The sequence below is a fragment of the Erpetoichthys calabaricus genome, chromosome 3 (genome assembly GCF_900747795.2).
Source record: "Erpetoichthys calabaricus chromosome 3, fErpCal1.3, whole genome shotgun sequence".
Taxonomy (NCBI): domain Eukaryota; kingdom Metazoa; phylum Chordata; class Cladistia; order Polypteriformes; family Polypteridae; genus Erpetoichthys; species Erpetoichthys calabaricus.
This window is the reverse complement of record NC_041396.2, coordinates 39,667,754-39,739,842: the sequence shown is the minus strand read 5'-3', so window position 1 is coordinate 39,739,842 and position 72,089 is coordinate 39,667,754. Positions and strand designations below refer to the sequence as shown.

Genomic DNA, 72,089 nt, shown 5'->3' with positions numbered 1-72,089 from the left:
AATTGTTGGTGCAGTGTCACCATAAACTGATTTTAACATCTGATGGGTTTCCTGAGCACTTTTTTGCAATTGGAAACAAAATTTCATGTTAATGCGTTGCTCGATATCCATTATTAACAACAAACTTGAAAAATACACTTGAACTCACCTGAACAGTGGCTCATAAACGACTGACAGTATCACACAAGTTGAAACTTGTCACAAACTCGGCTCTAGGATGGACATGTCAGAACCTGCATTGAATTGCTTTGCGTTGCTCTTGGATGGTGCTCTGCATCAACATTCACCATACTTTTTGATCACACCTCGTATGCAATTGTAGAAACAAATAATAAATAAAAATGTGTTTGTGTGTTGAAAATTGAAGAGCCAATTCCATTGACATTTTTGAGAGGCCTTCCACTATATAAGGGTAGAAAAGCAAGTCAGCTACATGTTGCATAGACCATAGTCTACCTCTGGGAAAGAGTACTGTAAATGCTGGATAATGTTGAAAAGGTATTGCAAAAACAATGTAAGATCTGGCTTGAGCTAGAAGTCAAATTATTTGACTGAGCAACAAGAAAAATCATAGGTGATGTCCAAAGAAACCTTAGGATCACATCCACAGGCTGGATCAAACCTTAGACAGGGCAACAGTCCATTGCAGGATGAACATATACACACACCAAACACACACACTATGGCCAATTAGCATCATTAATTTATCCAACCTGCATGTCTTTGGACCGCGGGAGGAAGCCAACGTAGACATGGGGAGAACATGCAAACTCTATGCATGGAGGACATGAACCCTGCAAGGCAGCAGCACTACCACTATGTCAATAGGAGTCCTTGTTCAAATAATAATATTTTAATGCAAATCGGCCAAACGTTTCTGTTTTGTGTGCATGTCAGAGGGGGCCCTAAAGAAGGAAAGATCATCTTTCCTGTGTCTAACAGACACAATCATAAACGAGGAAGTTGTCCTGGTTCAGCTTACTGCAACCTTTCTTATGACAGAAGCCTGTCTGAATAACCTGCCATTAGAGCAAAACAGCTTTGTCAGATTTTAACCCTTAGTAGCTTGCTACTGCATGGTGAACCATGAAAAAGAATGATACAGTAATCCCTCCTCGATCGCAGGGGTTGCGTTCCAGAACCCACCGCGAAAGGTGAAAATCCACGAAGTAAAAACTATATGTTCATATGGATATTTTTATATTTTTTAAGCCCTTATAAACTCTCCCACACTATTATAAACATTTCCCGCACAATTATACAGCGTAAACCCTTTGTATTCTCTTAGATATTAGGTAAGATTCATTGAAATTATGTATGTAAACACACTGTTTATATACAGTAAAACCTAAATATTATTTTAAAGATATCGAGCGTCTCCGTTATCACATATGTTACAGCTGTTACGACAGACAGGCCACCAGCAATAAATACGTACAATGCAAGAAAAATTGTATACAGTAAAATGTGTGTACAGTGATACTAAACTATGTACATGTAATAAGTACTGTACGTAGAAAATTAATTATGTTACTCACCAACAATGACACGACGACTTGTCCGATAACGATGAGTTTAATTTTACTGCACAACAAAGGAGAGCGTTACTGCTCTTCTAAAGGAGCCTCTTCAGGCGACTGTGTAGCACCACCGTTGTTCTTCTTCTGGCAGTCTTCAATCCAAATCCCTAAAGCAGACTCCATCCAGACTACCACCTTATTACATCCACTTACAACTCGTTTTGCTCCCTGGTTAAAGGACACTGCGGCCATATATCTTTTATTCTTTTCCTCCTTTTTAAATAAAAAAGAATCGTGGACTCATTGATGCCGTAATGGCGTCCTGCAGTGGGGTAGCTGTTCCCTTCCTTCAACATATCCAAAACTTTTACCTTTTCGGAAATCGTTAGCATCTTCTGTTGGCGCTTGGGCACGGCCCCTGAAGCAGTAGCAGGAGCACGTTGATGCTGAATGAACGAGACGAGACTTCCTGGTTAACGCAGCAGAATCGAATCCTGTGTCTCCGTCGCTGAGCCAATCAGCACACAGCAACTTAACTGCATGCTCTGATTGGGTAGCTTCTCAGCCATCCGCTAATAGCGTCCCTTGTATGAAATCAACTGGGCAAACCAATTGAGGAAGCATGTATCAGAAGTAAAAAGACCCATTGTCTGCAGAATCCCGTGAAGCAGCGAAAAATCCACGTTATATATTTAGATATGCTTACATATAAAATCTGCGATAGAGTGAAGCCGCGAAAGTCGAAGTGCGATAAAGCGAGGGATTACTGTAATGTATTTGTGAATGAAAAAGACAAAGAAAATCAACATGCAGACTGTGAAGATTAAGTAAATATATGCATCAGCATCTGATTTGAAAGAATGTATAAATGATCTCCTAACAGTTAAAAGGTTTCATTTTTGTTGTTGTAAGGTTATAAAAGAAAATGAAGACAGGTTTTTTTTAACAAAGTGTTTGTAGGAGTACTAGAGAAAGAAACAAAGTAAAATAATAATGACAATAAAAAACAGGGCATCTCACCTTACAACAATAGACTGACCAATAGACTGACAAGCAATAACAGATTCTGTTTATCAGCATTTAAGAATATTAATAATAATACATTTTACTTATAAAGCTTCTTTCCCATGCTCAAGGCACTTGTTTTGATGAAAAAGCATAACTATGAATATAAAGCTATTATCAAAGGCAGCTACAGTATATGAGGGTTATTTACTGTATGTGTAGAGCACTGTCAACTATTTATCTGATGTTCATTTGACAAAGGACGATTTAACAGAAATGATATAAGAGGAAAAGTTACGAGGTACATTTATAAGGTTTAATCATAAAAAAGCACAATAATTCATTGGCATCATTTAAACCAGATGAATAAGTAGCATTAGGTTTCCTTATAGTTTTCCCATAGGTTTCCTTATGTTCCAAGAGGCTAAAACAATCCTCAACATGAGTATGGTTTTATATTTTCTAAAATTGTGTAGTTTAGATTAGACCACCATACCCAGCAAGAAAATTTCAACAGTTTTGTGTGAATAAGCGAAATCAAGTCTGATCTAGAGAAGCAGAATATACAGTATAAAATTACTGCACATAGAGAAAGAGGAGGAAGATGTAAGACAGGTTTGTTTTTTAATAGTCTCCTTAGTCTTGTTCTGTTCTTTACTTTTCATTTTGTAGCCATATCTTTATAAGTGTAGTATATTTTTAAGCACATTTGTGTGTAACAGACAGTGACTTGGTGTTTATTAACTTCAATGAATATATGAAGATGTAGCCAAAAAACAACACTGGTGCTCATAGTAGGTTTACAAATGACCATTGGGATTATCCTTTTTTTTCTGATTGTTACTAAACATGGACAACTGTAAAAATCATCCTTTTGACTACAAGAAGAATAAACACTGCCTAGCACCTATATAACATAATTTTTCACAGACAGATATTGTTTGAGGCTTTTCATCATAACAGTGAATTGAGAGTGCTAACTGAATAATCTGAAGGAGCAAATCAGATGTTTTACCTGACGAGTTACAAAAAGAGAATCTCCAGCCTGACAATGATCATAAACATTCAAGCAAATCTACCAAAGAAAGGATTAAAAGGAAACACTATCTGGTTTTGATGGCGAAGTAAAAGTTCGGTTCTCAGCCCAAAATTCATACAAGGTAGTCAATAAATCTGGAGCAAATAAAGCAGTATGTTAGGAAGAATGGAAAAATCTTCTGAATTTAGATGGGAACGGCTAATTAGTAATTAAACAATGCAAAATAGCAGTTCAAAATTGAATTTATTGAATTAAATGGTTCACACAGAGATCATTGAGTTTCTGTTGAATAAGCATAAATAATAAAATAATACATATTTTTGAATGTCAGTTTCGGTTTAAGGTCACATTAAATATTCAGCTAAAAAATATTTTTAGATTTGCAACATGGTTTCACATACTTTGAAGCAGCACTATCTATGCTAAATCAGCATGGCAAATCCAATTTCCCTTCCCTTACAGAACACAACGCTGACTTCCCACACTTCAGCAAACTCCTTCCTAAATGTGCTCTTTATTAAAATTATTTAAAAAAAATATTTGTAGATAATATATGTTCATTTATTTCTCCTCACAGTCTTACCTGCACCTGATACCAGTAACATAGTGAAATGTGTTGTAATGTGTATTCCCCCTAGAAGGTCCGAACAAGCAGAGAAGCAGCACAATTTTCAGCATGGTGGCACACCCAACTAATGCAGAAATTCTGTCGGAAGGCCTGGCAAGCCGCCACCTTACTCTTATGAAGAAACTCTGGGCACCCAGCAAATGGTCAGTGCTCCCAGTATGACAGTGTTGGGATGTCCGACCCTGGAGAAGCATAAGAAATCTGCACATTCCATACCTGCTCAAAAGGAAGAGCAATTCCATCTACTTATGGAACTACATAGGTTAATAAAAGACAATGTTATATTTCCCCCTGAGGCCTTAGATAGATAGATAGATAGATAGATAGATAGATAGATAGATAGATAGATAGATAGATAGATAGATAGATAGATAGATAGATAGATAGATAGATAGATAGACAGACAGATAGATAGATAGATAGATAGATAGATAGATAGATAGATAGATAGATAGATAGATAGATAGATAGATAGATAGATAGATAGATAGATAGATAGATAGATAGATAGATAGATAGATAGATAAACTATCCATCTTCCTATCTATCCATCTATCTATCTGTCTATTGTGAAAGAAGTCACCCTCGGACACACAAAAAGATTTGGGGCAGCCACCCATATATTGTACCTAGCTTCAAAGGTTAATTGAAATTGTACATATGTGCTCAAGACGAGCTCTCAACATGAACTGATGAGTAGTGGCAAAGATGGCGGCTTTAAAGGTCATCAAAGGAAGTGATGTCATCTTTGTCGGAAGCGGAAGTGACTTCACTCTTGGGCCTGTAACTGGAAGTGACATTTTTTATGAGAATTCAGGCAGGCTTTCCCGTGTTTGGTCTGCAGAGAAAATAGAGAAAGGTTTAGTACGCCCCGCCGCCCCCTGGCCTGGTGTGGAATTACCTTCTTTCGATCCACTCAGCTTCTTCCTACTTGCTCGTGTGTGACACTATCTATCTATCTATCTATCTATCTATCTATCTATCTATCTATCTATCTATCTATCTATCTATCTATCTATCTATCTATCTATCTATCTATCTATCTATCTATCTATCTATCTATCTATCTATTTCTGCAATTGACAGAATAAACCAAAGAAATGCAATTAAAGTTGAAGACTGGAAAGTACAGTATGTCATTCTAGGCAGCTAACAGACCAACAGAGCCATTAGTGGAGCTAGCTTTGCTCTTTCCCTGGCGATGCCATTTTGATTTATGTCAAGATCTACCCTCCTCAACTTGCATCAATTTCTGAAGAGCTCTTCATTGCCAATGTGTAACCCATGCTACACTGCCATTCTTCACCAACAATTTGGATGTCTTGAGTAAGCTGAAGCACAAGCAACTGCATGCAGACATCCACTTCAGTTATCCTCCTAGTCCTCTGCTATGCCAGTGAGACCAGGACTAGCACTAAGGCAAAGTCTGAGAGGATATACACCATTCACCTCACACTGGAATGAATTTATGAGTTTATGGGATGTAGCATCAGAAGGCAATGGGCAGAAGGACCATGCAGTGATGACTTTCATATAGGTCACTTATGCCAGAAGAGCCAAGTTCATATTATTAGGGTATTTCTTGTGCAGTACTAACAACCACTAAACCTATGGAGTTATTGAGAAGGTGCCTTTTGGTGGGAAAAGACTTTGTGGTCAACTTCAAAACTGATGGTTTGATGCTGTCAGAAAGGCTCCAAACTCTTCTGGGAACATACTGGCAACTCCCCAGCAACCATCCTCTCCCGTTGCAACACTTTTGGTTCCTCCACACCATCTTTAGCAACCAGCAGGTGTCGATAATTATATGCAGATATGTATTGTAAACAGAAAATTAAAATAAATCAAATCAGTATCAGTTTTTTAAGGTTGAAAAATGTGCCTGCTTATAAAACAATTCAGATAATTTTTTTCAAATTCTATGAGAAAACACTTAGGAATAAAACATCTATATGAAATAATTACATCTTGCCTGAAAAATGGGCCTGAGTTGCCTCGAAAGCTTGCATATTGTAATCTTTTTAGTTAGCCAATAAATGGTGTCATTTTGTTTGAATCCTCAATAAGAACATTTAGAAACTTCATTCAAACTTACTTTGTAATAAAATGAGAAAGAAAATAGTAAGAGAGTTTCATTTTACCCCTCTTACGATTGTGAGCGTAGCCTGTGTACCACAATGGTCCTTAGAGTTATGTCGTCTAGACGTCCACGTTCCAGGCAGGGACACCCACACCCGACGGTTTTAATGTGAGGACCAGGCAAAGAAAGAGGCCTAAATGACCTGCGTGCATGTTTTAATTAAGTCACAGAGAACCTTTCCTGGAACAAAGATACCAGTTGTGGACCGAACCCAGACCTGGAAGTAGTGTTTGCTGGCAAATGTCTGGGGGGTTATGTGACATGAAGAAACTCCATGGAGTTTTCCACTGAGGAAAAGATGTAATGAAGTAGAGCAACACACACAAGTAGTTTTTTTTTCTAATTTTTTCTAAATTAAATGGAAGTTTCCTCTATTCAACTGTTCCTGTTTAATTAGACAACTTTTTTATGCTCCCTGTCTGTCTAGTAAGAAATAAACAAAATGCATGTTAGATTGTTAACAAACACCCAAAGGATATGTACAGTATGCTTTATAAAAAAGGAGAAGTTCAGACTTCATTTCCTAATTCAGATTATAGTGAGCTAATCTACAATACCAACACAAGAAAAGAAATGTAAAATGTTAAAGGATAAGTTGTGTATTTTTCAAGTCAAAGTTATTTCTTCACAAACATGGTATAAATGCATTTGCCACACGAAATTGTGTTCTAAAATTAAGCACTTTCTATACATTAATAAAAAACGTGTTGCCTGCTCTAGCGCTTTACAATGGAGGATATGTGGCATGGAAGAAAAGTTTAAAAATTTACCAAATGTGTCCATTTTTCAAGCCAAGACAGTTTTTGAGTATTGATCCACACCTTCCCTCTTTTCTGACAGATTTTTGTGATAACAAAAGGGAACTGGAAATAGTCATTTTATCACACGTGGCACGGAAAGTTTACTGTAATTTAGTCTTTTTGGAGATATCGTGCACAGCTGGTCTTCTTTTAAAATGGTTGAATCACATAATATTGGTGTTTTATTTGTTCAGAAATTAAACGTATGAACTACTTTACATTGTGTGTCTAATCATAAGACATGGGTCAATACTCAAACTATCTTGGCTTGCAAAACTGAAGTATATGGTAACTTTTTAAGCTTTTCCTCCATGCCCCATAGACTACAATGTAAAGTAAAGTAAAAGTAAAGTTCCACTGTAGGCGAGAGATATGTTTTTTTAATTTATAGAAAAAGCTTAACTTTAGAATACAATTTCACATGTGTGATAAGCTGCCCGGACACAGACAGACGGACACCATGTTTAAGTCCACCACACGTTTATTAAACATAATAATTAGTCCAATATGTGCACAAACCCAGTGCCTCCAGCACCAATCTCCCCCAAAGTCCAGGCTCTCACTCAGTCTCTGCCTGCTCGTCAGGCCGCCTCCTCTCCTGCCTCCAAACCTTGTCCACTCCTCACCCGACTCCAGTCCTTCTTGGCAGGGAGGCGGCCCCTTTTATAATTACCCGGATGGGCTCCAGGTGACTCCCGACACTCCTAAGACACTCCCCTGTGTGGCGGAAGTGCCGGCTATACTCCCGGAAGCCCTCCGGGTGTTCCCTGTCTTCTTTCCCCCAGCACTTCCTGGTGTGGCGGAAGTGTTGGGGTTCCGGGTCCTTCAGGCATGGGGGCGCCCCCTGGCGGAGACCACAGGCCCCTACAGGGTTGGGCTTCCAAGCCCTGCACTCGTGGCCCTCAAAGGAACCAGGGCGGCCGCCCCCTCATGGTCCGAAGGAGGAATGAGCCCTCCTCCTGTCCTCCTGGGCGTCCCCGGCTGGGCACCACCCCCAGCCGCGCGTGCCACACATGATATATGGATATATAGCATGTTTGGGAAAGAAATGACTTAAAAAATGGCAAACTTATCCTTTAATCCGAAAAACAAACCACTCTTTCATCAAAGCACAAATCCTGACCACTGTGCTCATGTATTAGTGTCTTGTAAAAGCTCTTTGGTCAATAGTAAAAGGTAACATTGCTTATCATGGCTAACTTTCTTTCAAGGGGCTGTATATCCTTTTATTGTGGTGACTAGTGATGAGCAATCTCCACTGAATTCTTCACCTTGAAATGGTCGTGAATTTCAGCAAACTCCGCAAAATACATTGGAGTCAATGTGGAAGGAGAAACCGAACAAGTTATGAGTTTGTTATAATGCTGCAACAGTCCTTTAAGTGGCCCTAAAGGCTAGGGAAGTCCCTGCCAACTATGCAGGACTGATCATTGAGGCCAAAATGAGACATGAGCTGTGAGGCAGCAGTGCTAACCACTGCGTCACTGAGATAAAATTATGCTCCTACTCCACAATATCTTTTATCTTTCTTTGCATCTCCAGAGCTCTGATTACTACAACCAACTAGCACCCACAGAACCTGTGATGCAAGAAATCAGCGTTATATACTTGAAGGGAGCTGTCCATGTCTCTACCTAATCTGCACTACATAATAAGGAGCATAACATGCTTAATCCAGTAGTAAACACACAGCAAACAATGAATCTATGTAGAATAACAAAGTATTTTCATTATAATGTATACTCATTATGTTCTGCTAATGCACCCCTCAAATAAAAATATTTTATTTTTAAATATATTTTTTTATTTTATATTTTAAATTTTTATTTTTACATTTTTTTTAGATACATGCGGGGTGCAAATCTAACATGGGTACTAATCGGGTAGTCAAATCGCGTGTGTGTGTATGTGTCAGAAACTATTTACGTGTGTGCAAAGTAAATCAGGTAGAGCCGTAAAGTGTAAGGTGGAGTACACTTACAGTACACAAGCATGAGATTTCTGGATATCTGAGGTGTAAATTGGGCAGGTAGTGCAGATGGGTCAATGACATCCCCATCCAGCCTGGCTGCTACAGCTACAGTATGTGATGTCACACTGGCCTCACAAAGCATCACAGAGCCTGGGGAAAGAAGTTTGTCTAAGCCTGCCGCACAGTCACTTTTCAGGGTAGCGAACAAGGTCACAGGCAAAGCCAGCAAATTTACTGTGAAAAACACTTTGGGTGAATTTTGCTGATCAACTCTGATAAGAACGTCTCTCACACTTTACTCCCAGGCACCATTAACAGAATTATTTTGTTTCATTTAAGATATGTGCACATCCCATATCCGATATCCCCTGGGTGTTTCTGATATTGATATTGTTTTAGACCAATACTCATTTTGCCACAGCCACAATGATAAACTTATTATTACTTGAGTACAATTGAGTAATATGTTTGTAATCTGAAGCTTACATATGATGGTGGAGTGACCTTTTTTAACAACATTTAGTGAGTTAATGAGAGTTTAAAAGAAATGGAATCATTGGGAAAACTGTGTTAGCTTTTTTCAGGTAAAAAGACAAGACTGGAATAGTTTGCCTCAGGTTTTGAGAGAATATGTTTGGAAATAGGTTTTTTACAATATACCGTATTTGGGGAAATATTTGCTTAATTATAGTTCAGATATATTCTTAAAAATATATGTACTTGAAGTACATACTGTATGTGTTACATTACATTGAATGATATGTCCACATATTTTTTGGGTATATTGCAATATATTTCATCTTCCTAAGGGAAAACACAAGATAAGGAGCTGAGCAAATTGAACTTTAGACAGTCTGGCTTGAATCTCATGCCTAGTTGCTGTCTACGTGTTATATCTTTCCACATCTGTGGGGGGTTTCTCAGGGTGCCCTAGTCCTCCTTTAACATCCCCAGTGATGTGTGGGTTAAGTTAACACGAGATTCCAAATTGTCCTTGTATGAGAATGAGTGAGTGGGCTCTGTGATGGACTGCTGGTCTATTCAGGCTGTTGTTGGCCTTTCCCCGATGCTACCAGGAAAACGTTTGCCCCTCCACGACCCTGGACTGGTTTAAGCAGGTTTGAGAATGTTATATTTTATTTGATATACAAAATGAGTTACTTCACTTATTCACATGATGTTTTCTTCTCAGTTCTCTATGGCGAGCCAACACCTATAACCTTAGCCTAAGCTCCTCACTTGGCGTACTGTTGATGTAAATAGGAGCTTTTTTTGTGTGCACAGGGCAGCACAGGGCTATGTACACACACGTGATCTTTAGCTTGACCTTTGTGTGAGCTGTGGGAACAGAGCTGCGTTCACAGCAACAAACGTAAATCCAAAAAAAGAGAACAAGTCTAAAATGTAGGAGACTTCTTGCCAAATCCCTTAAGAATGATCAAGAGCTACATTGCCTCTACTAGCCTCTACAGCATTAATAAGAATGCTTTCATAGTGCAAATATAACTTACATTGGCAATAAAATAAATGAGTGGAAAGGTCCATTTGTTTTGATATTTTATAATGAATTGAAAAAAAAATAATATGTCTTTGATTTTATGAAAAAGTATATAAGTGAAGAGATCGAAATAGAATGTAGTGATTTTCTTTTCAGTATCTTGTTGTGGCACTTGGTGGCACTGCTCTTGGTGCCACTGCTCTACTTCCAACATGTTTTCCTTCTCATGGAGAAACATCTGAGGTACTAGGAGGCTTGGAAATAACAAATGTAAAGATTCTTTTATCAAATCAGACTTTATTTTCTCTAGAGCTGCTGCTTTATTGAGTTTCTATCTTCCTTTCCTCTGTTGTCAACTGGCCATGGTTCAACAAAGCTATTAAACAGATATCGTTAGGTTCCATTTATGTTAATCAGTTTGGAAGTTCTTTGGTTTACTGTCCATCTCAGCAAATCTGCATCTTTATATTTAGAGTAGTTGTTAATTTGTAAAGTTTTTAATTGCATTTTACTTCTTAACTAGCTACCATGTTCTGAGCCTGCAATCAATGAAGAGAGTTATACAAAGATAAACTGAATTGAAATGAGTGTAAATAGTAGTTTGCAGGGTTCTAATTTTGGTGATTGTAAACATTCTCCCAGGGTTACTTACTGCTAAAACTGCTTCTCTATCGACCCCTTCATATTCCAACACCCCAGAGCCCTATGAGGTCCCACAGAGCCAAGTATCTCAGGCAGCATGTGAGATGTGTGTCTTAAAACAGCAATGTGAATCCAACACTCCTGACTTGAGACCATGGTTTGCTCTCTATTGGTAAAATGGAATTTGAAAGCTTGTCTTCCTCTTTAAATCTTGAAGACATTTCTCCAAGTTCCTTCATAATTTCCCTCATATTCTATTAATACAAGTAAATTACGCTACAAGGTACAGCTTTCACTGTCCTCTGGAGGTGCCTTTCTTTCCATGCACGTAAAAGCTAGTATTTCTATTCTCTGTGCAGATTTTTCTCTCTCCTTTAGGGCCGAGTTTGATCCTGCTATGTGTCACAGTGGTACAATCTTTTCAATGGGAATGCATTTAGAGATGACTTGAACAAGTTTTAGTACACTGAAGTGACACAATGGCTCACCAAATCTGAAATCACCAGTAACGGCACACTGCACGATAACGTACATAAGTGAATACACTTGACTTGATCATTCCTAGTTTTCATCCTCTTTCTCTGTACGTTTAGCATTTGTTTGCTCAGAGGTTGACGCACTTGTTGCTTCCTGAGCAGCTCCTGCTTTTCTCCACCCTAGCGGCCCGCTTCTTCTCTTCTTTCGTCTGCATCTTTTTTGCATTAAAAACTGATTAAGTCAGTGTCTGTGTTGCAATTACTTAGTATGTTTTCACTTAAGATGGCACTTAAGTCTTCAATCTCCCTCAAGAATGATTTAAGATATGAAGAGGTAGGGGAAGTGATGGGGAAGGTGGTAAGGATGAGAACGGCGCCCGTACACATGCGCCGCACGGCCGCCCTGCTGCCAAGAGTTGATTCTACAATAAAGTAAATAAAAATAAAAAGAGGAATACCTTGGAGGTCAATCATCACCCGAAAGCGAGAGAGTAGACGTCACGTAGTATATGTGTACCAAATTTCCAGGTCAAGAGTTCATACGGTTTGCGAGCTACAGGTGATTTAAAATGCTGGACAGACAAAACGGACAGCCACAGTAGCGTATTATATAAGAAGATAACTTCAGAAGCAATACATTTTTGTTAGCCAAAGAGAACCACATGCTTAAACTGCCTTAAAGTAAAGTAGAGATGCTAACCTAGATTTCATTATAAATTTTCAGAAACATTTCACACTAGCAAACATAATGGCAATGTGTCCATCTGAGCCTGAGGTGTAAACTGAAATATTATAAGTGCACAATGTAATTGGCTTTCCTGACTAACAGCTCAAGCATCTCTGGTAATCTGTACCAGTCTGACCAGTTCCTTAGTTTTGCCAGTTGAAATGAATCCCATTGGCAAGTAGGTATTCTGTGAGAACCATGCAGTAGAGCCCCCAAGGAGCCCCTATAACCACATCGGCTGGTTAAAGGTCATTCCAGAGGTCAGATTTTCTGTAAATGTCCTGTTTTTGTAAGCAGCTTGGGAATGTTCAAACTAGGAGCTGTAGTTTATGTATTATCAGCTCACATTAAGCAGTCCATTTAATGACCCATAAATATTTTTTGTTACTATCCTCAAGCTGTAAATGATATTTTTTTTTCACCGTAATTCACTAACTGTTCTACAGATTTTGATGAGTTTTTTATTTTTTTTTTGTTTCTGGCTTGTCTTGATACTCACTTACAATTCCCTCAACACATATGAGTGTGAACCCAAATGTATGGTTTAAAAAAATATTATAAAACATACCACAACTCTCTTTTAACCACCTTCAAATACTCTCCCTGAGACGCAATACATTTGTCCCAGTACTTTTCCCATTTCAGGAAACATTTCCTGTTCCTCATCTTTTGTTACCATGTCTAGAGCCCCCTGCCTAGTTTCCTGGATTACATCCACTGTAGCAAATCTTCTTCGCTAAAAACTCATTGTCTGCCAGCGTGGTGTGTGTAGGTGTGCTGTCATGGAGCAAAACCCATTTTTGGGTGCGTCACTTCTCCAGACGTTTACCCTGATGCTTTCTCTTTTTTTTTTTTTTAATTTTTTGATTTTATTGAAATCACACAACATTCCATACAAATACATCAATTTTACAAGAACAGGATTGAATGCTGATGCTTTCTTATGGATGCTTCAGCAGTTCAATGTAATGTTGTTGATTAACGGTCTACTCACAGGGAACATACTATTTATGAAGTCCATCATTATTTCTTGAAATTAGCTTGAATTGTAAATTCAGAAAAATGTACAGGATAGTACAGAAATATGCACTTAATTTACTAAGCATAATGTTCATTGGCATGCTGATTAACAAAAGTGTAGAGTATAAGAAACCTAGCAGCTCTGGCCTGGTGCAGGAATGAGGTCACAAAAAAATCAATATTTAGGACGCCAACTTGTGATTCTGCTTCTTACCCTCAGGATCAATGCAAACAAATAGATTCATCTCTAGCTGCAGATTTAGGGTTTATCAGCCAGGAGCTCTGTCCAGCAGGTCACTCTGGTCATAAAAGATGCATCCTTCTGGGCAGTTGGGTTTCTTATAGCTGGTGAACAGGAAGGGGCAGGGCTAAGTGCCCTCACATGGCAGTTTCTAAGTGCTGCAGCAAGAGAAGGAGAAGAAAATGTTAGTAGCAACACCCCCTATTATCCCGTCTGGGTATTACATACCTCAATTGAGCCCATGAGGAGATCCTCTGACGTGCATGTGTGACACATCTTATTCAAGAACTATATTCTGTTCCTTCGCTATTAAGAAATTTCAGAATTTTTGGGTCCCCCCTCATACATGTTACACATAACAAGATCACAACCTCAAGGCAGGTACAGCAATTTAGGTTTAATACATCTACCATTCAGAGTCTAGAGGAAATACACCTACCAGTAAACACTAGTTGTTTCAGTCTAGATACTAGTTTCTTTGGCCTGAAGTTTTCTCCCCTGTTGTGTTATTCTCGTTAAGTATTATTGTCTATGCTGTTAAAGGTGGAAACCATTACCACAAGTTTGCCTGTTCAGATATAGTGAGGCTAATCCCAATCCCCCTATGGAAATTAAGTCCTGTGATCTTTCTGTCAATCTGGGATACTTAGTGTTGTTCTTTAACTTTTTAAATTATTCTCCGGCAAAATATATTTTTTGGAATGGAATATGTGTAATGAAATGCCAAACAAATACATGGTGGTAATGCTTACAAATGCAATATATCATCTATCATGCAATTTATTACCACTCTCACACATTCAGGAAAAGATGTCTCCAAAGGCTGTATTTAGATGTCAAATCCCAAAGCCAGTGAAATTGCAAGCAACTTTGACTGAATGCTTTACAGTTTGTGAACCCATGAATATTTAACTTCCATTAATATACAGTTAACTTAATTACAAAATCCACAATATAAAAGGCTGTGCAACTTTTAACTTTGCAAAGGGCCTCCATATGCCAAAATGTATTTTTTGTTATACTGCCTGCAAGAAAAAATTATTATGGAAGCACCATAAAATATGAAGTTCTTCAACAGTGAGTGAAGTTATTTAAGTATAAGCTTTCAATATCTTGTGAGAGGGAATCTAGCAGGCATGGGGTTCCAAGGTAACCATGCCAGAGAATAAACCCTGGCCGTAATGTAACAGGAGAGAGATATTTTGAAAATGAAAGCATCTGAAGTACAGCTGGTACAATTAAATACAATAAACTGATGAATTCAAAACCAATAATCTAGTCGCATTTCTTAATCAACTATTACACCATCCCATATTGTGTGTCATTAGGAGGATGCTAAGGCTACATTCACATTACCATGTGATACAAATCTGATGTTTTCAGGACAGTGTATACACAGAGGTCTCTTCAGATCAGATTAGAGACACTTTCATATGTGGTCCTAGATCAGATATGTATCTGAATTGCAGCCATGTGACATGAATGAGAATGTCCTTTTCTCATTTTCAGCCAGCAAAAATGGCAGTGAAATGGAGGTCCTGCTCAGTGAAGTGTAGGCATGAAAAAAAGTACTATTTGGTGGCTTAAGCAGTGGTATAGGCAACAAAATGAAACTGATGGAGTGGCACAGCATGGTGGAGGCTCTCAAAAGTTCAAGTTCAGAAAGTCACACACTGCCCGAAATAAAAGAGTAGTGGTCAGATATCAAAGTCGACATGGAAAGGTAAGTCACAGACCACTACTGGAAGAAGTAGAGGAATTCTGGGGCTCACACCATTTGAGCAATGAGCTGTTGCAATTATTGGCAGGTGAAGGTGAGGATTTTTTTTCACTTACAATTAACCACACTCATGTAAATAATTTGCATATGTAATAAGACAAACAAGCAGGCAGCAGATGTGGTGTTAATGTTTATTATATTTCAAACAATATTACAAAAGGTGACCACAGGTGGTGATGGTGCTGATGTGCCAAGTATATCTTCAGGTGCTGACTGTGCAAACACCCCTGCCTCAGAAACCACTGGGTGATCATCTGGCCGTGTGCTGATAGATAATGTTCTGCAGTCACAAAATGCAAAAAATGGATGCTGTAAGAGATGTGGCCAATGAACTAAGAAATATAAGAGCTGTACTATGTGAAGCTGACCACAAATTACATGAATTGGTTAAAAAATAAATGCTGCATCTAATTACCTGTTTTTACAGTCTGTTAATTACATTCAAACAAAGCTTTAATGCTGTCTGATTTGGCTGATCATTTGTTGGGTCAGGTTCATCGAACCGCTTCTCTTCAGGTACAGGCAAGCCGCAATTGTGTGCCACATTATGCAACACGCTACATGCTTGCACAATGTGACACACTTTCGGTGGGACTATAGAGCAGCACATTAATAGAGTGGAAATGCTTTCTATTTACATAAGCAAATTCATTCTTTGAAGGCACCTTTATATATATAGTATCTATCTATCTATAGCAATGTGCATGCAGTCAACCTCTCCGCTCATACAGGTGCAATGGCACAACTCAGTGATGACTGAGAAATACCCGATCTGTCAGCCAGTTCATACTGAAAAGCTCTTGTGGCTAAAATCCCAAATGTGAACAGAACTTGCAAAGGAACGGGTAGAGCACAAGTCCTTCATGTCTGCCTTTATAAAGCCGGCAGCAGTTCAGCATACAGCTCTGAGAGGATAGTTCTTGGAAATCTAAATTGACTTAGAAGCCAGTCATCATCATAGGACAAGAAATCAGTATGATCTCTAAATATGCGCTGTCTTCTAATTCTTCCATGTCCATTTTCTTCTAACAACGCTACAGCAGCCATAGTAGTTGGAATACTTTGGCCATTCTCTGCGCTATTATATTGTTACAGAATGATTACAATCAAGTGCCTTAAATTTGTACACAATATGCAGTTAATTCTGATGTATTTGATAATGCCCGCGTCATGGATGTAAATATGAAAAAGAAATGGAAAATGCACAGAAACAGTAGCACTGCTTTGACATTGATTGCCGTCTGTTTATAAAGAAACTTTATTTAGAAACTTGTGTATGCATAATATGAGGCTGCCATGAAAATGTGTGTAGTATTATGCCAAGTCTAGTTTTTATACATCTCGATGTGAGCGTGGAAACAGGCATACACAACAGATTTGTGCGTATGCACTGTTTATACATGAGGTCCCAGGAGAGGAAACCTTTTTCAAACTACTGCGCAGATCAAAACAACCCATTCACACTTTTTATTGGAGGGAGAACAAAGTATGTGGAGAAAACACTTAATGACACAATGTGAACGTCAAACCTCAGATCCTATCTCTCAGGCAGAAACACAAACTACTGTACCACTGTGCCATTCAGCAGAATTCTAGTTTAAAAAAAATTGAAAAAACAAAACATAAAGCATATGTCAAAGTCTTAGTGACGTAAGGAGAAGAATGACGCAAGACTTGAGTTTTAGGAGAAAAACAAATCTCTAAGAACCAAAATTCCAATGTAATAACAAATAATAATCATTAATATTAATGACCATCATGAAATATACAATCTGATACTTTACATGTTTCATGAGTCTTTCAGAAAGCCTATCTCCTCCCACTCTGCTGCCTGGCCTTCTACAACAGCCTTTAATGTCCTGGCTTTTTCAGACCTAGGGGTCAACTCACTCTTGGGTAGCATCCAGCAGAGACCATACCAAGAAGTGGGGGGTGAGAGGGTGGGAGATGTGGACTTGGGGCATTGCCTAGTTTGTCTGAAAGCTTTTACTGCCTACGTTGACAGTGCTATAAATGGCTTATAAAAAGAACCTAGAGAAGGTAACAAGGAATCAGAGAGAAATACACAGAAGAGGATCAGCAGTTCTAGCAAATCTCCCTGCAATCACCGCCTGACATGCACTTCTGGACAGCATTACTACTTGGCATGATAATCACAATGAGCCAGGCTTTGAACAAGTGAGTTTGTCTTTTTTTACACCTTTCTTCTTATTACCAATTTAAAATCACGCATTTGGTGTCCTTGTAAAGTGTGGGAATGTTAATACTTACCTGCGAATTTGGGTTTGTTGGAAAACTGACAAACCATTATATGAAAAGACAACTGACAGTTTGTGTAAATCCAAACAGACATGTCAGAATCCTGCTACGAAACTTTCCAGTAAGTGATCAGGCGTAACATCTAAAGTGGCAGACTGGACTGTCATCAAAGTTTGCATCTTCTGGAGACCATTCACACTTTATGTAAAATATTTCTCTATATAAGAAGTGTCCAACTTCAATCATGGAGGGCTGTGTTTTTATTTTAACTATTATCCTAATTAGTGACCAGTTTTTGTAGCTAATTAATTCCTTTTGCCTTCATTTTAATTGATTTGATATTTACGACTCAGCCTCCTTCAATGTTTCTTTTTTTCTGCATTAGCAACCAGACAATAATGAGAGCCAACAAACGAGTAGCTAAGGTATGTAGATCATGCAATGTCTTAAAATAAAGAAAGGTGAAGTCTCGGTAAAATTGATCTGCTCAGGTCAACAAAATGTTTTGACAGTACTTTTAGTAAAAAGAAAATCAACCATTTTAAAAATGTTTGATGTGGTGGAATGAGAGCAGGAACAAGCCACAGAATTAAATAACAGGTTTAATTAACAAAAGGAATTGGCTTCTGATTAAGAAACTGAATGGAATGAAGGCTCCGACTTAGCTGGTCATCTGTTGGCTTACTTCACATCTCATTTTTGTTTGGCAGCTATTTAAGGACAGAAAAATTAATTCAGAGGACTGAATGTTAAAAAATACAGCAATTAAAATGAAGGTCACTGATGAAGAACGTGGCAGTTAGGAAAAAGTGCAGCCACCATAGCTCTCCAAGACCAGTGTTGGACACATCATTCTGTACAAAAATCAGTTTCACAGGCATAATGCAGCTAAATCATTTCACTTATTGTACATGATGCTGGACTCCTTTATCTGTGTTTAATACCATGCTGTACAATACTTGCACCAAGTATACTGTCAGACGTGGCATGTTGGATAACACTAATGGCTGAAGAGATCCAGCAGCAAGCGTTTAGAGCCTAGTCTAGTTATGTCATATCTGGAGTTTATGTGTTCTCTGAATAATCACATGGCTTCCTCCCATATACCAAAGATGTTAATTTCAGGTTGAATGCTCAATCTAAACAGGCAACGTATGAGTCAGTGCTGGCATGTACAAAATTAGCTTCCTACTCAAGACTGGTTCTTGCATTCATCCAACGCTGTTGTGATACTCTCTATAGATCTATGATCCCATACATGAATAACTGGGATTAAACAATGGGAGAAAACCTCTTGTGAAATTAGGCTGTTAGTCTTTGTTATACTTGACAGCTATTGCAGCAATCCTCATCACAATGCAAAATGTGTCCATTTTTCTTCTTCCATCTTAGAGTCATTGGCAGCCAGAAATTTGGCAGCATCAGATAGCGATACACAAACCAACTCTAACTTATGGTAACATGGGATGTTGACAGGACCCGGGGTATTCATAGAAAAGCCACACAAATGCAGTAATAAGAGAGTCTGCACATAAAACACAGCCAGTGACCTGGCCATAATCCCAAACCTAAGCCTTTATAGTTCTGAGGCAGCAGTACTAACCACTAGGCCATTGTATTGGATTTATTACATTAAAATATGGGCAAGGATGAGCAATGCTACCAAAAAGATAAAAACAAAAAGTTCTCTTTATCTTCATAGATTATGACTAGCAAAAAAAGCTTTGCTATCAGCTGCTGGTAAAGGAGCATACCCACCTGTCAAAAAACAGCTCCCCCAAAGCAAAAACATCTCCAAAATTTTTATTTCTCACTAATAAGTCTTCGGTTGCACTTGTCGTTCTTGTTAACTTAGTCTTTGCCCCAACTCACCTCCTGATGCTAAACTCATTTTCTTCTGATTTTGGGGCCAGTCCTAGTTTCAATCTCATGACACTTTCAGGATCAGGGAATGGCTATCATGCCACCTTATTCTCTAATATTCCCAGAGATTACTGATGTGTGGGGTCCTTTCTGCTACTGAAAAATGGGGACTAATGGTTTCATCTGTCTGTGCCTTATTAAATAAACATCATGCCAACGTATGGTTTAGAGAAATATTGCTTGATTCTTGCCAGCTGCTTGTCTCTGTCTGAAAATTTGCCTATGAGGCACTAACTATTGTTTCATCATGCCTTTTGTGTACCGACAATAAGCCTGACATTTACAGGCACACAGTGCAGTTTAATCTGTCTTTATACTTAAATGTATGAGTTCACGTGTTTGTATATGTCAAGGTTTTAGCAAACAAATGAAGTGAAATTAGAACATTAGTTATCGTTGATGAGAATAGACCACTCAGTTCAGAAAAGCTCACCAATGCAATCCACTTAATTCCTCTAACACATCAAGTTGAGTTTTGAATGTCCCCAGAGTCCGAATGTGCACCACACTACCTGACAGCATATGCCATGTGTTGATATTTCTATGTGTAAAAATAAATAAGTAACAAAACACAGTGTATGGCCAACTTTCCCAGAGCTTTCACTTTGGGGCAATTCATTTGTCCACCAAAAGATTCCCTAAAATGCGCCTGTCTCGCTTTCAGTTCTTCCTCTCTGTGCTTTGTCTTCAAAGCCTTCTTTTCAGACTTTATATACACTGTCCCAATGGCATTGTTGGCGTGTGTTTTATTTGGAGGCCCCCGATTTCAGCCTTGTAGCCCCTGATCTTCGGGAGCCTCCCCTTCACTTGTTCAGTGCACGTATGCCTGTAGCCGCTAATCTGGTTACCTGACAATGGCGGCTGACAGAATGAAAACTCTAAGCCACCTATAAGTGTAGAAGATATTCGACTCACTTGCACTATTCACACACTTTAGCTCGTCTTGCTATCTGTGATGCCCTGTCTGTCACTTGTACTATATATTCATGGTACCATTTGGAGGCTTTGAGAAACTACTGGGTCACGTGTTTACGCCATCTTCAAATGATACTGCTAGAAAGGGTCCATCTGGAGAACATTCTACACATAGAGTGTTATATGGATATTCATAGATTTTATCCCTCACTTGTGTTTGGAAGTTCATTCATTTTAAATCCTTCCTCTTTCACAAACCCCTTTCATAACCCCTCCAATGCCAAATGTATACCCCTTCTGCCCTGCCATACTTTCCTGGCCATGTAATTTCTCACAATATTGTCTCTGTCTGTGGCTCTGTGTGTATCCTTTCAACTGAGTACTGTTATAAACTTTGTAAAAGAGCACTTTTCTCGATAAATAATAAGAACAGGGTGACATTCAAGGAACAAAATAAACAAATAACAACTGCAGTCTTATTTGCTGCATACATGAATGGCACAATGTGACAAATGGACAAATAATAACCCTCTATCCCCAAGTTTCTCAACTCCCAAATATATCCTCAAACCCCTCTTTTCATGTCCTTTTTCTAGCAAGGTATGTACTCTGCTTTGAGAAATTTAGTTCCTTAAAAATCTGGAGTCAGGAGCTGCACATAAACTCTTGGGCCAACTGGATACAGTGCGGGTACCTGGTGGCCTTTGTTTGTTTGCAATTAATCAATAAAGTAGACAGATGGTCAAAATTTGTACTTTTAGTACTTAAGAAAAACAGTCTGTGCTTTACATTTAAACTAAAGAATGTTTTAGATCAGCTGAATTTAGAGTAATTATTTGATGTCTGTTTTGCTGGGCCAGTTCCTCTCTTCCTGGTCTATTCCACTTGAAACTAGATAACATACTGGGATGCATTTAAAGAGCAACTTTATGATATACGTACATAACCCACAAGTGACATTTTCGTGCATTTCCCAAAACCCTTCTTAACTCTTTCAGGGCTGAATATTTTTTCCAAAAAACAGTTTCTGAAAAGCAATGGTTTCACACATAAATCAACATAAAACATCTGTTGCTGCATGCTGCGGCTGCCAGTTTCACAAGAATGGGTGGCAGGCTTGCTGCCAGGCTGTCTTCATGAGGCTGGGGCAGCAGCAGCAGCGGTCACGGTCGCAGTGTATTGTGATCTGGTTTCTACCTGTTACAATTGTTAAGTGGCAGTCCTCCTGGCGAACACTGCCATAGGCGTGTCAGCACCATGATTAGCTGGGGACCAGTCAGCTGAAGCTGGAACCTCGCATTCGTTTTCAATCACTTGTATCAAAATCGGTGTCCAGCACGTCATAGTCCAGTTCAGAGATAATAGGCAAAACTTCATCCACGGAGTATTTTGCTTTACGCATTCGCTTTGATATCTCGCCATTATGTCAGTGCCATTTTTGCTCTTGTTTGCACCTTACTACTCACACGAGTGCAGGAAATCTCGATCAAACCAATGAAGCTAACTTTCCTTCTAACAATGAGAGTCCAACTAAAACATAACGGTTGGTACTTGTCACACTTTACAGTTGATTACCATCATCAACTCCTCCTTTTGACAAAAGTCGACATCAGCCCTGAAAGAGTTAAGCAGTCACTTTACAAACAAGCGTAAGGTACTGTCTTCCTCTTCTTCCTCTTTCGGCTGCTCCCGTTAGGGGTTGCCACAGATGATCATCTTTTTCCATATCTTCCTGTTCTCTACATCTTGCTCTGTCACACCCATCACCCACATGTCCTCCCTCACCACATCCATACACCTCTTGCCTGGCAGCTCTATCTTTAACATCTTTCACCCAATATACCCAGCATCTCTCCTCAAGCATAAGGTACTGTACTACTTAATTAACAACACTCCTAAGGTCACCTACAAAAAAGCATAACAAGTCGACTGGCAGCACTTACAATATAAAGTAATAATTTAATCGTCCTGTAGAAAGAAAAAGAGGTCGTAAAAAGTAAACATAACACCATAATTTAATATAGTGTATAAATAAGCTGTGAAAAGGAGACAAAACAACATGAAAGGGTTGGGGTACCATCCTAGGGATCCCGGATAACTGAAAGAAGGTAACAGTGAAAAACACACAACAAGTTTTCAGAAAGAAGCTCAGAATTGAACTGCCTCAAAATGGCAAACTTCCTGTCATATGGGTTCTAGGCAGGAAGGGGCAGGTCCAGGAGTGCGGTTAACAAAAAGACATCAGTGGTGGAACGGCCATCAATCTTCCATTCTGCAGAGGAAGGAAGAGAGAAGGCTTCAGAACACAGCACCAACCCCTGGTTTGATGGGTAATTAATATCACCAGAGCCCTTAAGCTGTCTCCCATGCATACACACATGGCAAAGCACAAAATTAATCCTGCACACAAAAAAAGATGGACACATGGCATAAAAAAGTCACACTTTATTAATAAGGTGACAGCAGTGTCATTGTATACTAAGGTACAAAATGCCATTTTCAATAGTGAGACAAAAAAAATAAAACAATAAAATGATACAAAAACACAGTGGTATTCCCTGTGTCTCTGGAGGAAGTTTGCACATTCTCCCCACCTGAGTTTCCTCCAGGTGAACTGGTGTTGTAAAACTGTCCCTAATGTGTGGGTGTGTGTCTATGTGGGTAGTCGCCTTGCCACCCTGTCCAGGTGTTGTTCTTGCCTTGGACCAGATGTTTGCTGGGATAGGCTCCAGCTTCCCTTTGATGCTGCTCAGGATAAAATGGCTTAAGAAACTGGATGGATGGATGAAAAAGATACAATGAGGACAATGAGCCTGTGTGACAATGCGGGTTCTGCTCCATGCTCCCATCTGCTGTTAGGGAGCCATTGAACCCAACACCGTCGATAGTTATAACTGAGATGAGCTAGACAGTGAGGCAATAACAATGGAGCAAGGGGATGGTATGTAAAAGTGCAAAGTGCTTTTATTTAAATCAAAACAACAAAACAAAGTCCAAATAAATAAATGCAGTGCTTTTTCAAAGTTCCAATAAATAAATAATCCATTAAAAAAATGACGAGGTTAAAACGTTGCTGGAAACAGTCCTTTAAAACAAGTAAAAGCCCAGTTCTTCTTTTACATTAGCGTCTCACTTGCTTCTTCCATTAGGGCCCTGCAGCAGGCGAGATGCTCTCTCTCTCTCTGCAGCTGACCTTCTTTCTCATACGCGCGCTCTCATCCCAGGCCTGAGACTTGGAGTCCTTGCCAACCAGGACGCTCACGACAAGAACTTCTCCTCCAAGCCTCCCAAACTCCCACTGCCATCCCGGCCTTACGCGGACAGTCTCTTCTTCATTGGTCAGTCCCGCTACATGTTCACTCAGCGGGAGCGACCATTATTACAACTCCCGGGTGTCGGCCTAACACCCAGGCTTCCCTTCAGCTGCCTGCGAGCATTCACTCTCTCGCTCACCCACACTGGCTCTCTCTCTCTCTCTCTCTCTCTCTCTCCCCTCTCCTCTCCAGCAACCTCCATCTTTCGTTCTCTGTCGTTCTCTCCCTTTCCTAGCTGACTCACGCTTCTATAAATGCCGAGAGGACATAGCAGCTGCAGCCCATTAGCATCCCCAGGAACAATCACGGATGTGGGCAGTCTCTTACCTGTTCACTTAGGTGAGAAACGCCCATACCGCAGATTGCCCTGAGACGCTTACAGCCACAACCACCATGCCCCCTGGTTAAGCCGTGAGCGTGGTGATTATTTATTTAAAACGGGCCTTTTGAACGGGAGCTGTGGACACACAACACCACAGCCTGCACATCACAACTTCTCTTTCTGACAAATAGGCACCTCTTGGATAGACTGGCGTAAATGCCATTCTGTATTAAAATGTCCCACAATCCTTCTGATGGTACTTATTTCTCAAATATATATGGAATAACAAGTATAATACAATGCAAAAAAAAACAACCCACATGAACTATTACTTACAAAGGCAGCAGCAGTGCATTTTCCACACAGAGGCTATGCCCAGAGCCTGCGTTCCTCCACTTGTACTGTTTTGATTTTTGGCTGATGCCTGAAGATTATTTTCAAATGTCAAATATCATGAAGAAAGCATGAAGGAGATGGGCGCCTACACCCACTAGCCAACCAGTTTCTTCCTTTTGACACGCTGTCGAGTTGGTAGTGGGTATTTCCAGGACACTTTGACACAATATGCAGAAAACATCTTTAGAGATAGCAAAATCATATGTATGTTCAATGCAGAGACCCTTTACTGCAGGTGTAACAAGGCTCCAAGAAGCTGGGCGTATGAATGGGTATCAGCCTACTGGTTTAATGTTAATAAAGTGTAAGTGCTGGGCTCATGACGTGGTTGTCTGCTTCGCTTGATTTCAAGGACATATACAGTAAATTACAACATCAGAATTTTGGATTTTATTCTTAAAGGTGACATGTAATTAAACATTTTAACTTTATATTAAGCTTAACCCTAACTGTAACTTCCTTTGAAACTGTAGCATAATCAGGCAATGCATGTTTCTGGGAAAATGGAACACTTTTCACTTTGATTTTTCAAAAGCACTTTGAAAATAACATTCATTTATTCTTCTGAAATTAATGAGCAGAACTTCACAAGCGCATATCATGGCAAGTGAAGTTCTCAATTTTAAGCACATGAACATAGTTAATACTCATTAAAATCCAGATAACAAACTTGTAAACTGTTTTAGTAGCCGCAGCAGATATCTAGAGGTGCACTTCATTTGGAATGATGAACACAGATATGCCTTTCTGATTACAGTTTGGATGTGTAATCTGATTTGCCCTTAAGGTTTAGATGATACAAGGGAATTATTTATGTTTTAAATAATGTCATTGAGGAAGTTCTCAGCTTCAGAAATTGAGAAAATATGTTTGCCACATGTCTTCGGATTAGTGAACAAAAGGACAATTTGTCTATAGCAATTTGAAAAAGTACCATGCACTTAATTAATAACAGCCTCAGGTCTCAAAACATCTCTCAGCAGGAATTTTGCTGGTCTGTGTTTAATCAGCACACCATATTGATGTCAATCTGTGTAGAGAAGAAGTGCTGCTTAGATTAAATAGGCTGAAGTCAAACAAATCAGCAGGACCAGATAATATTTACCCTCAGGTTCTTAAGGAGGTTAAGCAAGTACATATATAAACCCTTGACACACTGGGGAAATTGCAAATATTATCCCGTTATATAAAAAAAGATGACCAGGCAGATCCAAGCAATTATAGGCCAGTAAGCTTAATGTGCATCACAGGAAAAATAATGGAAGGAATTATGAAAGGTAAGATTGAGCAACACCTGGCAAGAATATGAGCTTTACTGAACAGTTAGCATGAGTTCAAAAGAGGGTGGTCATGTTTTACCAACATGCTGGAATTCTAAGAGAAAGCGACAAAAGGATACAATCAGACTGCTGCATATGATATTATTTCTCTGGACTTTCAGAAAACATTTCATAAGGTGCCATATGAGAGGTTAAGCACTAAACTAAAAGAAATGGAAGTTCAGGGTGTTGTTTTTAGATGGGTGCAAATTTGGCTCAGATACAGGAAGTGGTGTGAGGAACCTTATGATGTTAAGAGTGATGTTCCATAGGGTCGTTTCTATTTCTAATATATTTCTAATATATAAATGATTTTATGAAGTAACATGTTGGTTAAGTCTACAAATAATACCAAGCTAGGTGGGTTGGTAGATATTCTGGAATCTGCCAAATCATTACAGAGGAACTTGGATAGTATACAGGCTTGGGTAGATTCATGTCAGATGAAATTAAATGTAATGTATTACACGTAGGAAGTAAAAATGTTAGGTTTGAATGAACAATGGGAGATCTGAAAATCAAAAGTACACCTCATGAGAAGGATTCAAGAGTATAAGTGGACTCAACACTATCAACTGCCAGATAGTGTTCAGAAGCCATTAAGAAGGCTAATAGAACGTTAAGTTATATTTCCCCCTTGTGCATACAGTTCAAGTCCAAGGAGGTTCTGCTCAAACTTTATGATGCACTGGTGAGGCCTAATCTGGAGTACTGTGTACTCCAGCACTGGGAAAAGTTCAGAGAAGAGCAACTAGGCTGATTCCAGGACTACAGGGGATGAATTATGAAGAAATATTAAAAGAACTTAGCTATTTCAAATTTATTTTTAAGCAAAGGAAGATTAAGAGGAGACATGATTGAAGTATCATAAAATTATGAAGGGAATTAGTCCAGTGGATTGAGAATGTTCCTTTAAAATGAGTTCATCAAGAATAAAGGGACACAGTTGGATACTTTTTAATGGTAAATTTCGCACAAACATTAGGACAGAACCATAGACATGTGGAATAAGCTATCAAGTAGCGCGATTGTCGGTAGGACCTTCAAAACTAGTCTTGATGTTATTTTAGAAGAATTACAGCAAGTGGTTAGGACTGATGAGTTTTGTTGGGCTGAATGGCATGTTCTTGTTTTCATTGTTCTAATGTTTTAATATTCTGATGTCTCATTCTTCATTTTAAATTCTGTTGTGTGCTTATAGGATCAAGTTGAAGAGGATGCCTTCTGTTCGTGAAACATTGCGAAGTTTGGGTGTGACCCCTTCACAAATCTTTGCAGAAATAATGAAGAAAGAAGGACGTCTAGAATTTGGGAATGGCACCGCTCCTACTCCTCTCACCAATTATCTGGATGTAAGAATCAATAAAATAAACTAAGAAATTTTGGAATATCAAATATTACCATTTATAATGCACACCCATGTATCTTTGGAACTCAGAATGCAGGTACCTGTGACAAAAAAAGACAACTTTGATATCAAGATGTCCAAATGATAACTTGGCTTCCAATATACAGTATTTTTAAAAGCAGATGACAAAGAAGAGAAATGTTTTAGATAATTAATTGTAATAAAAGCAAAACAGAACACTGTCGAGTATGCCAAGTGAGCTTGCTGGTGTGTATGTGTGTGTAAGTCAAAAATCTGACTTGTATGCTTACGTTTTTAAGCTCTAAATGTTTGGCACCGTAACCTCCATTGTCTGCATGGGTTTTCCTCCATTTTTCACAAACTTACCGCAGTGCAAGTGTGTTTGTGTGAGTTGTAACCTGTAGTGGGCGTAACAGAGCCTCAAACCCCAAACACAGCCTCATTCACACAAGTAGTCCCAGTTTCAAATAAATATTCTTTTTTGACAAAACACTTTCAACCAGGCTTCTTCTTTTTCTTCCATAATACACAGTACAATTCACTTCTTTTCTCCTCCTTCAATCTTCCCAGATTAGCATTGTCATCCTCTTCTACTCCCAACTCCAACTCACCTGGGAGAGGCAGAGCAGTTCATTTTCATTACTGGAGGTGGAAGTACTTCCTGTACAACCATCAGGAGGCACTTCTAAGTGGATTTTCCATTTGGAGAAGGAAGCCCAAGTAAAACCACCCATCGAGACTACAGACCCCATGCTGCCCTGTGGGTACACAAATGAGAGACCCACCTGAGGGATTCTGCCACCCAGCATACTGAAGGAACATATGGCCACTGGAAGAAGTCCCCCTTTGTCCTTCCAGTGTGACAGCCTCCTGACGGGCAAACAAAACACAGCCCATCCCATCCAGGATGCCCATCCATCCCTGCTTTTCATCATAGTTCATAACTGGGTCATTCAAAGACCTAGCACCCTGTCTGAGGCTGGGATACATTGTGGTTCTCATAACCCTGAATTACATTAAGAAGGTTTAAGAATGTATATATGTATGTATGTATGTATGTATGTATGTATGTATGACAGCTCACTTATGCTACATCTCAAGTCTGATTGACTGTACAAACACATAAAAAGTTCTATGTTAAAGAGTGTTATATTTTGCATTAGAAATAGAAAATTCAACCAACCTGTTTTTGGTGTCTCTATTTTGCATTTTAATTCCAGACTCAGTATTTTGGAGAGATCAGCATTGGCTCACCACCCCAGATGTTTAATGTGGTGTTCGACACCGGGTCAGCCAACCTCTGGATCCCATCCGCCAGCTGTTCACCTCTGTACACTGCCTGCTGTAAGTTCAATGACCAACAAAAGAATTGCTTTAGTTAAGTAAACTGAAAATATATGAGAAAATCAAACTGACATATAGCTTTTTTAAAGGTATATTGTACGAGGCAGTTTCTGTTCTACACCCAGTACATTCATTACATTTTCCCATGTATTCCTTGAAGCAACAGTAACATTTATAAGCTTCACTGGTTCTGACTTTGTTTGAAGCAACCCACGCTAGCCTGGTGATGTCACAGTCACCGATTGGTTTACCCTTGTATTGTCATCATGTCCATACGTGAAGCACTACTAGGCTGCATGATGTTTTTAAATAGTTTATTAGATTCACTGAATTTGTTTTTTGTATAATATTATTTTTAATTTGATATTTGGTAACTTGTTTATGAAGGATGCCTCCTATTAACCGTGATAAATGCGACTTGGAAATTTTGTGATAAGTGACACAGGAGTTGCTTTTCTGGGTTAGTCCAAAAACTTCCATCTGGTGTTTGTTTGTGATGCCATGATACAGCCAGCACCCCAGAGCTGTCTATTGTCTGCATCATGAGGGCACCTCCAAAACTGCTCTTATCTCTCGCACCTTACCTGCCACTGTCATTTCTTATTATAATCCTCTTTTCTTCTAGTCTCCTCATTTCTCTTTTCTTGGCACCAATGTTAATTTTTCACCCCATCATTCCATTCTTTTTAAAGGTTTCCCATGCCCTCACTAGTATGTTTTCCCATAATCTCCACCACACATGTCTGCTACCTAAGAATGCACGAGTTTGATATAGTCAATTTAGAAGCTAAAGCTTTTTTTCCATTATAGATTGATAGCTTATTCTCAGGTGTATCTCCATTGCAACCTCATTAAAGTTTCTGTTTTAAGTGGGAAAAATTGACACAAGAGTTCATGCATTCATGAGAAACAAAAGCCCTTGGCTAATTGCAGAACTTTTTGAATCATACTTCGCATATGCAGTACTGTAAATCAGGAACAATTCCTTTTTAAAAGAATGTATTGTTTTACTGTGTTAAATTACTGGGACATGTTCAGCCATTTGAAATCCGAATGAAAAGAATCACATGAAGATTTAAAGTTCCAACATACTTCAGTGAACATCAAATGCACACAATTACAAAGTTCTCGATTTACACCTAGCTATATGTAAAGACACATGTTTTTGCATGTATTAAACAGATGTGTTCCCATATTGACATACATTTTAATTGAGCACATACAAACATACATGTCTGTGTTTGTAGAACATGCGTTGTGAATGCAGACACAAATATTTGTAGGTGCACGGTCAGCATTTTGGATTGTGCACATGGCGTCCTTTTCTCTTCTTGTACAAGTGGACTGTGCACTGAAGTACCAAACTCTCTTATTCACCCACCCCAAATTGAAGCTGCAGTCACTAAGAGCATGAAATACAGAAATTGTGAAAATGCTAAATACTATGTTAGAAAGCTGCATTTATGTTTGCAAACTTTACCTGAATCTGTGTAAAATGAGCTAACTTCCAATTACACCAAAAAATAATAGAACTTTAGAAAATTCTTAATATTTTGACGCAAACTGGCCATTCGACCCAACAAAGTTTGTCAATCCTATCCAGCTAATTCCTTCAAAATAACATCAAGTCGAGTTTTGAATGTCACTGATGTCTGACTATCTACCGCACTATTTAACTTCACAGTTCACTGTGTGAAGAAAAACTTCCTAACGTTTGAGCGAAATTTACCCTTAACAAGCTTCTAACTGTACCCCCGTGTTCTTGATGAACTCATTTTAAAGTCATAGTCTCAATCCACTGGACTAATTCCTTTCATAATTGTAAGCTCTTCAATCAAGTCGCGTCTTAATAGTTTGAGTTTGTAGTAGAAATCAACATCTTAATTAAAGAAATAAGTGTATCCTCTACTTGGACAAGTTTGATAAAACCTTTTTGAATCAGTAATCAGGCAGGGGAAAAGCTTGTCCATTGCGTCTTTGATTATCTCCTCAGTAAACACTGAACAGGTAGCATCCTTTGCAGCCATTTGTTATGAAATGATCAAAAAGCAAAGGGTAGAAGTCCATTTTATAAACAATTGAATTTACATGCAGTATCAATCAATGCACACTTCTTATGAAATTAAAGTCTATTCCATTATATTCTTGTTCTTCTCATATCCTTTGGGTTTAGTGATCACCCTTGTGATTTCAGTGTATGTAAAAACTATCCAGTTTTGTTGTTTACAGGACATCTGCTGATCTGTGAATCATCCCTTGGTACGTTTTGTGTATTACATCAACCTTTCAACCCTATCAGTAATTCCATCCATCCATCCATCCATTTTCCAACCCGCTGAATCCAAACAGGGTCACGGGGGTCTGCTGGAGCCAATCCCAGCCAACACAGGGCACAAGGCAGGGAACCAATCCCGGGCAGGGTGCCAACCCACCGCAGGACACACACAAACACACCCACACACCAAGCACACACTAGGGCCAATTTAGAATCGCCAATCCACCTAACCTGCATGTTTTTGGATCGTGGGAGGAAACCGGAGCGCCCGGAGGAAACCCACGCAGACACGGGGAGAACATGCAAACTCCACGCAGGGAGGACCCGGGAATCGAACCCAGGTCCCCAGATCTCCCAACTGCGAGGCAGCAGCGCTACCCACTGCGCCACCGTGCCGCCCTATCAGTAATTCCCTTCATGAAATTTTAAAACACATGCTTATATATTTCAATGTGCACTTCAAACCAAAATACTTAACTACTGTTACCTCTAAATTATTTTCTCACAAGATTTATATGCCAAATGTTACAAAAATTAGTTAGTTCATGTTTACTAATACGTGCGCACAGTACATAGTACAATGAAATTCTTACTTGCATGCCTCGTAAAAAAAGTTGAGAGTAACACAATACGAACAAAAAGACTCACACACACACACACAAAAACAATCGCTTGCAACATATATATGTAGCATATACTACAAAATATATTGTGAAATTCATTTGAGTAGCAGTACACTTATTGACCACTACCATCACAGCTCAATTAAGAGCCCCATAAGTCATAATATAAGCCCTATTGTACACTCTGTGTATCCCCAGAATGCTACGAGGCAATGAACTATAATCTCGCTAGTGTACTGGGAAGGACAACCTAACTGGCCCTCTCCATTACTCCATTAAAAAAATATTTTCAGACACTGTCTTTGAAGAGGCTGTATGTACTCTCTGGTATTCTTCCCACATCCCAAAGACACACATGTTAGGTTCATTGGTGACTCTAAATTGGTTCCCTGCTAGTGGGTCTGGTTGTTCTTACTAGATGTTATATTTCAGCCAGGGTTCACCACCTGTTGGAATTCAAATTCCTCAGGCATGTCTTTGTTGTTTACGTTAATATTGTTGATCATTTAGTTTCTATATGTCTGTGTTTTCTATGTCTCATGTGCTTTATGGGCAGTCCCACCAAGAAGGTGGAGCCACATGTCCATCTCCATCGAGGGACTGCCCTCAGTCCAATAAAGGCTGAAGAAAACCAATAGTCCCTTGCAGCTCATTGAATGTGTTGGTATTAATGAGTGTCTGTTGTGATTATTCTGTGACTTCTTGTGAATCTTCTGGATTTTTTGACATTATGCTCTATTTTTGACTTTGCCTACTGAAATGTGTATTGGGAATTGTTTGCCTTGGATTGGCTTTGTTGTTGCAGATAATTCCTTTTGCCTTTATGCTCATCTGAGCTTATATTTTGTCACAGAACTTTTTGAAAAATAAAAAATTTTATTCATAAAGAGAAAACATTTGCTCTTTGTTTGAGTAGCTGGGGTTTGGGTGTCATCCCCACCAAGGAATTTTAGGAGAAACATCGGTGACAAAGTTGTTTCTTGAATGAAACATAAATGAGAATCTCTTTTAAGTGTCTTGAGCCTTCAAAGATCAACCTTTGAGCAGTAAAATTTTCCTAAGGGATATGCCGCTGACTCCCAGTCAAGTTGATACTTTTCTACTCCTTAACAAAAATATATAAAATGTTTTCAGTAATATAAAGTAACAATTTTTTGAAATATTTTCACTTAGCATTAAAAGACATTCTTACATGCAGAATTCATAAATACAAAATCCACCCATCCATTTTCTTAACCAAAGTAGGGTTTGGGGGCAGCTGGAGCCGATCCCAGCAAGAGTCATCAGCAAGGCAGGAACAATCCCTGAACAGGGCGCCAGTCCATCATTGGGTGAACACACACACACACACACACACACACACACACACACACACACATACACAAAACAATTTCACCTAACATGTAAACACTAAATTTTCTGTGAAAATGTATCCATGCATTATTACACAAGTTATTTAAGTAATGCTCAACCCCGAAATATTGTCTTCTGCTTACCTGCATTGTTCAAAGTGATGGCCAAGGAAAACTTTTAATGTCATGTTTTAAAGGAGACCACTACGCTTCTTCAATGGAAAACCAGTTTAAACAACAGCAAATGATATGAAAATGTCAATGAAAAATTTCAAGTCAAAAGTCTGAAACACCCAAAAACACGTGTTTTGGCTAAAATATTGATAAATAAGTACTTTTGGAAAAAATGCTCTCATGCATGAGAGAGGCATGAAAATGTGAAGAAGAGTGAACAAAAACTAAACACTGCATATTAATTGAATGTGATCGATAATGCAGTGGGCATGTATTGGGCTACACAATACCATTGCATTATGTATAAAAAAATTTTTAAAAGTGCAAATAATTTAAAAATTGTACTTAAGCTACCTATTGTTACTACAAATCAGAATTTGGACAATAAATAAAAACAGCCTATTCATTGTTCATTCTTGTGTGATCCATACATTACTGGCATTAGCTACTGCTCACATTAATTTAAATTTTACATGAAATTATCTTTTGCGGTGGGCTGGCGCCCTGCCCGGGTTATGTTTCCTGCCTTGTGCCCTGTATTGGGTGGGATTGGCTTCAGCAGTCCCCCTGTGACCCTGTAGTTACGATATAGCGGGTTGGATAATGGATGGATGGATGGATGAAATTATCATAGAATTTCTATGTAGTGGGACATTTCTACGGCATTTCAGTGTTCAGCAGTAGAGCAGAGCAGTTATAAAAAATTGTGGTCAGTGTTCATAATCTAAGCAATCCCAAAATACTTTCTGAATAATGATTAATCTTCAAGTTCATACCATGCTGTTTAATGTGAAACTGTTCCCAGATTTATTTTCCCATGTATCGTGGGTTGTAGAGCTTTGTAAAATGCCACCGCCTAATTAATTCAATCATTTGTGGATTTTTTTTTTTACAAGACCTGGAGGGAGAAAGCAATTCAAATTTTGAGTTTTATTATCCTTTGGTTTTTAATGCTTCGCATGTTGTAAATGTGCTCCAGGAGTTATAATCCAGCAGGGGGGATTTCTGTAAAATGATGTGAGAAGAGTTTTTGGAACTCCTGCATTTTAATGATGGTGAATTTCAGGTGGGCAGTATGGTGGCACTGCTGCTCTTATTTATCACCTTGCAGACTAGGGGGGTATTTTTCGTACGTGGATTAGTCGTTTAGCCGGATGTAATTGTTGACGATTTGGCCTGATCCTGGATCTGTCGGGTTTTCGAAACTCTTGCTGGAAGTGTTGTCATAGCAACACATCCTAATCCAGGTTTGTTCTACGTAAACAAGGATTAGTTTACACACATGATCGGTGATGGTGCGTGGAAGTCATCCAGTCATGGCTTCGCCGTTCATGAATGACCGACCAATTGATAAGCAAATTATACGAAGAGAATTTCATATAGAGATTGTTTTGCGCGATCGGCAAGATCCTTCATTGCTCCTGGAGGAAATTCTTTTCGAAAGATACCGCTTTAGTTGAGGGGGAATTTAGAATCACCAATCCACCTAACCTGCATGTCTTTGGACAGTGGGAGGAAACTGGAGCGCCCGGAGGAAACCCACGCAGACACGGGGAGAACATGCAAACTCCACGCAGGGTGGACCCGGGAAGCGAACCCGGGTCTCCTAACTGCGAGGCAACAGCGCTACCACTGCGCCACCGTGCCGCCCAACATAAATCATTCTCACAGTTTTTTCAGGGCTGATAGATAAGGTGCAAACGTGTTATTTGTCAACCTGAGCTGATGTTTATCTTGTTTTGTTTTTTTTGCTGCTTTTGTATTAATATTTTTAAGATTTCTATGTAATTTTTGTTTAAAATTCAACATTTTTGTTGTCTTTTTAAATCTTCAAATTTTTTATTCATTTTTTTTATATAAAAGACTTTATTTTACAAAACTATAGGAATATAACAAAATATTCAAAAAAGCGACAAAAATATGCCTAAAAAGGTAATCCATGGCAAACAAGACCCAATACACTTATAAAAAGCAGAAATAATCAAAAAACTAATCTGAACAAAAACACAATACTTACAGAATATTAAACAACTTCATTGGACCACTGCTGAATGCTTTACTCTGGGCTACTTATAAAGACAGAGGGAGGACCCTGCAGCAGTGATGTCATTGTGGCCCCGCCTCCCAGATGCTCCACCCTCAAAGTATGAGGAACATCAGAACATTTAAAGAAACAGTCAATACATGTTGAATTATAAACAATTACATGAAAAACCTGAAAAATATTTATTCAAAAATAACAAAAAACTACAATAAAATAGAAAATAAACATACTTCCAGGCTGATACAAAACAGAAAGAAGAAAACTAAAGAACTAAATATAGGTTGACCAGAAGTCTCATATTTCCTGAACCGGTAGTGTCTATCAGTGTCAGTAAAATGTCCCACAGTTATTCTTAAAAAAATATTTTTATTGTTTTAGTTGTGACTTCTTACAAAATGTTACTTCCTACCGTTGGTAATTCAATCTATTACATTTAATCACTTGCCACATATATTCTATTCAGACTAGACAACATAATATTCTGAGACTGAGTAATGCCATTCAAGTTTTATGGGAGTAACCGTGTCCCCACATTTTTAAGAGTTGTGGGAGGATAAGCAGAGATCCAAGACAAAAACACATCCACAAAGAGCAAATGTGCAAATTCTAAATGGAGATTGACCAGATCTGAACACAGGATAATGGGCCTGTTAAGAGGAAGCCTATAGTACAACACCACCCCGAAACAGATCAGATCTGATTAAGCACCCCATTTCAAGAAAATAAATGACTTTAGCACGACAGACAACAAGAACATTTTAAAATGTTGTTTTTATGATTTGTAGCAATGCTTTCACTAACATTTCTGACTAGCTTTGATATCAAATTTTACTTTGTGGATATGAAATACTGTAACTTGCTGAATTAAAGAAATGTTACAGGACATGACAGTAGCAAATTTAGAGAGAGAAATTATAAGATACTTCAAAAAAGGACAAAGAAACAATGAAGAGTGAATATTTAATTAACAAAAAGGAAAGACAGTAGAACATTAGAAGAACGGAGAGCAGGCATTCCGGTCCAACAAAGCTTGTCAATCCTCTCCATCTAATTTCTGAAAGGCCCTAAAGTTCTCCTCTCCACCACATTACTTGATAGTTGATTCCAGTTGTCTATGATTATCTGTGTGAAGAGAAAATTTGTGTATGAAATTTATCCTCAAGAAGTTTCCAGCAATGTTCCCGTGTTCTTGATGAACTCCTTTTTAAGATACAGCCCTTCATAATTTTAGTATCTTTAGTCATGTCTCCTCTAATCTCATTTTGTTTAAACTGAAAAGGTTCAACTCAGTTAATTTCTTCCCATGCCTCTTAGTCTTGGACTGAGCCAAGTTGCTCTTCTCTGGATTTTCTCTAGTGCTGTTATGTCCTTTTTGCAGCAGGGAGACCAAAAGTGCACATAGTACAGTACTCCAAGCGAGCCTTCGCGCTATTATTTACCCTATACAACTCCAGGCACCTCACACCCAGATAGACAAGACTTGAGCTGGGAGAACGTTTTTCCCAAGTTGAGCTCTGGCGCTGGGGGTGGCGGTGGGATAGCAGGCTGCTTGCTGCTTATGCTGATTGATACATTTGCAAAACAAAAGACGCTAAGGGAGAGGTGAGAAGGAATTTAAGATGGCCCAGGATTACAAGTTTTTTCGTAGGCTTCAGGGATTCTAGTGTTAATGGCTTCTGTACAGTCTCAATATAGACAGTGATGAGTCCATAAAGAGTCTTAGGTCCTTCTCATAAAGGGTACTTTCAAGTTCAACAGTACTGCCTGTTTTGAATTTAAGTGTAACACCTTACTTTTACCTACAATAGTATATGACATCAAAAAATTAGAAACCAATGAATAAAGGATAATTTTACAAACTGTTATTTATAAATAAATCAAACTGATACAAAAGTGGCAAAAAAAATTGACCGACATTGATATACAAAAAGAAATAAAAAAATACAATAGCAAAAAATAAAGATAAAGCAATGAAAAAAGAAAAAATTATAATTATATATTAGGAAACAGGTAAATAAGAAAAAATAAAGGAAAAATGAAATAAAGTCTCATCATGAGAAATTCAAATATATAAATGAAAATAGAAAGTTGCATAGACACAAAAAAAAATAATTGCATGAAAGAAGAATTGCTACAAAAAAGGTGTAGAGAATCTGAAGAAAGAAAGAGGGAGAATTCAAAATAATGTATTAATAAATACAGAGCAATGGATTAAAATGAAGACAATGTCACTACAATACTGACTTTTGCTGGCTATGGTTCAGACCAATGCAGACACCAAACAAGACTGTTTGCAAGAGTAGGTCATTCAAGGGCTGTGTAAATATGTAATAAAACAGGCTTACTACTAACATACAAGGTATTTGTTAATTTACCTCCTTACAATTTGATGAAACTTTAATAGTTTATTTTAACCTTGATCGCATAAGTAGATAGAGCCATCATAATAAGCCAAATAAAATACCCCCTTGTCAACTATATATTATCCTACTAGGCCAAAAAACTTTGTCCATTCCTGCTCTTTAATTCGCTAAAATATATGAAGATGTGAAAACATAAAGCCATGGTTACTGAAGACTAATACATTATACCATCCTGGATGAACCCTGTAAATTACTTGCTAGCATACAATTAAAAGTGCAGAGATTTATTTTCACACTCAAGTTCAAGACAGAACTGAAGTAGGTTTGTGGCCATCTTGGTTATATAGGCCATAGACAGGAAGGGGAGGGTCCAGGAGGGCGGACAGTGGATGTGACGTCAGCACAGGATGGGTGGCTAGGCTTCCGTTCTGCAGAGGGATCAAGAGAGAAGGCATTACACCACAGCACCAACCCCTGGTATAGCAGGTTAATTCACCTGAGCCCCTAAGCGGTCCATAATGCACACATGCATGACACCATTCAAATGAAGATTCTGAGATTAGCCCTAAATATAACTGGCAGCCATTCTACACATGAAGGAACTAAAGTTCTATGGATTAATTTCTGCTGTATTTCTTGTTTTAAACCTGTCATGGCCAATTTTAATCAACTACAGGGTGGTGATATGAGGATGATTTGCACAGCCTGTGTGTAAGCTTTTACAGTTGTAAATTAAGCTTTGGTGTGGTGAACAGCACTCTGTTAAAAAAGACAGAAAATAAAAAGTGACAAGTGACGTCTGATGAGCGAAAACTGAGTACTAATGAGTGATGCCATAATGAAGGGTAAGTGAGCAGAGATGTGTGATGAGCAGCTACTGAGCAGTGATGTAGGACGTGCGATGAGCGACTGCTGATACATGATAGGGTGTAATGCTGATGTTTGATGGCTGGAGAAATGAAACAAGACAATGTCCTAAAATGGACACTATACACTACTTCTGACTCAACGGTTTGAATCTCATCCTGGTCACTGCCTGTGTAAAGTCTGCAGGTTCTCCCCATGTCTGTATGATTTTTGTTCTGAAGTTGCTTCTGTTTTTCCACATCATCAAAGATGTACAGGTCATTGCTTTAATTCTAGACCACCAAAATATGTATGTGTGTGTCTGTATGAGTATGCTCTTCGATAGTTTGATTCTATATACGGTTGGTTTTCATCATTCATCCAGGCCTGTAAGGATAGACTCAGGCTGTCTCCAAAAGATAATTTATTAAGCTAGTTCAAATATGGAAGGACAAACAAAGAAAATAAATGTTCTGTATTCTGCATACTTGGAGGATTCCTTAAATTTCATGTAAAAAGCAGGTTTAAAATATCCCAAGAATCTGAAGACTAAAGTATAATTCTGTATCAGAGGTATTTAATTTCTTAACGGATTCAGCAAAGCTAACATTGAACCCCTCAAAGTTAAAGTTTGAAAAATCCAGTTTGAAATTACCTAGGTACCCCATTTGCTGTCATCAGTTAACATTTTATACAAGGGCTGCAAAAACTGCTTGGATGGCAACATTTGAGTAAAGATGAGGTGAAAGGTGAAAAGAACAATTCCTTTTCAAATAAAGAAGGAAACAGTCCACGTACAAAATATATAAAAAAAAGAAAACCCAAGTCAGCAAAATTCTTGGATTAGGTGCTTTACTAGAATAGTCTGAGTTTCTTTTCAGTTCTGAACTTTTTGTATTTGCTGTTTTGGTTTAATCTGTGACAGGTTTTGGATTGTCACGTTACTTGTAGTCAAAGTAATCGTCTGTGTAGAGTGAAAGTGTACTGAATGCTGAGTCTGGAATTTCATGCCACTGTAACATTAACAGACTATAGTTTTTCACTGCCTGTGCACTTTCATCTAATGAGGTGGTACTGAAGCTCACAAGATAAGGACATTCTGGCCTGATCACTGCACATTAGAGTCTGTACCTTCTCCATATCTACATCTACATACACCCACATCCTAATGCTTGCAGCTTAAGATAACAGATGAGCTTAAATTCACCAGGTATTAGTGAGCGTATGTGTGTAATGAAGAGCTACCACATATTTCCAGGATGAGTTAATGCACCCTACAGCCCTAAATATGATTCAGAATCTTCAGTAACTGGAAGCATGGATTTAGCTAATTTGATTACTACTGGAATGTAAGCCCCATTTGTGTTTGATTATTGTTCTCCAGAGTAATTATTGTAGTAACATGTTTTAAGTATTAATTGAGGACAGTACACCTTACAAAATGTGCAAGCCATTGCTGTGGATCATTTTAATGTTTGCATGCAAGCATTTTTTTAAATCACAGTTTGGTTCCCAGTCTCTCACAACAGATATGATTCCTCTCAGTCTCAGACGTATATTAAAAATGGAACAGGCTTTTCTATTCAGTATGGATCAGGAAACGTGAGGGGATTCCTTAGTGAAGATCTTGTCATGGTAAGTTGTTCATCTTTGCTATCTTTTTACTGTGTATTTTCATATTATTTTCTGGGTGCTATTATATATTTTAGATTGTGATTTGATTTGATATACTTTATTAATTCCTGAGGGGATATTAACTTTTAGATTGTACAGGAAGTTTTTTATAAGCAAAATGTCTACCTTGATTTCTGTAGTACTAGGGTGTTGTACCGTGTTAGCCATTATGAATGTAGAGAAAAGCCAAGCAAAATGACACCTTTTATCTAATACTGATAAATTCATGATTTAGTATTTGTCAGTCTCTTAGATTTAACAACACATGACCAGTGCAGAGAATTTAGCTAATTTGCCACTCTAAAACACAGCAGTAATGAAGGGTGACCAAGGTGCTCATGACGGCAGGGCTAACAGAAGTCTGGTATGGATCCTTGTTTCTACAGGAGCACCCTGATGAGCTAATGCTCTACTCTCAAGACGTTTTTTTTGTGCTAAATCTGTTATAAAAGCCTTCTCTGCTTTAGTACTGTATTCATAAAAGAACCTCCAAAAATTGTATTTTATTGTTTAACCAAGAATGTGTAAAAGGTTGTGAATTTCCCATTGGGATTAATAAAATATCTATCTATCTATCTATCTATCTATCTATCTATCTATCTATCTATCTATCTATCTATCTATCTATCTATCTATCTATCTATCTATCTATCTATCTATCTATCTATCTATCTATCTATCTATCTATCTAAAAGAATAAGTCATTTAACAATGAATATATAGAATTACAAAAGTTACAAGACCATCTAGTGTAGTTGTAGTGGTCTTCACACTCAGCCCCCATGACTGCAGGTTTTTGTTCCAACCAGTTTCTCAATCCGTGAGTCATGTTACCTCTAACTGATTGCCTTTATTAGCTGGTCTTCTTTTTTCCTTGCTTCTTTTTCTGCATTCAGAAAGAAAGGCATTAGTATTTTTACATTTATAAGACATTTACAAATATTTATATTGTTGCTATAGTTTTTAAGTACTCAACTCTCTTATAGCATTTTCCTGTTAATTTGCCCTTTTTGTGCATATTGCATCTGAATAAGGACAATTAACAACTAACAGAGCAGACACTCAAACAAATGACACTGAATGTTGAAAGGCTGCTACTATTTTAGTGTCAGGCCAGTGCTGTGCAACAAAAAAGCAGAAAAACTTTGTTACTGTACTTGAGGATGTTTTGAGAATATTTCAGACTTAACTGACTAAATTTTTCCATCTCCATTCACAATTTCATCACTACATTTTCAAAAGCAAATGGCTACTTTTACTCAGATATGTTCCGCTTGTCACATTCATTCATGCAATCCACGTAAATATGCACCACTCTTTGCTCTGTCCGGTATCTAACATACGCGCTTACCCCACTTTAGGTACAACATCTTCAGGACAATTCGTGTATACACAAAAGCTGATTTTGAAATGTGTGCCACTGGTCCAAACACCTGCCTATCTAACAGTCATCCCATGCACTCATCACCACAGCTTGCAGAACGGGATGGGGTTAGATGTTTGGGGTGGGGCTGGATGTTGGTGACACACAATCTCAGTCTCAGTTATTTCCACACATAATGCTGCTGTGTTCAGACACTGTCTTCACAGTTGCCTGCCAAACAGGGAGAGGCTGATCCATAGCTTACACAGAGATGCACATGTGCGTTCACGTTCTGTGGATTACTTACCTTGTCACATGTGTTGCTGCTCAAATTATCACGGTCATTTTGCCTTAAAATCATGATGCGGATTATTAAGAAAAGTCCTAGAAAACAACAAAGAGCCAATCCTTTGAATGTGACTTGAGAAGTAATAGAGTCCAGGTAAAGTGCTTTATTAAACATTATTTAATAAAGGACAATGCCTTATTAAGGTTTACTTTGATGACTAATGTTATTATTAAACTAATTCTGTCAATTTTCATGGAGTGCAGTGTTATTTGAACAAGAAAATGGAGGTCATTTTAGGGGCCAGGGAACACTTATAAGAGTTTTCCATTTAAATTAATTGTAATTAGTGGTTTGCGTTACAAAAATTTGCTTTACGAAACAGGTTTTCAGAAATAGTTTGCCTCTTAAAGGGGAAACCCTGCATGCTTCTCCTGTTAGTGCCGTCCTCACTGAATTAAAATACAGTCTTTAAGATGTCCGCTCATGCTGAATGTCAGTGCTTCAAGTTGAAATTACTTGACTCAGCATACTTTAGGAATACAAAATCCTATAAATCCAATAAAAGAAGGCACACTGGGTGACAATTCATGTCAAGGGACCATTTGACGAATAGCAAGTGCTGTTTATAAATGACATTTAAGTACTTGGTGAAGGGAGACAAGGCAGTGGTGACAGCAGCAATTGGAGCATTTGATGGAGAAGCTGGCTAATCAAGCAGTGCAGCCATCCCCTCACTAACAACTCCTTCTTTCATAGAAAAGTGCACAGAGTGGAAGGGGGGTGGGGGAAAATGGAGAAAGCATAGTTTGTGTCTGTATATGTGATAACAGAAATCGAGAGGAGAATGGAGAGTGAAGGTGTGTGGAAAAAGAAAGAGAGAGCGCTTGGACAGATGGGGGCCCAGATAAGAAGGATACTCTAATGTGCTGGTGAGCTGTGAGTGCTGTCCTGAAGAGGGTGTCAAGCCTTCTGACCGGCGCACAGGAGCACTGTAAACATTGGGCTCTGGTGATACATTGCAGGTATCGATGGAAGGGGCAGGGACAGAGAATCAATGAGGCCAGGTAACATGGTGGAGGTTGAGGTCATCGTTTGGGAGCTGGAAGGATGGGACGATCACCGGAGATGGAAACAATTGTCTAAGAGGTTACAATAATGATTCAATTTTTGCATCGCTTGTACTTTTTGACAAAGTGCAGCAACAGATGTGAGATGGTCACATTGATGGAATGTACTCATTATGGAATGAGTACTGTGATTCATATTGCTCTGGTAGAAGGATTCTAGACATTCTTGGTTTTAATGGTGCTTTACTTATTTATTATGTCCCCTACAATCCTATTGATTTTGTTTTTAAAAACAGTATTTATGTACAAGTCTTTATTTATGACTGCACTTTCCCACTTTGGTGTTGAAAATAAATCATGCACTTTTTGCAACAATACTCACATACCCTAGTCCATCCTTGGTTCACAAAGTATTAGATCCCCAAGGGCTTACAGCCTGAATTATTTTATCTATATACTATGTATGTGGGCAGTGGGGTGTAGCGGTTAAGGCTTTAGACTTCACACCCTGAGGCTGTGGGTATAAATCCTGCTACTAACACTGTGTGAACATGAGAAATTCACTTGACCTCCCTGTGCCATAAATAGAGAAACCAAAAGAAATGTAACCACTTGTATTGTAAATGTTGTAAGTCACCTTGGATAAAGGCATCAGCCAAATAAGTAGATATATACATTAGACAGAGATCCTACATTTACTTGTACTTTTGCTACTTAAGTACAATTAATAGCAGATACATTAAAACTTTAAGTTGAGCAGTTCATTCATGGGCAATTTTTACTTTTATTTGAATCACCTTCGAGAAAGGTATCTCTAATTTTACTCAAGTATTGCTGTTGGGTACTTTACACAACACTGCACTAACATGCTCATTACTGTAGTTGGTTAAATAACCTGGAAAAGTGCAATGAATATCATGGTGATGATTTGTAGTCACAGTTGAAAAACACAAAATTATCCCTATGTATAAAGTACATACTGTACATGCTTGGTACATTCTAATAAATATTTACTAAAGTTACAGTAGTTTTATAATTTCTCCAAAATATATAATCTGGTAAATAACAGTTTTCTTAATTAGGCTAGGAGTCCAATTAAAAACCAAGGTCAGTTAGAATAAAAGCCTGCAGCCACATGTGGTCCCCTGGACTGAGTAAAAGAGAACCGCTGGTTTAGTGAAATGATTTGTGCTCGGCTTGTTCATAACCTTTACTGACCAGTTTCTTCTTGTTGCTTCTCTTTTTGGAAAAACAATCAAGGTTGGAGGTATCCCCGTGATCCAGGTATTTGCAGAAGCAACAGCAGTACCAGCACTGCCATTCATCTTTGCCAAATTTGATGGTGTGCTAGGAATGGGCTATCCTAACATAGCCATTGATGGCATCACTCCTGTCTTTGACCAGATTCTTTCCCAGCATATTCTGAAGGAGGAGGTCTTCTCAGTCTATTACAGTCGGTATGTTCTCTTTACATATCAGCATGCCTTATTGATCTTTTTTCTCCAAACTCTAAAATGCTTGCCATATGATTTATTTCTTTTTTTCAGAAAAAAGATCATTAATACCAAATAAAATTAGATTCCATTTGGCACAATAATCATATGTTAACAATAGTCATTGAAAATAATGTTATGCCAATATTGGTGCAGCATGGTGGCACAGTGTTTGGAGGTTATATGTACTGTATTCATTTTTTTCTTTATATTAACTCTCACTGACATGTAATCGCTGAAACAGTATATGAGTGAGTCTGTCCTGTGCTGAATTGGTGTCCTTTCCAATGCTGGCATCTTACCTTTTGCTGGATACTGCAGTGGTTATCTTAAAGTTTTATTTGGGGGTAGGGGGGGTCTCAAAATGTTAAATGATGGCGAAAAGGAGTTGTCTTTCTGAGTTCTTTAGAATCCTAATATCTATTTATATACTACTATATAGTAATATATGAGTGCATGGTCCATAAATATTTGGACAGAGGCAACTTTTTTTTAATTTTGGTTCTGTACATTACCACAATGAATTTTAAATGAAACAACTCAGATGCAGTTGAAGTGCAGACTTTCAGCTTTAATTCAGTGGGGTGAACAAAACGATTGCATAAAAATGTGAGGCAACTAAAGTATTTTTTTAACACAATCCCTTCATTTCAGGGACTCAAAAGTAATTGGACAATTGACTCAAAGGCTATTTCATGGGCAGGTGTGGGCAAGTCCGTTGTTATGTCATTATCAGTTAAGCAGATACAAGGCCTGGAGTTAATTTGAGGTGTGGTGCTTGCATGTGGAAGATTTTGCTGTGAACAGACAACATTCGGTCAAAGGAGCTCTCCATGCAGGTGAAAGAAGCCATGCTTAAGCTGCGAAAACAGAAAAAACCCATCCGAGAAATTGCTACAATATTACGAGAGGCAAAATCTACAGTTTGGTACATCCTGTGAAAGAAAGCAAGCACTGGTGAACTTAGCAATGCAAAAAGACCTGGACGTCCACTGAAGACAAGAGTGGTGGATGATCGCAGAATCATTTCCATGGTGAAGAGAAACCCCTTCACAACAGCCAACCAAGTGAACAACACTCTCCAGGGGTTAGGCGTATCGATATCCAAGTCTACCATAAAGAGAAGACTGCATGAAAGTAAATACAGAGGGTGCACTTCAAGGTGCAAGCCACTCATAAGCCTCAAGAATAGAAAGGCTAGATTGGACTTTGCTAAAGAACATCTAAAAAACACAGCACAGTTCTGGAAAAACATTCTTTGGACAGATGAAACCAAGATCAACCTCTACCAGAATGATGGCAAGAAAAAAGTATGGAGAAGGCGTGGAACAGCTCATTATCTGAAGCATACCACATCATCTGTAAACACAGTGGAGGCAGTGTGATGGCTTGGGCGTGCATGGCTGCCAGTGGCACTGGGACACTAGTGTTTATTGATGATGTGACACAGGACAGAAGCAGCCGAATGAATTCTGAGGTGTTCAGAGACATACTGTCTGCTCAAATCCAGCTAAATGCAGTCAAATTGATTGGGCGGCGTTTTATGATACAGATGGACAATGACCCAAAACATACAGCCAAAGCAACCCAGAAGTTTATTAAAGCAAAGAAGTGGAAAATTCTTGAATAGCCAAGTCAGTCACCTGATCTTAACCCAATTGAACATGCATTTCACTTGTTGAAGACTAAACTTCGGACAGAAAGGCCCACAAACAAACAGCAACTGAAAGCCGCTGCAGTAAAGGTCTCGCAGAGCATTAAAAAGGAGGAAACCCAGCATCTGGTGATGTCCAGGAGTTCAAGACTTCAGGCTGTCATTGCCAGCAAAAGGGTTTTCAACCAAGTATTAGAAATGAACATTTTATTTCCAGTTATTTAATTTGTCCAATTACTTTTGAGCCCCTGAAATGAAGGGATTGTGTTCAAAAAATGCTTTCGTTGCCTCACATTTTTATGCAATCGTTTTGTTCACCCCACTGAATTAAAGCTGAAAGTCTGCACTTCAACTGCATCTGAGTTGTTTCATTTAAAATTCATTGTGGTAATGTACAGAACCAAAATTAGAAAAAAGTTGTCTCTGTCCAAATATTTATGGACCTAACTGTATATAAAATCCAAAGTCTGTCTGTCTGCCAGTATATCTGTCTGCTTCTCACAAGAAAACTACTTAACGGATTTAGATCGGGTTTTTTTCTAGATTTTGCTTGAACATTCTGGTTGATTTTGCGACTTCTCTCATTGCTTTAAGTATCATAGTTCACTTGCAGGAGTGATATATTCGCGTGAATCCGACAGAGAGGCTGCGGGCTGAGGGGAGGGGGAAGCGTGCGGGGTCCTGCTGATTGCCAGAGATGTCATGACCATGTGCTTTTCTCCCCATGTGTAGGATGCTCTCCAGAGCTGAACACGATCAGATACAGTGCTAATGTTTGACATTGGGACGTGCCTACCTTCTGCTTGCCCAGAATTACATTTTAAATTTTTTTTTTTTATGATTTTTAAAGTTTGTCCTGTTTCACTACAATGTGGATGGAACCGCAGGGGACAGCTAGCCTGCTATATAATAAAATATTAATTAGAGCAATCTGATTGGTCAGTTTGGCTTTGGTGACGAGAAGAAAGAGGAAGTGCGAGTGTGAGACGCATGAGCAGGAATCAAGACGGAGCTAAAAGAGTTGCTTTCAAAGACAGAAAGTATAAAATCAGACAGAAGGGGAGAAAGGCACCTCAAAAATAATGATGGAGCTTGAGAAGGAGGCTTTGCAGGTCAGTTTTCGAGATAGGGAACACTGGTGAAGAGATATTTATACACTCAAATTCAGAGGAAAGGCACTGAAAATAAATGTTGGGCAAGAGATAGCAATTTTTTTTTCAATTATTTTATTACCTGTCCTCGAAAGGTACTGTGGCTATTACTATATAATTATATAAAAAACAGCACCTTTTTATCCTAAGGAGTTATTTCATGATGCGTGTGCTTCAATGCAAAGTGGAATGTGTTTCTGTTAAAAGTTTTATCTCATGGGTTAGGTTTAGGGTCTTTTTATCAGAATTGTGTTAAATATTTGTACGAAATCCATAGTAGTTATGATTTACATTGTAATAAAACTATGTTTCTTTTTGCAATGAGCAAAAAAATCCATTAAATAGGTTAAAATCAAGATTAAAACACAGACAGGATCACTTCTTTCAAGTCCGTTGGGACCCTGCGAGTCATGCATATTTTTCCTACCATCATCCATCGGTATCCAGGGAACCTCACCTGATCCTATCCAACGCTGAGCAGGAGTGATCCCTTTGTTCCGCATGGGGCTTCCTTGAATGCCTTACCTCCTTTCCTCTACACCTGCTGTGATGTTCTCATTCTCTCTCTTGTTGTCTTCCATTTGATTTGACCCTTCATTCCTTTCCTCAGTCTTATTCTGCCCATACACTCTCTCTCTGCTCCTCTTATCCCCACTCAGTGCAGGTACATTAAACAACCCATGCAGCCTCGATGAAGGACAGATAAATCAATTGCCTGCATGCATGTTAAACAAAATTAGTAACTTCCCTCATCAGGATGTCCGCAGCCACATGGTGTCTCACTCATACACTTTCACTCAAGGGATCCGCACAGCCTCGTTTTTTTTTTTAAATCCTGCACCACCATGGACCCCCAACACACTTTACCACACCTGCTTAAACAAAAGATCTGACCAACTTCCCCTCCTCCACCTGCATCAAAGAAGAACACTTATTGAGTGGCTGAACATTTCTGCAATGGTACTTTTATTCAACACTAGCCAACGCCCACCATAGCATACGGCAGTTTAATAACAACCCCAAAAAGATGTTGTTCTAGAATGTCTCCTGCAGCTTAATCCAAAAGACTCGTACTACAATATCAGGTCTGTGCTCTGGTCTTTGGGTATCCGACAGTGCATGTAGAATTTCCGGCCAAGCAGGATTACATGTGAAAGTGACAAATAAATCAGGCTTTACGAATTTATGTACTATGGCCATGGCATCCTGATAGTTTTGTTGCATGTATCTTGGACTTCCTGGAAATGTGGACGGTAATATGATAATTTTGCCTACACGTACGTTATTTTCAGCGTTTGCTTGCAGTGCGTCTGATAGTCCTTTGTATTGTTCCACGCACAAATCTTGTTGATATAATCTGAGATAGTTGAGACGCGCGCCCTCTGTTTTAACATACGCATCTACAACATACTGTTGGAATAGTTTGACGCTGGAGTGCAAAATACTAAATGTATTTCTCATTGCTAATCTGTACGTGTAAAACTGGCATTGAGTAAGCCTTATTCGCTTGGCAGTTCTTTTATTGGGAACATGTTGTAAATCTTTGTGCCAGCCAATGTCTCCGTAAGGGAATAAAAGTGGGTAAACCATAGGATTGCAATTCATATGGAGCGTGGAAATCTGTTTATAGGAGTTGCCTATCGGATTGATGCAAATGCCCCTTTCGGCAGGCGGTTCGCCATCTTCTCTGACGAAAATCACTGCAACATCAGTGTGACATGTCGGGGCATTGTATCGTCGTAAATCCTGCATAGGGTTTTCCTTGAAAACCATTCGTACAGATGCTGTTGGATTGGACTGAGCGATTTCATGCATGTGTCATCGGATTGGCTGGCCCAGCACTGTTTCAGCCGTGGAATGGCCAAATGGGGGAAGCAGCTTGAAGGATGAGGTCTCCAGGACTCTATACAAATCCAAATCTTATTATGGGATATATCATCTACTGTTAAATTCTGCTCTGTACTTCTAAAAATTTATATTTTTTATTTCTTACTATATTGAGAAATTGTTCTGTTCTGTGTACTGCATTGTATTGTATTGACCCCCTTCTTTTGACACCCACTGCACGCCCAACCTACCTGGAAAGGGGTCTCTCTTTGAACTGCCTTTCCCAAGGTTTCTTCCATTTTTCCCTACTAGGTTTTTTGGGAGTTTTTCCTTGTCTTCTTAGAGAGTCAAGGCTGTGGGGCTGTCAAGAGGCAGGGCCTGTTAAAGCCCATTGCGGCACTTCCTGTGTGATTTTGGGCTATACAAAAATAAACTGTATTGTATTGTATTGTATGTGTTTGTATGATTTAGCAAAGGGGTTGATGGTTCTGAGCATGGAATCTAGCTGGAGTTTGCTTTATTTTGTAAGCGTACTTCAGTAGCTTGTGCTGTGTCAAAAACATATAACTGTCCATATCCTGGAGAGGTAGTAGTGTTAGCGTATAGTGAAGAGCTGAATCAGAAACTGATCAACATAATAAAACAGAGAGACAACTGATAGCCTATTATCAAGTTGTAGCATTTTATCTTGACTTTTGTCGAAATTCAGGGGTAGAGAACAGTAATCAGCTGTAAACTGCAACATTTTAGTTTGACTCTCTTTGCTAGAAGGAAAGTTAGCTTTGTTGATGTAACCTTGATTCCCTTCATGTGCATAAGTAGCAAAGAGCAAACAACCTCTAAAATGGCATAAACATCTGGGGCCTCATGTATAACGCCGTGCGTAGAACTCACACTATAACATGGCGTAAGCACAAAAGCGGGAATGTGCGTACGCACAGAAAAATCCAGATGCAGGAATCTGTACGTATGCAAACTTTAGCGTTCTTCCACTACATAAATCCCGATCAGCATGAAAAGTAACGTACGTGCACGCGCCTTCTGTCCCTCCCCAACTCCTCCCAGAATTACGCCTCTTTGAATATGCAAATCAATATAAATAGCCTTCTGTGAAAAGACAATGCACGGGGGGAAATATAAGAATTTCAGCGAATACCAAGTGGAGGCAAAGGAAAAACGTACTATTTGTTGGTTTAAACAGTGGTATAATCAACAAAAGAAAGTTGATTGAGTGACAGAGTGTCGGAGAAACTCAAAGGCTCAAGTTCACAAAGTCGTACAGTGCCCGAAATAAAAAAGAAATCGCATATCAAAGTCACTGTGAAACGGTGAGTCGTAGCCCACCGTCTGAGTGTCATATGAAAGCATATTAGGGTACAGACAAAAAAAATAGGTACACAGTGGGAAAAAAGCACGAAATGTCAACTTTAATCTCGGAATTTCCACTTTAATCACGTAGTTTATTTTGCTATTAAAGTAGAACATCATAAACTTCATCTTAAAATCGTTTAATTTACTAGTTTCTCAAATCCCAGTGTAACTAAAGTAGCACATTAAATGCCTTGTTCTGTATTTGATCTTCTATGTGCTCTACATGTGTGAATCACTACCTGCTTCTTAAATGGGCTTTCTCTTTCTCCGACAGGACACATAATCCATTACATTCGTGATATTACAGCTCTCTGAATAATTAAAATACTGAGATGTATACGTGATATCTTTTTCATGATGATAGGAATGAAAGCATGTTATTAAACATGAGAACACGGTGGCGCAGTGCTTGTTTATGTGTCACGCAAGAGGCTTGAGGCACCATGCGCGACCTTCGATGAAATAATTTACTACAGAAGTACTGTCTCTTTCAAACGTACTAACCTCCAATTCCTGTCCTTACTTTTCTTTCTCCAAAAACCCAATCGCCACACAATCAGCTCTGTAATAGACGTGAAGCCATCTGTAAGCTTAAAACTCCGATTCTTCAAAACATTTAAAGAACATTGAAATATCTTCGTAGTACATGTTTAATTATTCTATCCATCTAGCATTCCAGTGTCACGTCAGCACCAGCAAGAATACAACGCAATGCAGGAACAATCCCTGAACTAGCTAGCACTGCTGCACCGTGTCCTCACATGTTTAATTATTAACAATACAGATTATTTAAATTAAGTTAAAGTTTTATCTGTATAATATAATCAACATATTTTGCTGCATTTCATCTTAAAAATGAATACCGTCATCATATGTAAATACGCACTTTATATAGTGGCGCAGGTTGTGCAATATTATAACTGTAGGTGCAAGTTTACAGTGAGGTAATTGTACTTATAAGTAAACAGTTCTACAAGGAGCACTTGATGGACTGATCGAGTGCGTTTAGGGTTCTTGGGATGAAACCTTTTGTAAACCGCGAAGTCCGTACTGGGAAGTCTCTAAAGCATTTTGCCGTGGCTCAGGCAGCGTCTGCTTCATGCTGTATACCGATATTTCTCTTTCCGATCAGCTGCTGCTGTGATTCCTCACTCAGATTTAGTGATATAAATACTCCGAGTGGTACAGTGAGAGTAATATGGAAAAAGATGATCTGCTGTGGCAACCCTTAATGGGAGCAGCTGAAAGAAGAAGAAGATGCAGTGAGAGTTACAACGCTAAAGCAGTTATGCTATTTGGAATACTATGGCTATTCCCTGGACCATTATATTGCTGCAGGTTAATTACAATCAGATGCATTACACTAATAAACAATATGCAGTTAGTTTCAGTGTATTTATAAAGCCGCGTCAGGAATGTGGAGCTAAGAAAGAAAGGGTGACCATGCAGGAACAGTAGCACTGCTTTGATGCTGGGTGACGCCAGTCTGCAAAACCGAGCGGAGAAATTGCGTACGCCAAGGTATGAGTTACCGTGGAAATGTGCGTGGCTTTACGCCAAGTTTAGGTTTTATACATCACGATTTGAGTGTGGAAACGGGAGTACGCAACATTTCTGTGCGTACGCACCATTTATACATGAGGCCCCTGGTGAGAGACCAAAGCAAATGTGAAAAGCAAAATACTCTGTGGACGACGTTTTGTGTATTTTCGCTGAACTGGAATTGGACTTGTCGGACTCCGATTTTGATGCAAGTGATCCGGAGGTGGAGATTGAAAACAAAAGTGAGGTACTAGCATTAGCTGACCGGCCCCCAGCTGATCGCAGTACTGAACACGTTTGTGCAGCTGACGTGCCTACAGCAATGTTCACCTGGTAGGACCACCACTTATGATGACAAGAGACACAAAACAGATGGCATCGCACTGTGACTGCCACACGAAGACAACCAAGCAGCCGGCCCACCACGTATTCCTGCTGGCCATTGGGCCATCCCCATTAGTAGATGCTGCTGCCATAGACGTCGAACAGGTACCGGCAGCAGCCACAGCACACAACAACAGACATTTATATTGATTTATGTGTGAAACCATTGCTTTGCGTGCTTTTCAGAAAACAGAGTTTCTTGGAAAAAATATTCAGCCTTCAAAGAGTTAACCAACATCATTGGACTGTGCTATGTTGTGTACATTATTGATAATTCATGAATAAATATGTAACTTTCTTTCCTGAGTGTTTTATGCATCTATCTAATTACACAACTGTTTATCCTTGACAGAGATCCCCATAATATGCCTGGTGGAGAGATTGTGCTTGGCGGAACAGACCCCAGTTATTACCATGGAGAATTTAACTACCTCTCTACCAGCAAAACAGGAAAATGGGAGATTGAGTTAAAGGGGTAAGCAGTCTTGTCAGCAGCAATTCTCTTGAATTTCTTTCTTTCTTTCTTTCTTTCTTTCTTTCTTTCTTTCTTTCTTTCTTTCTTTCTTTCTTTCTTTCTTTCTTTCTTTCTTTCTTTCTTTCTTTAACATTGTAGATTGCCTAAATTATGCCTTTATTGGGGGGCTAATATGAAGAAACAACTTCATAGGAAATACTAATTTAAGAATTCTTAGACATTTTGCCTAATCACGCAATAAACTAGAGATGTTGAAGTTATGGACACAAAAAGTTATTATGGAAAAAGACAATGTTTCCTGCATTGTTTGGAGGGTGAAAGGACTGTTTCCATTTCTGCTGAAGGTTTGACTTTGACAAAGACTAATGTATCAATATTTATAAGAAGTTTCTCCTAATGAAATATAAATGAGATTAGATAATGAGAAGGATCACAAAGTGCATTTCTTTATTTTATAAGCATTAAATAGGGGGGCATGAGAAGAATGCTTCTTTCCATTGTTTTTCTCCAATTTAGGTGGAATAGATTTCAGGTATGTGACTGTTAGTGGTCTCTCCTTTGCTTTTACTCTCTACATTAGGCTCATAAATGAGGGTTTAGTCACTTCTTTTACAGTGTGATGAGGGATGGAGCACTGCCGAAGTCAATCCCTTGTCTTCTAACAGAGGTGGTACATTTTCCACTTTCCAGTGGCCTCATGCATAACGCTGTGCATAGAATTCACACAAAAACATGGCATACAAACAAAAGCTGAAATGTGCGCACGCACAAAAATATCCAGATGCATGAATCTATGCGTACACCAACATCCACGTTCTTCCGCTACATAAATCCCGGTCAGCGTGAAAAGTAATGCACATGCACACGCCTGCTGCCACTCCCAAACTCCTCCCAGAATTACGCCTCTTTGAATATGCAAGTCAATATAAATAGCCCTTAAGCTCAATGTTCTGTGAAAAGACAATGGCAAAAGCACGGGGGAAAATAGAATTTTAGCAAATACCAAGTGGAGGCAAGGAAAACATACTATTTGTTGGTTTAAACAGTGGTATAAACAACAAACGGAAGTTGATCGAGTGACATAGAGTGTCGGAGAAACTCAAAAGTTCAAGTTCACAAAGTTGCACAGTGCCTGAAATAAAAAAGAAGTTGTCAGATATCAAAGACTCTGTGAAAAGGCAAGTCATAGCCCACCATCTGGGAGTCATATGGAAGCTTATTAGGGTACAGAGAACAAGACAAAAAATAGGCACACAATGGCAAAAAAAGCTTGAAATGTCAACTTTAATCTCGAAATTTCCACTTTAATAACGTTGTTTATTTTGTCATTAAAGTTGAACATCATAAACTTCACATCTTAAAATCGTTTAATTTACTAGTTTCTCAAATACCTTCGTAACTAAAGTAGCACGTTAAATGCTTTGTTTTGTATGTTCTTCTATGTTCTCTATGCGTGTGAATCACTATGTGCTTCATAAACGAGCTTTCTCTTCCTCCGACAGGACACAGAATCCATTACATTCATGATATTACAACTCTCTGAATAAATAAAATACTGAGATGTATACTTGATATCATTTTCATGATGATAGGAGTTAAAGCATGTTATTAAACATGGGAACACGGTGGTACAGTGATAGTGATGAGCTGGTGCCCCGTCCAGAGATTGCTCCTGCCTCATGCAAGATGCTTGCTGCGCCATGCGTGACCTTCGTTGAAATAACTTATTGCAGCAGTACTGTCTCTTTCAAATGTACTCACCCCCCAATTCCTGTCCTTTCTTTTCTTTCTCCAAGTACTCAATCGCCACACAATCAGCTCTGTAATAGATGTCAAGCCATCTGTAAGCTTAGAATGCAAATTCTTCAAAACTTTTAAGGAACATTGAAATATCTTTGTAGTACATGATTAATTATTCTATCCATCTATCCTTCCACTGTTGTGCCATCCCCAGCAAGAATACAGTGCGAGACAGGAACAGTTCCTGAACGAAGCGCCAGCTAGTCTCTACCGCTGTCCACAGTGTCATCTCAGTGTCCTTTAATTATTAACAATACAGATTATTTAAGTCATTCATTCTTCCAATCCACTATATCCTAACACAGGGTCACGGGGGTCTGCTGGAGCCAATCCCAACAAACACCGGGTGCAAGGCAGGAACAAATCCCCGGGCAGGGCGCCAGCCCACCGCATAGATTATTTAAATGATGTTAAAATTTTATCTGTATAATGTAAAAAACATATTTTGCTGCTTTTCATCTTAAAAATTGTATTGTCATCATATGTAAATACATGCTTTATAAAGTGGCTCAGGTTGTGCAGTATTATAACTATCACAAGTTTACAGTGAGATATTGTACTTATAAATACAAACAGTTCTACAAAAAGTACTTGATAGACTGATTGAGTGAGTTTAGAGCTCTTGTGATGAAACTGTTTCTAAACCACGAGGTCCCTACAGGAAAAGCTTTGAAGCGTTTGCCGTATGGGAGCAGTTCAAATAGCGCATGGCTGAGGCAGCGTGTCCTTGATGCTGTATACCAATAATTCCCTTTCTGATCAGCTGCTGTAGAGCTGTAATTCCACACTCTAATAGAGTATGATAAATACTTGAGAGTAATAATGCTAAAGCAGCTATGGTATTTGGAATAGTTTGGCCATTCCGTATATTGTTACGGGTTAATTACAATCAGATGCCTTAAACGAATAAACAATATGCAGTTAATTTCAGTGTATTTGATAAAGCCGTCAGGAATGTGCATCTAAAAAAGAAAGGGAAACCACACTGGAACAAAAGCACTGCTTTGACTCTGGGTGCCGCCAGTTTGCAAAACCAAGCAGAGAACTTGCGTATGCCAAGGATTTAGCTGGCGTGAAAATGTGCGTGGCTTTACGCCAAGTTTAGTTTTTATACATCACGATGTGAGAGTGGAAACGGGAGTATGCAACATTTTTGTGCATACTCACTGTTTATACATGAGGCCCCAGGTGTTGAGTAAATAGGAGGTGGAATCCCAGGGGTGTAATTGCACCTGGCCAGGGTCTGAAGGTAGTCATTTGTACCAGGAAATACTGAATGGTTTGGTTCAGTTTTCAGAATTTTCTCATGATTTTATGTGAATAACTATTGCAGTGAAGACTTTATGTTGACAGAGGTCACTTACGAGCAATTGGATGTTTGATATGAGGATAAACGTGTTAGCTGTTTAGATGTATTATTTACCATAGCTTTGCTGATTTCTTATTTTAGTAAATTATATAACCATCTATAGATAGATAGATAGATGATACTTTATTGGTACTTGAGGAGAAATTAAGGTTTTACAGAAGCTCCAAGAAAAATAAATAAGTTAATAAATAAACAAAACCTTACAAACCCAACTCCCAACCCAAACCCCCTTCTGGCTTGGATAACTGAGAGCTTAATGTTGTCAATAACAGGGTTGTAGGTGGTACTAAGATGAGGTCAGACTAACTTGAATTGTGCCACAGGTTTATATTTAACTTCATTAACATTTGGATAGAGCAGCTTCAGCCTGTAGTGTCCATAAACGGAACGTGCCTAATAGACCCTCAGTTCCTTGTTTGAAGTTACCAGCATTTAGAATGATTCATCATTAAGATATTGGAACAGAGTGAATAATTTCCGTTGCTGAGTCAGCCAAGATGATTTAACTTATTTTCCTGAGCAGTGACATGGATGAATTCAGCCCACATTTCAATGTCTTGAGCACATATTTTAGTTTTAATTGCACTGTGCTCCCTCCTTCATCAATGCACAATCAAAAAATATCCAGTCGTCCTCCTGCTTTTTCTTCTCAGTCTGATGAAAGCTGTCCATCATTAAAATGGCATCTGAAATAAGAGGTGTAAGCTGGTTCTCCACAATAACCAATATCTCACATTTATTATGTGATTTGCAGTGTCTAGTAAAGTTCACAAGTCAAGCATAATATTTACAGAATAACAAGTCAAAATTTACATATGAAATTTTTTTTTTGTATTCTGTATACTGAAGAACTCTTTGTGTATACTAAACTAACTGTTTCTGTACACTGAAGAATTCTTTTTGCTGTTTTTAATTATTTCGTGACCTGATTTCCTAAAAGGTGATTAAAAAATAAAGAATAAAGTAAAGTAAGATTGATTGTCCAGTTTGACTGTTTTCAATCGCAGGGTATCAGTGAGAGGGGAGACGCTCTTCTGTAAAGATGGCTGCACTGCTGTAATCGACACTGGCTCATCCTACATCATAGGCCCCGCTGCTTCAGTAACACAGCTGATGAAGGCAGTTGGAGCAACTGAACTGGCAGAAGGAGAGGTTGTATTTGCCCTATTTTATGACACAAAAATGTTTTTATTTAGCTGGTGCAGATGAAAACAAGATTTAGGTGTTGTTTAATGTTGACTTCCTCAGCTATCACAGGTTGCTTCCTATTTGGAGGATTTGTCCATTTGGGTAGCAGGTCATTGCATGAATGCTAACTTCCAGTCTGGGTATTTCTTAAATAGTGATGGACTGGAATGGGTGGGACTTCTGGAGTACCCTACAATTTTCTAAGCCCACTTAATCCTGAGCAGAGTCACACGTGGCTGGAGTCTATCTCAGCAAGCAACTTATTGCTAAAAATGTTGTACCTAACCTTCCATTCTAGTCTTGTTTTCTAGCTGTCTTAGATGTTGCAGTTTAAAAAGGGATTATTTGTACAGCACCTTCAGCATGGCATATACAAGTATAAGCTAAAATACTTTAAAACGTTGTAAACTGATGCTTCATGGCGATTTCTCCAGACCTGGAAATATCTTTGAGAAGGCATAGCAGCCCTTTATTTTGTTTAGTATTTGCCATTGTGGGTTGTTTTTGTTACGCTCCCCTTTGTTATTTAAACAAGGCCACCCGACTGGTGCCTCAACATTTCTTTTGCCATACTGCGCACAACCATTATATATTTGAGTGAAAGAAAACTATTATACATATGTTGTAAATATGGAAATAGGGCCATGAAATCACTTATGTTTAAGTATAACTATTTCAAGCATTAATGCTGCATTAACAAACTATCTTTAACATGCAAAAATCGAAAGCAGGAAGGTAAGACATATTTTTTGACTTGCTAAGAATAAGTAATAGTAATAGTTTTGTAAAGTAATACAGTAATCCCTCGCTATATCGCGCTTCGCCTTTCGCGGCTTCACTCCATCGCGGATTTTATATGTAAGCATATTTAAATATATATCGCGGATTTTTCGCTGCTTCGCGGGTTTCTGAGGACAATGGGTCTTTTAATTTCTGGTACATGCTTCCTCAGTTGGTTTGCCCAGTTGATTTCATACAAGGGACGCTATTGGCAGATGGCTGAGAAGCTACCCAACTTACTTTCTTTCTCTCTCTCTTGCGCTGACTATCTTTGATCCTGACGTAGGGGGTGTGAGCAGGGGGACTGTTCGCACACCTAGACGATACGGACGCTCGTCTAAAAATGCTGAAAGATTATCTTCACGTTGCTACCTTCTGTGTGCAGCTTTTAAGTATGCTGCACGGTGCTTCGCATACTTAAAAGCTCAAAGGGCACGTATTGATTTTTTTATCTGTCTCTCTCTCTCTCTCTCTGCTCCTGACGGAGGGGGTGTGAGCTGCCGCCTTCAACAGCTTTGTGCCGCGGTGCTTCGCATACTTAAAAGCTCAAAGGGCACGTATTGATTTTTTTATCTGTCTCTCTCTATCTCTCTCTAACTCTCTCTCTCTCTCTCTCTCTCTCGCTCTCTCTCTCTCTTTCTCTCTCTCTCTCTCTCTCTCTCTCTCTCTCTCTCTGCTCCTGACGGAGGGGGTGTGAGCTGCCGCCTTCAACAGCTTTGTGCCACGGTGCTTCGCATACTTACAAGCCAAACAGCCCTATTGATTTGTTTGCTTCACTCCTTTGAAGAGGAAGATATGTTTGCATTCTTTTAATTGTGAGACTGAACTGTCATCTCTGTCTTGTCATGGAGCACAGTTTAAACTTTTGAAAAAGAGACAAATGTTTGTTTGCAGTGTTTGAATAACGTTCCTGTCTCTCTACAACCTCCTGTGTTTCTGCGCAAATCTGTGACCCAAGCATGACAATATAAAAATAACCATATAAACATATGGTTTCTACTTCGCGGATTTTCTTATTTCGCGGGTGGCTCTGGAACGCAACCCCCGCGATGGAGGAGGGATTACTGTACTTCATTGTCACTCTGAAAATATGTCTATAGCCCTGAGTAATATTAGATTATTTAAGAGTTTTAATTCACTGCCTTCAGGAAATGCATTATCTGCTATATGTACTACTCTATTTATATATGATTATGTAAACTTTCAAGTTTCAACTCTTGCCAGTGAACTTCTAGGAGAAAAATGTTTTTTACAATTACATGACACAGTAGACGGAATATTAGTGTTTATACTATTTATGTAAGTTTTCAGCAGCAAAAGAAAAAATAAAGTTCAACATAAAAGATTAAAATAAAAGTTGAAATCAGAATGTAGTGAGTTGTGAGCCTTAATTATTTGATTTTATAATACTGTTTAACTATACTCTCTGAAGTCAAATGCTGGTGTTGTATGAGACACCACATGATATCTGTTATTTCTTGACCCAAGAGAACACAACAAGATAGGGAGCTGATCCAATTATCTGACTCATTAGGTTAAGTATTAATTAAATGTTCATCATTCATCAACTTGCTTATTAACAAACAGCAGAACATCTGCAGACTCCACACATCCAGCCTAGTCTGTCCAAGGATCCTACTACTGTCTGCATAGTGCACCTTGTTTGCCTTTGTAAATACACTTCCCATTGACATTCTTCGTGTGGATTTTATGATAAAAGGAATCAAACTTTTTTTAATTATGCAATTGATTCTATCAATATAAAAAAACGAAAAACCAAGGTGCATATGTGTACACACATGTAAATGATTAAAACAATGTGACCTCTGAATAATGGTTGGTCTATAAAATGCAACTGCCCTGAATTTCCCTGAAGCAAGTCCAGTAATCCATTTATCCTTAAAGCCACGCAGATCTGTTTGCTAGTTATGCACCCTAGTAAAACCTTAGGACTGAATGACCAGCTTAGCAAAGGAGGCTGTCTGAGTCCCAAGACGTTAGCTGGAAAAGCAACTCCAGTTCCAGGCTTTGGCCATGTCACATCTAGACTACTGCAACTCTCTTATGGTAGGAGTACCGATGTAACAACGTTTGTCCTTATTTCATATGCGGGATGTAATTTCCAATTAATTAATTTGTTGCAGAGACTTGACGCAAGTCTTCTTTTAAAAGTTCAACAACTTTATTTCGAACAACAATAACAAATGAATCTTATAACAGTTTATAAATATTAAGACACGGTCAAAGTCTGTATTGCTCCATTTCCTTCAGCCCGCTAAATTCCCCCCTCTCACATCTGGAATCACACAACACCTATCTCGCATGCGCATAAGAACTCTCACTAAAACACATGAACTTAACAATGGTGCATTTACAAATATTTAAAAACTACTCTTGTTTAAATTAAAAGGTTCACTTACATTATGGCTCTTACAAATGGCATGCGTCACCAAGCTGATGCAGATGACACAAGTCACTCCTCTCTTCAGATCACTACATTGGCTCCCTGTAGCAGCATGTATTAAGTTCAGACCCTTGATTTTTGCCCACAGAGTAGTCATTGTGTTGACACCTATATATATGGGGACACTTGTGAGGACCTATGCTCCTTCTTGACCAATCGGGACTGCTGTTGAAGAGTATCTGGTGATGCTACGTCTGTGTGACATCAAATCTCAATGCATATGCTTTCATGTATAGCTCCTAGCTGTTGGAACGAGCCATTTTGAAAATTCGGACTCCTTCAATATGTTTAAGAAGTGTTTGGTGAATTTCTGCTTAACTGATATTAGTTGTTAGGTTTTATAACACAGGAATTGTATATTGCTTGTATTTTATTCTGAGCTTTTTACTTACAATGATCAATTTTGTACCCTTGTCCTGGAACACTTGTTCCCAAACAGTCCCCCAGACTGACGTTTAATTCGATTATGTTGACCTCTTTTGTAAGTTGCTTCAGATAAAAGAGCCTATTTATGAAAATAAATTTAAAAGTAGGTGTAAAAGCTTGTCTTGAAATCTGAATGTAGGCTGGTTTAGAATGAAGGCATATTGAATGCATCTTTTTTTCTTCTTTTCTTTGCTTTTCTTTCTCTTAAATTCCCAGTATACAGTAAACTGTGACAAAGTTGAAGCTATGCCAAGCATCTCATTCGAATTTGGTGGCACTGAGTATTCACTGACTGGTGAAGACTACATCCACTGGGTAAGAAGTTATTATGCTACCCTCCCTCTTTCGTCAGGATATTTTTGAAGACTAGAATATGTGCAATATGGAAGAAAAAAATCATTAGTGCAAGAGATCTATACTAGATCTGGATAGAGTGTACATAGCTGCTGTTATTTCTTGCAACACAAATATAGAAAAATCCATAAAAAATAATTTCCTTCATGTCTGTCATATGTCACATGTTTTACATAACAAGATAGAATGGGAAAAAAAGAAAAAAAGGCAGATTGCAGCTGAACGTGCCATGGTAGCAAAGCCTTCACACAGACACCAGCTCCATCAGGCAGCACATTATTGGGTATCAGAGAAAGATGTGAGCTGGAGATACTTTGTAAATGAGAAACTGTTCTGGAAAGTTGTCATGTGGTCTTCTTATTTGATATACCCTGCAATTTCTAATCATATAATCTGGTAACTGTGGTGATAAGATCAGTAAGTGATATTGTCAAGATTCTCGTCCTCACTAACTAGAAATGGTTGGTAAGTATGAAAAATAAAGAGCAGAACTGATTCAAAAAGATGCATCTTACTAGTTACCTAGCAAGACTAAATTATAAACTAAACACCAACATGATTGCTCACCTTGAGACCAGATATCCTCTTTATTTCAGAATTATGAAAACCGTAAATACTAAACAGGTTATAGAAAACAACAGAGGCAAAGAAACTGTGTAATTCAAACGATGATAAGAGAAAGACCTTGGAAGCCATTAAGAGAAATGTCCAGCATTCACTAAGTGTAAGGTGCAGTCAAAAATAAAGCATTCTCAGTTTAAATCTCTGCAAAAGTCAGAAAAATCCTTCTTCTAAACTACAAACAGTCATGGAGAAGAAACAACTGAAAATCAAACAGCATTGGGAGCTGAAATATGCTTTCCTATTGAATAGCAAGCCATTATGACATTATTATTAAGAGCTGAAAAGCTTGATAACTGAAAAAGTGTGTCTCGCTTCAGAATAAACATAGAGGCGGACATTATTGATCACAATTTGGAAGTGAAGAAGCTGCTGGTGTTACATTACACTTATGATTTCTGTACAGTACTGAGGTGGTATGTCTCATCGCTCCTGAATCTTTTTACTCAGCTTGGCTCAACTTTAAGAGAACAGTACAATCTTCAGTGGCTGAAAAGAGACACCATGGTAGAATTAATGTCTTTTTATTTTGGCAAACCCTCATTAAATCTTTACTTATCTAGTTTACTTACTTGCAGATCAAGTACAGAATGTAAATGGCATTAAGCTGTTGTTCCAACATGAAGAAACGAGTGCTGCCAATAGCATTTATTGTTGATTACTGCTGTGTAAAACAGGCTTCGATTTGCATACAGTTTCATGAAACTAACACTAAAATTCATTTTGCAGGTGATTTTGCAATTACAAAACTCACTAAAGAGTTTTTTGGCAGGTTTAAAAGGTTTTTAGGGTGGAAAGCAAGAAATATTGTTCCCTAAAGCGTTGTTCACACTTCTGTGTTTACCTGTGTTCTTTTAGATAGATTACTTGGCAGTCACAGTCACTGGGAGGAATTGTAAAAGTGTATTGCTGTGGGTATAAAGGAGCCCTCCTAGCATTGCTAGACACACGTCTGAAGAACAATTCATCGTCTGAAAGTCCTCAGTGTTAGAATGTTAGAGAGAGGATGTGCAGCATTGTTCATAATGGAACTCGGTTTACTTTTAATTCTCTTCTTTGCTACAACCTCCAGGGGATCCAGAGTGTGCCCCATAACTGAGTCTGCCCTTTTTAATTAGCTTGTTGATTCGGTGAGCCTCTCTGGAAGTGATATTACCAGCCCAGCACACCACAGAATAGAAAATCACACTGGCCATCACAGAGTTATAGAAGATGTGAAAGATGTCACTTTCAACATGCAGGCATGCAGTCTAGAAAGAATAAAGAGCCCGCTCTGCCCATTCTTATATAGTTCCCCTGCATTCCGAGACCTGTCCAACCTGTCATTGATGTGGACCCACAAGTACTTGCAGTACTTGCATCACCTCTACAATCACTCCCTGAATAGTGACCAGACACAGAGGCTCTTTGGTGCAGCATGTGAAAGTAACAACAGGACAAGGTTAGATTTTTGGGGCACCTTGCAGCAAACCCCATATAATTTTCAAAAATAAATGCAAAGAAAATATGTGTTATAATGCCAAATCGAGTTGTCTCAATTTCCATCTAAAGTAAACTAATTAGGATAGTGGCTCTTCCTTATTTAAGGTGTTCTGGGAGGAAAAGGCAGGTCCATGTGGATGAACTGTGGAGATGACATCAGATGGAACAGTGTCAATCATCCTTTCTTCAGAAGGGGAAGTAGATAGGTCATTAGTGCACAGTGCCACCACCTGTCTCGGTGGAGAACTACCATCACCCAATCCTTCAAACTGTTTCCCATGACCACGCACATGACAGACAAAAGTCTATAAGTCTGTAGTAATGCATGTAATCTGTAGCACATCTGTCAAATGAATTATATTTATCAATATAACAATTTATCATTATTACGTTTAGATTTGTTTATTATACTTATCCCTTGTTCACATCACCACAGATGAAGAGCATTGTGTCTTTTAAAATTGTGACATGTTGCATATTTTCCACATGATGATGCACAAGATATGCCATCATGCACAATACTCTGTTTTCTCCACAAAAAACTCATATATAGGAAGGCACTCACCACCATAAACACTGTTGCCAAATAAGTGTCCTTTCCTGTTTCTTGATTTCTGCAGAAAAGATTCAGGATGTGCTCACTCAACATGCCATGGAGCTTGAAGTTTCTTTTCTGTCACCAATACATCTTTAGGATTGCAATCAGTTTTCACTGTCGTCAGAACTGGCAAAGTGGGTAATCTACTACCAGAACACATCTGGTAAATCAACCAAATGTCCTCACATGACAGAAAATGAGTCTATTGATTTTTTTAACTAAAGATCTTTAGTTAAATACTAAGTGACAGGCAAACATATGTGGAATTAATGTATAGAAATGTTTCTGGACAGAAACAAAATAACTTTCTTTTTGTGCCAGAGCCTCCAAGTAAAAACTGTTTCACTTTTTATTTTATTTATTTATTTTCCAAAGCAAAACACCGAATTTCACTGCAAACTCAATGTCATGTGAATCATTTAGCTCTTCCTTAATGGCACAGAACAAGTGTCTATCTCAGGCACACTGAGCTCAAGGGACATCACGCCATCACAGGGCACATTCGCACATTAACCTTACTGCCATTACCTATATGCTGGTAATATCACTCATCACTTCGCTTGAATGATTTAAAAATATCAGACAGACTATCCAAGAAAAACAATTACTCGTGAAAATGGTCAATAATCTCATCATTAATAGAACGAAACAATGGTAGCACACCAAGATAGAATTGAGAAAACAAGCAAAAGCATAATACAGTAAGGACTATAACAAGAAATGTAATCAAACTGTAAGAATCCAAAACAGCACAGAATAAGCACAAGAGCTTTAAAAACAGGAAACATAGCTCACTTAATAAAGAGTGGTCTGTGAAAGTAAAGGGCCTGTCATTTATCTCACTTCATTATTTTTGTAGAATTATTTGACCAACTTTTCTTTTCAATCATCTTCTCTCTGCAGGACTCCAAGTTTGGGGAAGATCTATGCGTTGTGACCTTTTCAGGTCTGGACATTCCACCACCTGTTGGTCCAGTATGGGTCCTCGGTGCCAGCTTCATCAGTCGCTATTATACAGAATTTGACCGTCACAACAACCGGATTGGTTTTGCCCGTGCTGTCTGAGCTACCCCTTAGCCACATTCGAGCAAATAATCTCCATTCTGCATCTTCTAAAATATCACTTGTCCAATGTGCACATTTGTTTATGAATGTTTATGCAGTGATGCCTCATGTAAATTATTTTCCACTCACTAATGTGAAGCAGTTGGATTAATAATAATGATTTGTACACATTAGTCTGCATTCAAGTACAGTATGATACTTTCCACTGTGACAAAACAATGGTGATGTGATGATATAAAAACTGACAAATAAACAAACCTGTCACCTTGTAACAGTGTTAAGCAATACAAATTTCCTTCGATAGTATCCAACAGTGCTTTGCAAGTGTAAAATAGTTTGAATGTTTGCATTTCTTGAAGCCCTTTCTGGATTGGGGATTGCTTAGGGTCGCTCATTGAGCTAGTAGTGGGAACAAAACGTGTGACCAAATATTAAGCCATAAGGGTGCGGTGCTGTTTACCAAGCCTGGTTAATGTGGATATTTCATTGGCTCTTAATTAGCCTTTTTAATTTCCACAACTCCAACTTTGATCTGTAAAAATTAACTTACTGTACAAGCTATAGTGAAAAAAAATTCCAATCTGACCATCTCACATAGCCTACATTAGAATGATGTAACTTATCTTCCTGGGAAAATGGATAAATCCCTACTGGTAATATGTCAGCATCAGCAAAACCAAGAAACTGGCTATTGACTTCCGCCAAATCACCAAGACTCTATGCCCAGTCATTATTCAGGGAGTGGATGTGAACATTGAGCACTTCTACAGTATTAAGGGGTCCACTTTAATGACAGACTGGACTGGTTAGTAGCACAGAGGAGCTGTAGGAGGAAGGACATAGTAGGCTCTTTTTCCTTGTTCTACAACTCTCTGACTGCCAGTGTGGTTTTCTATGATGTGGCATGCTGGGCCCGTAACATCACTTCAAGAGAGGCCCACTGAATCATTAAGCTGATTAAGAAGGCAGGCTCAGTAATGGGACACACTGTCACCCTGCTGGTGGTAGTGGAAGAAGAAAAAATGAAGATCAAACTGATGGCCATTATGATTAATGCTGTATATCCGCTCTGTGACACACTAACATTGGGGGTTTTTAGCCAAAAATATCACTAAGCAGAAGTGTGTGAAGAAATGCTATGGGGGCTCCTTCATACCAACAACAATACACTTGCATAACCCCTCACTGGACTGCACTCTTGCCTTATGGCAAATCAGTTCTCGCATTTTTCTGGTTGGACCGGAAGTGTTTTTGTCATTTTTATATCCCTGTTTTTCTTCTTTTTTGGGATAAATAAAGTTCTATCTATCTATGGGTGGAGTGGTGGCTCTGAAGCTAGTGATGTGCACTGGCAATCGAAAGGTTGGTGGATCGAATCCCTTAAATGCCAGAAGTGATTGTACTCTGTTGGGCACTTGAGCAAGGCCCTTAACACTAGAATCCCTGAAGCCTATGAAAAAACTCGTAATCCCAGCCCACCTTTAATTCCTTTTTCTATCTTGCCTGTAATCTGCGTTATGGTGCATACTACTGAAAATGCAGACAGACTTCTTCTTTTTGGGTGCAAACACTGTCAGCATGACACTGCCAGATCTAAACACTAGCGTGGTGAATTACTCGAGTACTAAAGTGACTATAGCTGTAGGTGAAAGTCCAATTTTACTTTATGGTGCCAAGCAGATTTGCCTTGTGGTGCAGCAGCAGGTCCAACAACTTATAGGGAACACTTGGAGGTTGGTGGCAGGACTAGCACTCACACTCTTTCAGTGTGGTACTGAGGTATCACCTGTTGCACAGCTGCACTTGGGTCCCAATCCGGTAGTTCATCATGTGGTCGGTGAGGCAACGTGCTGTAATCTGTGCATCCTCCCAAACTCTCTATCTATTTATCTCACAAGGCACCACTAAGAGCTATATTTAGGCCATGTGTGTATTACAAAACCATAAGTGACAAAGATACCCTAGAGAACCCATATTTGTGGTGTACATTTTTTTGGTTAGTCTGCCAGAGTAACTTTGTTTAGATGGGGCTAAGATTTTTGGGCTCTTGGAGATGGGTGGCATCAGTGGCAGTTGTACCGCTGCTCCTCAACTCCAATTTGATTTCTGTCACAGTCAATGTGTATTATTTGTATTGCATCCTGGGATTCCGGTTTTCTGCCATACCCCCAAGACATGCAAAATAAGTAAACTGGGGACTAGGTTTGCTGAGTATAAGTTAGCATGTATAATGATGCTTACCTCTCATGGAGTGTAGTTCCATGCAGCATTGTTTTCTAACCTAATCCTCTTTTCTGGCAGGATTAGCTCTCTTTGAATCTATCCATTCATCCATTTTCTTTACCCACACACAGGGCAGGGATAGGGGACAGCTGAAGTCTATTTCAGCAAGCATCGGGTACCAGGCTGGAACAGTCCCTGGACAGATAGACAGCCCACTGCAGGGTGAACACATATACATCACAGCCAATGTAGCTGTGCCAGTTTACCTAACCTGCATTGGATAAATGGTTATCCAATTCATGAATGACACTTTTTACTGAAAACAGGCTCTGAGTACTTGTACAGATGTACACAAGTAAATCAACAACAGGGAATTAATAATCTTGCATTATTTGAATTCATACATACACATTGTAATTAAATACCCAATAAAACAAAGACCAATAAGCTTGTTAAAATGAAATATAAGTCATTCTAACCAAAGATCAACTAAAAAAATAATCAGTTGACATGGAGGTTTGGCCACAAAGCAACCTGTTATTATTTTTTTAATATGCAGTTTGGGGGCCAGTTGGCTCATAGGTGTTCTCTTATAGAGCATTTTGCATAAAACTGATTAGTTACTACATGGCAGCTACTCTTGATGGACTGTTTAAAGTGTGACTTGAATGAACTTTGATGCCACTTCCCACATAAAGCTTCCCCTTGTCTGTGCCAGTTTTCCTTCAGATGTTCCAGTTTTCCCTGCAACATAATAAAGACATGCAGGGTAGCCATATTAGCAAATATGTGTCTGATGGAGAAGTCCTTTGATGACTGGTGTTCCGTTAAGGGTTGGCCTACACCTTCCTTCACATGACCCTGAACTGGAGGAGATAGAAAATTTATGGATAGATAAAACATGTGTGGTGGGCGGTCGGGGCCCTTACCTGGCTGTAACGGCCCGACAGTGGAAGGACCGGAGAAGAGAGCTTTTTTAGGACATTTTCTCCCCTGGACCAATAGAGGGCAGCACCCTTGGCTTACAATGGGTCCACGGGTTTGGAGCATGACAGTTGCTTCCTTGGTTGGAAGATATATTCTGGCAGAGAGCTACAAACAAAATCAATTCTGGAGTGCTATAGTTACAACAGCAGCATTCAAGGGTGTTATGTTAAGAGTACCAGACAGATGTTTTGCAAAACCGTAGGATGGAGATGGACATTTGCTATTGCTTGAAAGGCATGAAAAAAGACAATAATGGATGTCATGGGTGACTTTCCTTTTTCTGTAGATCAAAAACTCTTGACTGAGATTAAATGTTTGTGTACTTTCACATGACAGATTTAGTAAATGTGATTGCCGGTTTGTGAGAGTCTCTTTGTTAACTTGACAGCAAAGGCATGCATAGTGCGACTGAAAAAAAAATATCATCAACAATGATCTGCAACCATAATTGGCAATCTGTATTGCATTGTTATTTTTAAAATTATATTTATAAAAACTAAAAAAATCATTATTGATCATTTATATTATAATATAGACACCCTCAATTTAGTTTACTGCTATATAAATAAAATCAATTATTATTATTATTATAACTGACCTTTCCCTATTTTGCACCACATGCATACCCAGTTACTCCAGGCCTCATTTGTAATTAGCTAAACTGCTGTGGAGGGACTTGGGCAGCATATATTAAGTAGAGTATATGTAATCTGTTACACACAGGATTTTGAAATGTTAGATTTGAGTACACAATGAGAGGTCCGAAACTTGAAAGTACTGCTGATGAGAAGGACCTGGGAGTCATAGTGGCCTCATCAATAAAGGTAGTGGACAAAAGCAACCGAGAAAGCTAATAAGATATTAGGTTATATAGCAATGATGTGTAGAGTAAAAGTCAAGAAGATTTTGTTTTTTAAGTTATATTAACTACTGGCTCCTCATCTGGGGCCTCATTTATAAAGCTTGCCTTTGCACAAAAAGAGGCTAAAAATGTGTGTGCACAACTTCCCATGCAAACATTAGGATTTATAAATGAAAACTTGATGGGGTATCATGCAAATATATTTACGGCAACTCTGACCCATGCGTATGCAACATATTGGACAATCTGGAAAATGACGACATTCTTGATGAAGCAGGGAAATGCAGCCAGAGCAGTTAAACAACATCACATGTGTAATAATTCATACCAGTGCATTGACATGAAAACATATTACACCTCAGAAATGATGAATATGATTTACAGATTGTATTTTAGGGACAATTCTGTGTATTTGTATTGAAGATCCTTTTTAGTTTTTTCATCAGTTTATATCGGTTACTAGTTATCACTTCTCAGGGAGCTGGCTAACAGGTCAGGAATATCTCAGCCAAGCTTCTCTCCATCATGCCCTTTAGCACAAAACCACAACCAATCAGCAAAGCGATACATCTAGTTTTTGTATGGTGTCATACTTACATAAAACATAACATGTTTTTTCTAGCAAAAAAATGGCAATTTGCAGCAGTGTCTGGTACTCCTAACATAATCGGAGCAATTTATTACACTCATATTGCAATAAGGACATATAGTAATAATGAAGCTGCTTTTGTTAACCATGAGGTGAGTAGTAACATTCCATTTATGCACAAGTCATCTGTGATGCCAAGCTGTTGCTGGAAATGATTGTGTCTCAGTACCCTGGGTGAGCCTGTGATTCATTTATTTTGAGTAAAAATTGCTTTGGTACTGAAAGAGGTGGCTGGCTTGTTGATAAGGCAACTTGCTGAACCCTCAGTGTTTCATATGGCCTGTACTATTCATTGTAACAGCAATCATGCCATTACATGTGCCAGGTGATGGCAGCTACTCGCTCAGGCACAGGCATCTTATGCCTTTCCCTGACCCCCCAGAACACAGTGCATTATCTTGCACTTTCAGTTTTGCAGTGCAACCAGATACTCTCAATGCTTCAGGTGGGAGGCTATTCCACCAGCCAATCAAGTTCTGCAGCATCATGACTGCATATGGATGAGGCTTATTAACATGTTCCATATTTGGATTTTGGTTGGTGTTTGTGGGGCGTTCATATAAGCCCGTTTACAAGGTGATTCTGCACCAGGTTTTATAAATCCAATTTTTTTTTTCTTGGTGTATTCATTTTCTTTTTTTTGGCATGCACATATCTTTATGTTTAAATCCATGCAAAGTGTTATAAGTGAATAATAATAATTCTTTGCATTTATATAGCGCTTTTCTCACTACTCAAGGCGCTAAGCAATTACAGGTTAAGGGCCTTGCTCAAGGGCCCAACAGAGCAGAGTCCCTATTGGCATTTACAGGATTCGAACCGGCAACCTTCCGTTTGCCAGTGCAGATCTCTAGCCTCAGAGCAAACCACTCACCAAGTGAAGTCCCAATGCTGTGTGCAGTTTTGGTTTCTATATTCTAAAAAAGATGTAGCAGTAGTAGAAAAGGCTCAGAGAAGAGCAATTGGCTGATTCCAGAACTAAAAGGTATGAGCTATGAGGAGAAATTGACTTTTTCAGTTTAAGCAGATAGAAAATAAGAGATAACATGATTGAATTTAAAATTATGAAAGGAATTAGCGCTGTGGATCGTTGTTGTTACTTTAAAAGAAATTCTTCAACAGGAACATGGGGACACTGTTGGAAACTTGTTAAAGGTGTATTTCTCACAAATGTTGGAAAGCTTTCCTTCACTCAGAAAACCACTGAGACAAGGAATAAATTACTAAGTAATGTGGTAGGGAGAAGGAATTTAGGGACTTTAAAATCTCAACTTGATTTGAATTTGGAGAATATAGACACATAAGATAGATGAACTTTTTGGACTGAGTGGCTTGTTCTTTTACCGATTTTTCTAATGTTGAAATGTTATAAGTTCACAAGGCCATTTTAGGGGTTTTGTTCAATGTAATGTGCAAGTATGTTTATGAAAAGCTGAAATAGCCAGAGAAGAACCCAGTCACACACAAGGGGAACATGCCATCCTCATGTAGACAGTGACTAGTAGGAATTAAACCCTGTCTTGTGGGGTGGTGAGGCACCAGCACTTGTCACTGCATCCTACCTTCCTGCCCCACAGACCAGGGCAACAGCATCACATGCAAGAGACAAGATTGAAATTGCTAGATAATCGCACCCCTGCATCTGTGAATGGAGAGGAAAATCAATACATACATAGGAAGATCAAGTGTACTTCATTTGGAAAACATCCTAACACAAGATTTGAACTCAGGAGGGTGAACCTGTGAGATGAAAATGCTACACACAATGCCACCACACCATATCCATGAAAATCATTCCAAAATCACTATTTCAATAGGAAAAATCATGATCAGTGACAGGTGATGAGAATTCAATAACTATTTAGTGAAAACTCAGTGTAATTTTCAGAGACTGCATCTTGCAGGCTTTTTGCAGCAGTCATTCACAGTCAAACCACTAGATGGCAGAGTGTACACATCCTGCAGGAATAAACACAGAATAGTCAAACTGATGCCTTATGTTAGAATAGAAATAGTTCAGCTATATAAAATGAAACAAATGATTATGTGTTGGGTTAGCTTTCCTACAAAGCTAAAATCTGAAGACTTAAAAATTAATGTGGTTCATTTGTTTATTTTATCCAGCTCTAGTTTAAGGGGTGCTGGCCTCTCTTTTAGCATTGGCAGGTGTAATGCAGGAACCAAGGTTGGGAAAAATGTCAGTCCATCACATGAATCAAATACTATATTTTGTACACCCACAACGTATACATTTTGGTGAGTAAAAGGTGAACAATGACTAGTTATACAAGTCTAAGATACACAAACAGAATGTTTTTGAACTTTCTTAACCCCGACAGTTCATTTTATCCATTGTGTACCTTTGATTCTCCATTGTAAAGTCTGTTGAATGTTGTATAAGCTGAGCACAGGGCACACATTATCATAAAAAAAAGTAGTCCTGAAAGTTGTTTTGCAGACTCTGTTCATGGTGAATATTGAATACCACTCCACACTATTTCTTAAGAAGAGACGGATTGCTGCCTTTAATTTGAGTCTGCGTGCCTGTCTTTATGTACCTGGCTTGTTTCCCCCATTCTGTTTGCAGAGACATAAATAGGCTTCA

At 38.7% G+C, this 72,089-nt stretch overlaps 1 protein-coding gene across 1 annotated transcript; it reads left to right on the top strand.

Moving 5' to 3' along the window:
• Positions 1 to 17,488: 17,488 nt before the first annotated feature.
• Positions 17,489 to 65,353, top strand: ren (renin). Its single transcript, XM_028799098.2, has 9 exons — positions 17,489 to 17,666; positions 27,138 to 27,288; positions 28,526 to 28,649; positions 39,843 to 39,961; positions 43,980 to 44,176; positions 52,494 to 52,616; positions 56,793 to 56,937; positions 60,860 to 60,958; positions 64,602 to 65,353. The coding sequence occupies exons 1-9, from the start codon at positions 17,605 to 17,607 to the stop codon at positions 64,761 to 64,763; spliced, it is 1,182 nt and encodes a 393-aa protein (XP_028654931.1). The 5' UTR covers positions 17,489 to 17,604; the 3' UTR covers positions 64,764 to 65,353.
• The last annotated feature ends 6,736 nt before the right edge of the window (positions 65,354 to 72,089 follow it).

What these genes read in the sequence shown, in the direction of transcription:
- ren (XM_028799098.2), top strand. Translation starts at nt 17,605, where the DNA reads ATGCACTTCTGGACAGCATTACTACTTGGCATGATAATCACAATGAGC. An exon ending in CTCTCACCAATTATCTGGAT is followed by an intron (nt 27,289 to 28,525) that starts GTAAGAATCAAT and finishes TTTTAATTCCAG; the next exon opens with ACTCAGTATTTTGGAGAGAT. An exon ending in TGGGAGATTGAGTTAAAGGG is followed by an intron (nt 52,617 to 56,792) that starts GTAAGCAGTCTT and finishes TTTCAATCGCAG; the next exon opens with GGTATCAGTGAGAGGGGAGA.